Below are 72,089 nucleotides of genomic sequence, written 5' to 3'. Positions count from 1 at the left end.
TACTCCCTTATTAGAAATCTACTGCACCTTGGGGGATTCCCCTAAACATTTGACCGACAAACTGTGCAACATGGTGAATGATTTAACTGACCGAGGACGAATAAAACGCACTGTAAATGAAATTGCATTGAATAATGGCAGTCTTGAAAAAAAACTTGTTGACGTAATTAATCCACACTTTGTTCGCACAATTCAGGAGCGTTTTTTTCTTTTATAGAGAACAGCCTGATTGCACTATGCTTGCACCAACAACCTCTACTCAAAATGAAATAATGATTACGAAACTAAATAATAACGCTGCCGCCGAATCGGCGAAATAAGTGTCTCACCTATCAAGTATGTCGCACGTGCTATTAGTCCTGCATTAGAGCATATAATGAACCAGATACTTCCACACGATGAGTTTCCAGATGACTTAAAAATATTAAAAGTTACTGATCTTTACAAAGGGTGCGGAGGGAAATAATTCAATAACTACAGACTGATTTCCGTTTTGCCGCTGTTTTCTATCACATTTGAACGCGTTATTAATGCAAGATTTACATACTTTTTACGAAAGCTGAAATAATTACAAATTTTCAATATGGTTTTCAGAAGCTAAGGTCTGCAGAACACGCCCTGATTATAACAGATGACTGAATAGTAGAAAATACTGACACAAACTGCTCACACTAGGGATATTCTTATATCTCATGTCGTCCTTAAGAAGCTTACCGCTTTTGGTGTTCGAGGGTGTAGCGCAGAAAGTAATTCAATCCCCTCTTTCAAATCGTATCAGTATGTATGTGTCGATAAACTGGCATCTCAAAAACTGAAAATAGAATACGGCGGCCCAGAAATATGCATCTTAGGGCCCCTGTTGTTTCTTCTTTACATAAAGGACATAATAGCAATCAACTGCTCTCCTTAAATAATAATGAATGCTGATGACACATATCTTCTTCACTGCTGAAACGAAAAAGCAGTTAAAGAATCAGCATAAAGGTACCTCTAAGACCTTTCCAGCTTGCTTAAAAGTAGCCGGCTCAGTTCAAAAAAGAAGTAAAACCAAATATATAACTTGAAGCCAGCAAACAATGATCCCTACTGCGTGCAGCTGAAATTTCAGAGCTCATTACTAGAATAAGTAAGCGAGAAAAAATTTTGGACGTGTGGTATACAGGGAACCTGCCATGAAACACTCATGTTAAGACATTACAAATAGAGAGATCCCGAGTTACCGGCTGTATATATTGGATCCAAAATGTGTTAGGTACCTGAATAAAACAAACCTATACTACTCACCTTTGTATTTAAAACTTAGTTACTGCATTGTCGTATGGAGGACCACGCGCACTTCAGACTATAAAAAATTAATAAATGTTCAAAATAAAGTATTGAGAGTATGTGAAAACTACGTTGGTGGTAAACGAGCGCTTCCAAAGCAATCGCTTTTCATTAAATATATAGCATGCTTAAGGTTCAAAAGTTTATTATTTCAAACTGCTCCAGTAGAGTCTTACAGACTACGTACTACACCTGTCGACAGCTGCAAGTAAACCACACCACAGAACGCCCGCTACAAGAACTAATTATGGGAGGCGAACATTGAATTTCCATGAAATAAACATATTAAACAACGATCGCTTTAATGTAGAGTATGCAAAGATCGTCCGAAGCTTCTAGAAAGAATGACGCACTTTATTAGTGGGCAGTAATTTCACCATTATACACCTTTTTCCCCCGTAATACATCATGTATTATATATCCTGTGTTGTACATGTATCGTGCATTCCAGCGTGAGCTGGTATGGCTTGCTGTAATGTATGTTGTTAAGGCGGAAGCCTTGAACGTCTCATCGTTGTAAGCAGAAGTTGTCGACAGAAATGTCACGCTTTTCAATTGGTCGAAGCGGTCGTGGCACGTCACAATGCGCGAATTTCAAACGGGGCCAATTGTACTTTGGCTAGTAGCCATGCAACCAATTGAAGGAATCGTATAGTGATGCTCCAAGTGGGAGAGAGCTTAGTTAATTGGTTAATTACCCAATTAGCCTAATTAACTTTTCTAGTCAGGCCATATAAATAAATAAAACAGAGTAAGAAATTGGCCGAGCTTGGGAATCGAACACCGGTCTTCGGCGTGCGAGACGAGCATGCTATCCACTCCGCCATGCCAGCGCGATGGTTTGGGATGAACAAAGGCCCGTCTAGTGAATACGTGAATAGTGAATAGTCTAGTGAATAGTGAATAGTGTCTAGTGAATAGTGGCTGCCGTAGTCCACCAGGGAATGAATGTCGATGGGCTATCTTTTCGGGCCCCAAATTCAACACGAGCGGAGGAAGTCGCATTAGCTCTCGCTGCCGCGGATCCAAAATCGAAAACGGTAATCACAGACCCTCGCCGGGCCTGTGAACATTATCTTGCAGGCGAAATATCACCTCTTGCCTCGCAAATTCTAAGACGCGCTCTCGCCGATCCAACTCGCGCAAAAGTGATCTGGGCTCCTGGCCACCAGAGTCTACGAGGCAATGAGGCCGCTGATGCGGCCGCCCGAGCGCTCTCACACCGGGCTCCTCATCCTAGCTCTCATGGCTCAGAAGCTCATAAACCGCTTCTGCGGTTCCGCGAAATCCTAATTTATTATTGCGACAGCCACCGTCTCTACCCGGCACCCGCCAAGGGGCTGAGTAAGGCGGAGGAGCGAACTCTGCGGCGCCTGCAGACAGGAACCTTTCTCTGTCCTGCAGTAGCAAAACACTTCGATCCGAACACAGATGGGCGCTGCCCGCACTGTGGAGAGATCTGCGATATCTTTCACATGGTGTGGGCATGTACTCACAATCTTCACCTTCCCCCCTCCCCCACCCCCACCCGAGAGGCATGGGAGACTGCCCTCCTCAACTGCTCCACACTGGAGTCCCAAAGGGCTCTGGTCAAGCGGGCGCTAGACGGGGCCTCGTCATGCGGTGCCCCGGACTAAGGATACCGACCATGCAGCAGGGTTTTTTTATTCTTTTTTATTTTTTTTACCCTCAAGCTCTCTTTGATTAAAGTTTTTCACCACCACCACCACTCCCTTTCCTCCTGGCGAGGTTTAGGTGTCCACCGAGGTATGAGAGACAGATACATTTCCTTTCCTCGAAAACCAATTTACCGACGAGCAAGGCGTAGAACCGAATGGGCGATGGCGTTCTATGGACTCCCTGGCAGCGTTGCAAGACGCTGTCGCGTTCCACTCTTAGAGGCGAAGCTTAACATCTTAACCACACATCAGTGACCACACTTCAGGTCAAAAAAGTGCCCCCCTGAATTTTGACGGCTGTCCATCGAGATGTGCGAGACAGTTACTACGCAATTTCCTTTCCTCAAATACAGTTTTCATTTTCTTCATTACGGGCCCTCTTTGTCTTCTTTCACTCCCCCTCCCTTCCTCTACGGTGCGGTTCAGGTGTCCACCGAGAAGACAGAGAATTACAGTGCCATTTCCTTTCCACAAAAAGCGTTGCGTTCAAAGGGCAAGGCGTCGCGCCGAACGGGTGGTGGCGTTACGTGGACTCCCTGGGAGCGCTACAACACGCTGTCGCGTTCCACTCGTAAAGGCGAAACTTAAGCGCCATTAATTAGCAGTGAATTAGTATTCAGGCATTAATCAGTAATTAAGCATTAATTAGTGATTTGTCATCACTTAGTAATTAGTACTCAATTATATGTGACGCCACCAGTGCCACAGAAGCAGCGAAAGTGGTGCTGAAAACGCTTTCGCCTCTACGCACTTTAGACAGTCAAAGTGCCCCCTGAATATTTTTGTTGTTGCGACTGAAGGAAGGATGAAAAGGAAAGTGCATAGGCCTACCCACTGGCTCCAGCTGAGTCCTAATCGCTGCTACGTGGAGAAAGAAGAGCGTTGAAAGATGTGAGAAAAAAAAATGGCTGAGGCTTAGCTTAGGTTAAGCCTAGTCAGATGCGAAGCATATTGTCGCCGAGTTGCATATCGAGCACGCCACTTGGATAGACGTTCTTCACGCTCTTCATCAGTCTCTGTAGCACGCCGCAACTTTTGCTTCTCATTCCATCGAGCAGCCCTGTCTCCAGGAGGCATCTCTATCCCGTGTACGCCTAGCAGAGGCAGGCGCACCCCCTTGTATACCGAGATCTGCGATATCTTTCACATGGTGTGGGCATGTACTCAGAATCCTCACCTTTCCCCCTCCCCCACCCCCACCCGAGAGGCATGGGAGACTGCCCTCCTCAACTGCTCCACACTCGAGTCCCAAAGGGCTCTGGTCAAGCGGGCGCGAGAGGGGGCCTCGTCATGCGGTGTCCCGGACTAAGGATACCGACAATGCAGCAGGGTTATTTTTTTTTCTTTTTTAACCCTCAAGCTCTCTTTGATTAAAGTTTTTCACCACCACCACCACCGCTCCAGCATCACGTGTTCACTACAGCGCACCTAGCGGCAGAAGCAGGAAACACATTGGTCGCGACGCCTCGCGCGACGGCGCGAGCTGGGGCCCCGTTTCTCATCTGCTGTGGCGTCACGCATCACGTGGTATGACATGGAGGTCACGAAAGGTCAATGGTAACGACACCGCCGCGCTCGAGGAGCTGGGTTGGGCTATTTTAGTATGCTTCGCATAAAAGAGGCGCGCGCCACCGCTGTTGCCTGTAATGTATGTTATTACAACTCTTTCATTGATATCATGCACAGGATGAAATGCCCCTCTCGATGTGTTTATGCACAGAGAAAGTGCATACACTTCCAGTAGAAGGAAAAGCGAACTTTGCCAAGCATTCGGATGGCTTATCAAACCAAAGCCAGTGAACCCTCTAGACGTACAAAACCTAGCACAACACAATGAACGAACAGGGAGATACGGCGCTGGCCTGAAACTGCCGCGGCGACCGTCTCAGAGCTGTCTTTGGCACGTGCGGGCGCAACGTCCTCTTCTTCGGCACGTCGCGAGCGCTATGACGTAGCTCATAACACTCAGTAAGGAGGCAGAGAAGCCTATGGTGCTGACGCTAGATAAGGAATGTTAAAAAATTGAGGGGGCACTTTGACTGTCTAAAGTGGGTAGAGGCGGAGTTTTCCGCACCACCTTCGCTGTGTCTGTGGCACCAGTGGCGTCACATATAATTGAGTGCTAATTAATAAGTGATGACAAATCAGTAATTAATGGTTAATTACTGATTAATGCCTGAATACTAATTAACTGCTAATTAATGACGCTTTAGCTTCGCCTTTAGGAGTGGAACGCGACAGCGCGTTGTAGCGCTGCCAGGGAGTCCACGGAACACCACCCGTTCAGCGCGATGCCTTGCCCTTTGAACGCAACGCTTTTTGAGGAAAGAAAATGGCGCAGTAATTCTCTGTCATACCGCACCGTGGAGGAAGGGAGGAATTGGGAGTGAAAGAAGATAGATAAAGAGGAGCCGTAATGAAGAAAATGAAAATTGTATTTGAGGTAAGGAAATTACGCAGTAACTGTCTCACAAAATTCAGGGGGGCACTTTTTTGACCTAAAGTGTGGTTACTGATGCCCCTAAGAGTGGAACCCGACAGCGTCTTGCAACGCTGCCAAGGTGTCCACAGAACGCCATCGCCCATTCGGTTCTACGCCTCGCTCGTCAGTAAATTGGTTTTTGAGGAAAGGAAATGTATCTGTCTCTCGTATCTCGGTGGACACCTAAACCTCGCCGGAAGGGAATGGAGGAGGATGAGAGTGAGCGAAGACACCGTATTCACTAGACGCGCCTTTGTTCATTACAAACCATCGAGCTGGCATGGCGGAGTGGATAGCGTGCTCGTCTCTCACGTCGATGACCGGGGTTCGATTCCTGAGCTCGACCAATTTCTTAATCGATTTACTGCGTAATTTCCTTACCTCAAATACAATTTTCATTTTCTTCATTACGGCTCCTCTTTATCTATCTTCTTTCACTCCCAATTCCTCCCTTCCTCCACGGTGCGGTATGACAGAGAATTACTGCGCCATTTTCTTTCCTCAAAAAGCGTTGCGTTCAAAGGGCAAGGCATCGCGCTGAACGGGTGGTGTTCCGTGGACTCCCTGGCAGCGCTACAACGCGCTGTCGCGTTCCACTCCTAAAGGCGAAGCTAAAGCGTTGTATTAAAATGATCAAGTATTCAACCAAGCAAAGCCATGTATTAACAAGCCTAGCCATCAATATGCTTCGCATCTGACCAGGGTTAACCAAGTTAAGCCTCAGCCATTTTTATTTATTTATATGGCCTGACTAGTAAAGCTAATTAGGCTAATTGGGTAATTAAGCAATTAACTAAGCTCAGTCCCACTTATTTGGAGCATCGCTATACGATCCCATCAATTGGTTGCATGGTTACTAGCAAAAGTACAATTGGCCCCGTTTGAAATTCGCGCACTGTGACGTCACGACAGTTTCCACCAATTGAAAAGCGTGACATTTTCTGTCGACAACTGCTGCTTACAACAATGAGACATTAAAGGCTTCCGCCTTTAAAAGAAGCAAACTGGCTAACGAGGCACGCTCCTGAGCACACAAGTGAAGCTGACACCATCTAAGAGCCGCAATAGAATTTGATACGCCTTTTGTGAAATTCATTTCATACTAACATCTGCTCTCTACGACAAGATCGAATGTGAGTTTTCATAAATAAATGTAATAAACAAAATTTTTCTGGGAGCACCTTTCTGTGGCATAAAACAACGTCGTGAATCTATGGGCACATTCGCAAAAGCAAAAGCGAAGTTGCGATAGTCAACGCGATTTAACGGCCCGTCCACTTTTCTCTCTTCTTTTCTTGTTCACTAATCATTCTTTGTTTGTAACCTCACCACTTGTGTCATATATATAAATGCTCCTGAAAAAGAATAAGCCAGCTAATAGTGTTCACATTCTTTCTACATCTTCTCTTCTTTCGTCCTAACTCCAGAGAAATTCCCCCGCGGGGGCAACTGTTGCGACACCATGGGTTCCTAAGCATCCGCAAGGACATGCCCGCAGGGGTATGATGGTGAGCAGTGCGACAAAACGGACCAGGGCACCCGCGCTCAGCCGTTTGTGACATCGCTGTGTGCCACGCACGACTGAGCGCGGGTGCTCTGTCCGTAGTGGCGCACTGCTCACCATCATCCCCCGCCCTGTACAGGGAAAATGGGATATGGCTCCCTCGGAGGAGGCAACGCAGCATCTTGGCCCCACCTTCCTGTAGACGGCACCTCCAGCCTGACCCGACAGGGGGAAATCGGCAGTAGTCTTTTCCAGTCCTCTAAGACTTTCTTGCATTCTCTAGGACTTCTAAGCCTTTCTAGGACCCACCAAGGCCCTCCACGGATCCTGGAAGGTACACAGGCCCCAATCGCTACCATTGTTTGGATGTGTGCATTGATTTGGTTGAAGAAGCCGGTGAAAAATATCTCTGGGAGCTACGCCACTACGCTAACCCGTGCGTGCCATCTCCGTGTCCGTGGAACAGGAGACTCCCTCGGCGGAGGCACCACACCACTTTGGCCCCAGCCTCCTATAGACGGCACCACCGGTCTGACCCGACTAGAGCAAATCGGCAATCGGCTTTTCTAGACATCTAAGACTTTATAGCATTTTATAGATTTTTCTAGTACTTCTAGAACTTTCTAGGACCCCCCAAGGCTCTCTAGGGATCCTGGAAGTACATGGGCCCTAACCGCTACCATCTTTTGGATGCTTCCAATGATCTCGGGGAATTCCCCGGTGAAAACATCTCTGGCAGGCATGCCGCTACTATGAGCCTCGTATCATCGCGGTGAGCCTTGCCGGCGCGCCGCGTTCCTCACTCCCCAACAACCATGGGGAGCCCTTAGATGGAGAGACCATTAACCCGCTGGAATAGCAACCTGGTGAGTGGAACACTGCGCTCTGTGTTTATCGAAATAGGACCCCGGGTTCGAATTAGCCTTGAAAACAACCCGCATCGGCCCGGGTTCGACCTAAGCGAAACGCCAGCAAAGCTGGTGCGACACTGGACGCTGCGTTTGGAGCCTTTCGATCCGCACCACAGCTTTTAGCGCCACAGCTTTCGACACCACAGCTTTTAGCATTGACGCGCGCGGTTGTCCAAAGAAATAGGGAGTGGCTATTCTCCCGGCAGCCGTGAGAATTCCGCTCCCACAATTCTCACGGCACTCGCCTCTGATTGGCTGTACACGGTCACATGATAACTGCCGGTAGAATAAGATTTTGTTATTCTCCCGGCAGCCGTGAAAATTTCGGCAACGCAATTTTTACGGCTGTGCGTGATCAAATGATAATTTAAGATTTTGTTGCTCTCTCCCGGCAGCCGTGAACCCTGAACATCTTTTCCTACCTTTTTTATTATTTTAATAAAACTACTACCACCGGTTGAGCGTTCCTAGACTTCTGCGGGCAGGCGCCTCTAATTATCATTCATGGTTTCAGCGTTCCAGTAGTTTATGTGGTTGGAGGAGCAATTGCAGTGCTGGTGCAGAAGTCGACCCCGTCAGCGGAACGCTGCGGGCTTTTCACCTCTCGGTCCAGCCATACATGTTGCCTCACGTACTTTTCTTTTTGCTCCGTAAGTGCTAAGAAATTGTATTATTATTACTAGCACTTTTAGGCGTTGCGAGGAGTTTTCATTACCAAGAACCTGAAGAACGCGTTTCAGCGGCCTTGGGCGCATCGTGCTGCAAATTATCGTCACACGCGGTAGTGCTTCCCGTTTACTATTTATAGGTCAACTGTTTAGTACTCGGTTAACAGAAAAAAACAATGACCTTGAGTAATTACGTGATATCCTGACGGAGGTACCGACACTCCAGTGAAACAAACATCCTCGATGGCACAGAATTTTATTCCAAGTAAATTACGTCGCCGTGTGCCTTGTTTAGGCAGCCTGCGTAGAAAAGGAGTATTTTGACGACCAAGAGAAGCGAGTCAGCCACTCAAAGTATTGACATTACAAGGGAGCATTACATTGATGAGGGCAGTTTTTTCAGTTTATTCACACAATTTCCAATTGCAAACATAACGACAATTACTGATTTGTCGCTGTGCTGCTACAGACTGTACATTTCCATAACTTGGTCTTTCGTTGGCTGTTTAGTCCAACACAGGGCAGGTGACTCCAAGCCAGGCACCAGTCACAGCTTACTGAGTCTTCATCTTCTAAATTTGTGCTGCACTCACTACACTTCCACTCTTGCTCTTTTTTGATTTTTACAACCATCTCCACAGCTTGCCATCCATCTTCGGTAAAGTAACGCCGCACAAATTTGATGTCCACACAGTCGTTGCGAATACCACTATGGATATATTCAAGCCTTTGCTCGACTGAGTCTTCATCGAGAAGCTTCCCTTTCATAGCATCAGCTGCATTGCCTGCCCCTGTTAGCCACATCAACACTTTCAGTTTTTTCTCCCTCACAGTAAGCTGTCCATAAGGCCTGTCAGTCCTTTTTCGTTTTTTTGGCAAGCCAATGACGGTCAAAACTTGCCCTTTTGGCCGACCACACTTTCTCATTGGAGCTGGCACTTTAATCATATCCAGTGTGTCTGCATCCTGGACGGTTTTACCTTGGCAGCCAGAAGACGCAGCAGTGTCAGCTGTGCCGTGTAGGACCTCTTCACGTGACAAATGTGTGTCCCTCGTTTCTGCTTGAGCACTTGTATACAATGAATTGGAATTTCCAACAATTCCCTGCTGACCTTGACAGGCAACCTCAGGAGTGTCAGAGCTGCCTAGTGAACCATTTTCATGCGAGAGATGCGCGCTGCTCATATCTGGCCTGGTGTTAGTGCCCAGTGCAATCGGCGTCTCAACATTTTCCTGTTGCAATTGTTCAGGCTGAATACTTTCTTCACAATTATCGAAGAACTCCTGCTGATTGCACTGTTCCGGCTGTACTACCTCATTTACGGTAACTTCATTCCCAGCATTCCAACATTCCAAAATGGTTTCTAGAACTTTCAGCCTCCTTGTGAATGTTGCTGTTGAGCCCTCTGATGCACGGTCTGCCTGCTTAGATGCAATGGCTGCTGCCTTTCTAAATTTCTGGTGCGCAGAAAGAATTTTTTTATTTTTCCGAGTGCTCACCTGCACTGGCTGTCCACCATAATCATCAGTGGCTGTCATGCCACAACCTTCCACGTACTGATCTAAACACCACCGTAAGCACATAGGTTTCTGTCATATTTTAAACGACCTGCAGACTCTCGGAGGGCAAAAATATGGCGACAAGGTAGCAACATAGCTTTCCTGAAAGGGCATGTGCAGTGCTCCACCGTTGCACAGAATTTACTTGCCTCAGCCAGTGCATCAGTACTCTTCTTTATGGCGATAGATGCAGAAAATTCCGCTTGAACGTGATCATAGGCGTACGGTGTTAACAACCTTGAATACAGTTCACTGGCCTCGTCTTCATTTGGCACAACTATTCTCTTTTGTAGCATAACAGCTGCTTTATGCGTTTTTTTTATTTCGTTGAGCATAGATGATTGAAAAGAACTTTTCAACAAACATCTCAAGAGAGCTGAAACGTTCAACAAGTTGCTTCAGCTTTGCATTCATGCTTTCAGCTCGGTTATTTGTTGAATTGAAGAAGTTCCCGGACTCCCATTTCATACCCATTACCCATTCTGCATGAATGGAGTGCCAGTTGGTGTCAAAGTACTCCACTACTGGAGTTGCTGTTGATGTCCGCAGCGTGGCATAAAGCTCCTCATAAGCCTCTTCATTTTTTGCATACACCATGCGTTGTAGGATATCCAGAGCTGTTTCCTGCTCTCCTCTCGTAATGCCTAATTTCTGCACGCTCACTTCCCTGCGAAAGGCCTGCAATGTGTGAAATGCACATATGTGCAGTGCAGATGATGGGAAAAGCTCTTTCACAATGGTTCTTTGTTTTACATCTTTCACGTGACAATGCACAGCCAATGAGAAGCGAGTGCCGTGAGAAATTCGCAAACACAATTCTCACGGCTGCCGGGTCAGGACCTCTGTCAGGATATCACGTAATTACTCAAGGTCATTGTTTTTTTCTGTGAACCGAGTACTAAACAGTCGACCTATAAATAGTAAACGGGAAGCACTACCGCGTGTGACGATAATTTGCAGCACGATGCGCCCAAGGCCGCTGAAACGCGTTCTTCAGGTTCTTGGTTAGATGAAAACTTCGCGCAACGCCTGAAAGTGCTAATAATAATAATACTATTTATTAGCACTTACGTAAAAAAAAAGAAAAGTACGTGAGGCAACATGTATGGCTGGACCGAGAGGTGAAAAGACCGCAGCGTTCCGCTGACGGGGTCGACTTCTGCACCAACGCTGCAATTGCTCCTCCAACCACATAAACTACTGGAACGCTGAAACCATGAATGATAATTAGAGGCGCCTGCCCGCAGAAGTCTAGGAACGCTCAACCGGTGGTAGTAGTTTTATTAAAATAATAAAAAAGGTAGGAAAAGATGTTCAGGGTTCACGGCTGCCGGGAGAGAGCAACAAACTTCTTAAAATATCATTTGATCACGCACATCCGTAAAAATTGCGTTGCCGAAATTTTCACGGCTGCCGGGAGAATAACAAAATCTTATTCTACCGGCATTTATCATGTGACCGTGTACAGCCAATCAGAGGCGAGTGCCGTGAGAATTGTGGGAGCAGAATTCTCACGGCTGCCGGGAGAATAGCCACTCCCAAAGAAATAAGCAACTCGCCGTACTGCCGGCGGGAACGATCAGAGTCGTCTTTCTCCCGCGAGGCGGCCTCCCCCTGGAGAAGCTCCTAGCTCCAATTATCCTGCAGGCACTTTACTCAGCACTCAGCTGCTCAGTGATGGGCGAATTGCACATCAGAGTTCATACCACTAACAAAACCTTCACAGTGACGACGATAGTGGAGCAACAGCTCTCGTTTTGGTAAAAATACAGGAAACCACTTTAGATGGAAAGCAATGCCCGGTAGCAGTGTACATCGCGGCCCCTCCAGCGGCCACGCAAGGTAACTTGGGCCACATGGAATCCTGTCTGCAAGCAGCGGCGACCCTAGTTGACGACTACGCGGCCTACTGCGGACTCCAGTGCGCCCCATCTAAATCAGAATTTGTGCACATACGTCCCTCCCCTCGGGACACAACTCCGCTTTGCATCAGTCTCCCCTCGGGACCGATCCGGGAGTCCAAGGAGATCCGCGTCCTTGGTCTCTTCATACACCATCAACGCAGGGTCGACACTACCCTAGCCAAACTTCGCACAGTGGGAGACCAGGTGGGCCGCATGGTCCGCCGGGTCTCCAACAAGCGGGGCGGATTACGAAGCAAGGATGCACTGCGGCTTGCCCATGCTTTCGTGACGAGTAGAATCTTCTACTCAACCCCCTACTTGCACCTGCGCAAACATGATGATGACCAACTGGAGGTCATCCACCGGAAAGTCATCAAGCAGGCTCTCGAGGTCCCGGTCACAACGTCCAACCAGCGACTTCTGGCCTTGGGCGTGGTAAACACATTCCGGGAGCTTCGAGAAGCCCACTGAGTCAACCAATACACGCTTCTTGCACAGACCACGTCCGGTCGCCGCCTCTTGGACCGACTACACATCAAACATGACTACCATATTGAGGAAAGGGAGAGAGTGCCAGAACCCTGGAGACGCGCCCTCCGGGTCCGACCCCTTCCCCGCAACATGTCCAGAGAAGACCATAGCGGTCGTCGCCAGGCGCGCGCGGAAGCGTTGGCGCGATACTATGGTAACCAACAACATGTGTATTACGTGGACGTTGCCGGCCCACACCACGGGGTGTGGTACACGGCCGCAGTCGTACACAACACAAACACAGTTAACGGGCTCACTTTCAAAGCCTACAGCTCAACACACGCGGAGGAGATTGCCATTGCTCTGGCTCTCACTACTCCCAAGTCGAAACACATCATCACCGACTCGCGAGGGGCCTGTCGGAACTATGAGTTGGGCTGGACTCCCCCGCTTGCCTGGCGCATATTGGAATATAGCTGCCGATGCGAAGATCCAACTCCACGCAACCTGATTTGGGCCCCCGGTCACCAGGGCCTACAGGGAAACGAACAGGCCGATCAGGCCCCCGCGCACTCTCTCCCCGGGCTATCTCCCTGTCCTTGGAAGCCTACTCCCAATCAGACAATCTGGCCCTTACATTCAAACACATCACCGATTACTACAAGGAGGAGCACCGGCGCTACCCGGCCCCTTGTAAGGGACTGGATCGCGCTGACGAGCGCCTCCTCATCAAAATTCTTACAAACACTGTACTGTGCCCGGCGGTACTTAAACATTTCAACGCATCCTTTGATGGCACGTGCCAGTTCTGTGGGGAGGTGGCTGACACCTTCCACATGGTTTGGGCGTGTCAGTCCAACCCATCTATCCCCCCCCAACCCCAACCCCACCAGAGAGGACTGGGAGGCGGCCCTACTCGGCTGTGAGGACCTAAAGACCCAAAAGGCCTTGGTTCACCGGACGCGGGCGGCGTTGCTTGCCAATGGGGCCCCGGAATAGGGGCTCCACCTAGTATTGTTAGGGGAAAGGGCCAATAGGGCCTACCCCAATCACCTCTCTGTGAATATTTATAGCATTATAAATGTTTTTCACCACCACCGCCAATGAAACACCAGAGGAAATTTCAGATGACTTGCAATACCGAAAACCAGAGCCTAACATCATAACGGCCCGACGCACGGGAAAAACAGCATCGATTCTAATAACCTTCACCTCTGGTCCTGTGCCTCACACCATTAAATATATGTGTGTGGTACACCGCTCCACCAAGTACAAGGGCAGCCCTAATGCTAGTACGTACTGCAGGAGGCCTGTTCACAGGTATGATCTATGCCCTCTCCCAAAAGCTGGACTCTGCCCGCGGTGCGGCGAGAGGCACAGCACTCAAGAGGCCCCTTGCACGCCAAGATGCATTCTTTATGTTGGGAACCGCCTTATCGGTACTGGCTTGTGCAAAGCCAGGACGCCTCTACCTCGAAGGCAGACCGCACTGAAATTCAAGCAAGTAGCGCCCACATAAAATGACTTTCCATCGCTGGTGCCTTATCAAGAACGCCAGCAGGCCTGGACGAAACCCACCAGTACACCACAAATATCGCAGCGGAAGGAAGAGATAGCTGTCCTGCGGGAAGAGGTAAGACATTTAGGGCAATCGTTAATTCTAACCCTTCTACCCTTTCTCCACCCACTCCTCCATCAACCCCCAAACCTCTTCACCCAAACCCCAAACCTCCACACCACCTCCACAAAAGAAACGCAGACCAGACGACATTCCACACATACATTCTAAATTCAAAAACATTGCCGAAGAGCTCGAAACCAGTATTCTGGCTTAGACTGCAAACTACATTGAAGCATCGATCCCTAAGCTTACAGAAACGATTATCAGTCAGGTAACCACCACCATTCCACAACCGATTCCACAAATAAATGCAGTAATGTCTTCACACATCCTAGCTACCAACACCATAGCACCTCCCGTCCTTCGACTCCACACCTTCAAGCATGAACCAGTTGACGGACAATCTCCCATTAAACACCCTGCAATGGAACTGCATGGGGTTCCGCCGCAAGCAAGGCCCCCTGCAGCAGCTCCTCTTTCTTCTTTCACGCCCCCTCATGTAGTAGCACTCCAGGATCCTGGCACAAATTTATCGCTGCAGGAATACGCTCTGATGCTCTCTGGCATCACTCCAAACCCCAAGGTTACCACGTATGTTCAATATTTAGTGCTATACACTTGGAGTAGGTGCGCTAAGAGACTATGCGCAAGGGGTCTCGGGGGTGGCGTCTAACTTTTGTGCGAATGCAAGGTAATCCTGATTTGCTCTGTCATTCATGTGGGGTGGTTAAAGAGAGAATCTAATGTTTTGGCCTCTCAGTGTTTTCGAAGATTATCCCAGCTAGTTATCCGGACGCGGTAGTCGTTAGCTTTTTGCGAAGCCAAGCTCTATAGATACTTCTATAGATGTGTATCCCTCTACGGTACCTCACATATTGCTAGAAAAAATCCCCTCCACTCTCAGATTTTATCCCCAATTCATCCTCAAGTGTTACCTCCTTCCGAGGCAACCGTTTAAAGATTTAATTTCTCTTATTAGAGGCGCTCAACTGCTGCAAACAAGAACCCCCTCATTAGATTAGGGGACTTCAACTGGGCACATGTGGACTGGGGGTACACACGCACTAACAGGAGAGGAGCGGAATTGTACAACACCCTTCTGACACATGGCCTATCTACACATATCTAATAATCTGAGCACACCCACAAGTATTGGCAGCAGTGTCACAGCCGAGGCTAGGCCATGTCTTCCTCATGGTCGCAACCTTCCCAAACCGGTCTGCAGGAACTCAGCTGAGGCCCTGGGCAGTGATCAATACATCATAACTATAGAGGTTGTCTTCGCATAAAGCTAACGACTACCGCATCTGGATAACTAGCTGGGATAATATTCGAAAGTACAGAGAAGCCACAACATTAGATTCCCCCTTTAACCTCCCCACATGGATGACAGAGCTGAAACAAGATCACCAGGCATTCACGCAAACGTTATACACCACCCCCGAGACCCCTTGCACATAGTCGCTTAGCGCACCTACTCCAAGCCCAGAACGGTATCTTCACTCGCTTCAAAACCCAGAAATAAATAGGAAACTTTAGCTAAAACTGGCGCAATTACATAAACAAATAGAAGAGCAGAGTGCCGCACTCAGTAAATCTAACTGGCACCAATTATGCTAAGGATTACGAGGTAATCTCTGCTCCACTAGGGCCTGGGACCTTCTACGGCATATGACGGTCCCCACTAAAGCTAAAAAGCAAACCCGCCTTACACTCAAAATATTTATCCATCAAAATCGACATAATCATCAAGCACTGTTACACCAGATTCAATTCACTTATACCACCGTGGGTCAAGCTGTATCATATCCCGACTGCGTATTCCCTGATCTACCCTATCTTGACGCCGCCGATATGGAAGTTGAAGTCAGAGCCACCCTGATCAAGCTCCGAAACTGAACCCCTAGTGAGGACCAAATGTCATGCTCAGAAATCTGGATGATATTTCCATTTCCCTTCTCGCCGAATACTTCAATGAGGGAAATGGGTAGCTAACTGCTGATGGAAGCAGCGGAAAATAATCGTCATCCGTAAACCCAATAAGGCAATTATTGCCCAAAATCTCCGTCCCTTATCGCTGACTTCATGCCTGGGCAAACTGCCTGAGCATGACATCCTTTCGCGTCTAAGGCAACATATGGAACCTCATGGACTATATCCCCATAGTATGATAGGAGTTCGAGCCCATTTCTCGGCAGACGACGCCCTGCTGCAGATTTCAAACGCTCTTCTCAGTTTGGTTTGGTTTGGTTTATGGGGTTTAACGTCCCAAAGCGACTAAAGCTATGAGAGACGCCGTAGTGGAGGGCTCCGGAAATTTCGACCACCTGGGGTTCTTTAACGTGCACTGACATCGCACAGTACACGGGCCTCTAGAATTTCTCCTCCAAAGAAATTCCAGCCGCCGCGGCCGGGATCGAACCCGCGTCTTTCGGGTTAGCAGCCGAGCACCATAACCGCTGAGCCACCGCGGCGGCCGCTCTTCTCAGTGACATGCTGCATCACACAAGAGCAATCCTGGCAGTCAACCTCACCCAAGCTGTTAGCAAAGTTATGCACAGCGCCATCCTGCAGGGCATGCAAGAGCTGCAGTTAGGGCTTAAGGCCTATAACTATATCCGGCCCTTCCTAAACGGCCGCACCGCCCCCTGCGTAGAGATGATATACAGGCCCCCTTCTTCACCCTCGGTAACATTGAACCCCGCAAGGGGTGGTGTTATCTCCCTTCCTCTTCAACCTCACCCTCATCCCCCTGGCCAAGGCTATCAGCCGCGTACTGCACTTAGGACACACACTTTACGCGGATGGTATAACGGTTGGGACTACATACAGCTCGGATGGCGACATAGAATTGACCCTTCAGGAAGCAGCCAGAACTATAGCCACTCACGCGGCAACCATTAGGCTTGAATGCTCCCCCACAAAATCAGCAATCCTCATAATCTGCTCGCGGAGCGTCCCTATCACCCCCATCACGATTTACCTGCATGAAACTCCCATACCACAAACACCTACCCTCCGCTTTCATAGCCTGCATCTACAGGACACGGGGAAAAACAACCTTACCCTGAAAGCACTAAAAGAGTCCACTTACTCTGTCATCCAACTTCCTAGATGGGTTTCACATTCACGAGCCGGTCTAGACGAAGCAGACAATCTCAAGGTGCTGCATGCCTTTGTCCTTAGTCGCATTCTTAACGTTATTCCTTAACGGAACCTCTCCTGTGCGGATAAAGATTACATCAATGCTCTAATCCGCATGGCTACCAAAGCAGCGCTCAACCTACCAAAGAGCACTAGCATGAACAAGCTCTTAAAATTAAGAATTCACAACACTGTACAAGAACTCATAGATGCACATCGCCACACACAGTACCTTCCTCTGGCTGGCACCGCAACAGGACGATATTGATACATGCATTCGAAGACAGAAGTTGTGCATGCGCTATAAGAGGAAGAAGTTAGTTGGCTCTCGCTCGCGCGCTAGGACCACTCAGGAACCGCCGCAGTTTTGTCGTCTCTGCTCCGGTGTTCTATTTCGCGTTGCACGCTACAGTTTGGTGGAGCAGTACTGGGTACACTTCCCGACCTGCGCACTCTGTACAGCGTCTGTATAATATATACTGGATTCTCTGGGAAGCCTCCATACGCTACAGACTTAGTCTCTCTCCCTCGCGCCTTGAACGCAGCGCTTATCCTCAAACCCCTTCGTAAGAATGTTCACCCTGAATATCATCAATCCCGCCGAGTCGCGCTCCAAAGCTCTCCACAGTGAATTTGGAGCTTCAGAGCATGCGCGTTGTTGAGACGCCGCGTATGGGCTAGAACGTACAGTTCTAGCACCCCCCCCCCCCCACCCCCTGCACCCGGAAATAAGCAGAGGAAGCAGCTATGGCAATAGCTATCGCCGATACCAATGCGGATTATAATTTATCGATTCCGGAACAGTCAGTCTTAACTTCCTCCGCGTGCTCTTCTATCACCCCATGTAGCAGATATTGAGACTGTGGGCCCTAAATTCTGATAGGCATATTGAGCTCGTGTGGGTGCCAGCCTAATCTGGCAATCCCGGAATTGAGGCCACCGATCACATATTCCGAGGATTTATGTGCCGGGCAAATGGCGACGCCAGTCGGGATTTCTCGAGCGAGCGGGCACACGGATTCTGAGAAGTCACACAACAAGCTCGTCGGCTCTACCGCCCTCCCCACTCCTACCTATCCCACTCCCGGCAAATCCTCTGGAGGCGACTCCGGACCCGAACTCTTCCTACCCCTCAGTTTCTATCCTACTTCCGCCAAGTTTCCCCGGAGTACACTTTCTGCGGAGAATCGCGTGCCACCCTGGACCACATCCTCTCTGGCTGCCCTACCGATCCTCCCCCGCAGGGACAGCCCACCATCGGTGCATGAGAGGAATGGGAGGCCCTCCTTGCGTCGTTCGACCCGGACAGAAAATTTCGCTGAGTGAATCAGGGTGCTAGTGCCATGGCCCTACGTGGACTGGACACATGTACGTACGTAATGTGAGGGCTGTGCGGTGGCCCTGAGACATTGAACGGTCCAAACTCGCTTGCTTAATAAAGTTTCCCATCGATCCATAATTCGCTTTCCTATCCTATATTCGATGGTACCATTCTTTTTCGAATAAACCCATTCGTTCGGACGTAATTGTGCGGACAAGCAAGTGCAAACATGGCCAAAAAATGCTTATGTATTAAAAAGACTCCACGTGGCCCTGATAATACACCTTACGAAATGCTGGCGCATCTTTCCCAACCGCCGATATAAGTACCTTTGATATTTTTTAACAAAATAGGGGCACTCGAAAAACTACCGCGAGTCTGGAATAAAGCATTTATTCAACCATTCCTGAATCCTCGAAAACAGCCAACATTACCTAGTAGTTACAGGCCCATTGCCCTTATCAGCTGCCTCGCCAAATCTTTTGAAGGTATCCAGAACATAAGACTAACCTTTCTCCTTGAATTCCGCTGATTTCTTGACATCCATCAGCGCTGCGTTAAAAAAGCATAATCAATAATAGATCATTTAGCCCGTCCCTAAAATACTGTCTAAGATGCTTTTATACGCATACAGCACTGTCTTCCCGTCTTTTTAGAACTCGAGAACGCATACGACACAGCCTGAACGTTCGGAATTCATCGCAACCTGGCAGTGCTTAGCACCTGTGGTAGGGTACTAAACTCCATAATTGATTTTATGACCCACTGTTCTTTTAACTCACGCCTAGGCTCAACCATGTCAATTAACTTTGTTAACATAGCTTACCTCAGTGGTGTATTGTAAGCACAACGCTCTTAGTTATAAAAATTAATTCTATAGCCAAAATCATCCCGAACTCCATTGTTTATTCAGTCTACGTTGGTGATATTGAAATAGCCTGCACATCCTCAAACCTAGCAACATGCGAGAGACAGAGTTTGCAATGAATAAACAAATGTCAAGGGCTGATCGCCATGGTTTCCAGTTTGTATGCAGAAAACAGTGGCCTGCCTTTCCTCGATCAAACGAGGCCTACATGCGGACCCATTCATACAACTGAACGAAGCACAGCTGCCCGTAAAAGTGAACACAAATTTCTAGGCATAACCTTTGACAAAAAACTCTCTTTCCTGCTGCATATTCAGGCACTCAAATAGAAAGTCTTCCAATTCCTTAATATAGTCAAAGTACTCTCACGAATAATTTAAAAGGGCGACAGATCACGTGTTTTACAAATTTTCCACTCTGTAGTAGGCTCTACCTCTTGTTATGGCTGTATAGGGTATGGGTCAGCGAGCCCATAATATTTTCAACGACTGATTGCGGCACATAACTTAAATTTGCGTCTTTCGACTGGTACTTACTGGACATTGCCCCTAAACAGATTTTATGTAGAATTCAACGAAGCGTCACTCACAGAGAGAAGAACCATGCTAACATGCTCGCACATTTTAAAACTCCGTTCACTGCACAAGCATATATGCTACCCATTCTACAAAATGCCCATCTAGAACTCTGTTTGACAACAAACCGCTAGCTATGAAGCCGCTCCCTCCTGAATTTTGATGAGATGTGCCAAAACATCGGCTTACCAGATACATTGCCTGGCATTCCTCGAAAACTAGATCCACTGCCTCCATGGCGCAATTTTCCTGAAATCTGTGATTTCCCACTTACACATTTCCGCAAAAAAGAAACTCCCAAACAACATATGGTACAAGAATTTCTCGCCCTATAGGAAAAATAGAGTACTTTTACAGCTTTTTATACCGATGGCTCGAAAATAGATGTTACAAATGTATATGTTACAAATAGTACAAGCAATATTATTTACACAAAATTCCTGAGTGTACTTACAGCTCTCCAATCTATAAATGCAAACACTCCCATACTTGGTGCCATCATACACAACATTGTAACTGGCACAGGTCAAGGACAGAGCATAAAACTCTGCTGGGTCCCTAGTCATGCCAGAATAAAAGGCAACGAAAGAGCAGATTTGTGCGTTGCTCAATCTCGTGCGCTGCTCAGTCTGCTCAATCGATATGCCCTCCAATGATTGCATGAATCTAGTACATTTTAAAGAAAAACTGGCAGTAAGCTCGTAACAAGGAAGTAAATAACAAACTACACCTGGCAAAGCCAGTTTTTGATGAATGGAAGTCAAGTGTACAGAAGGAAAAGCTTAAGGAAGTAATTCTCTGTCCGTTACGTATAGGCCGCGCACACCTTACAAACAACTTTCTATTGGCAAAAGAAGAAAAACCCGTTCGTAAAAAATGTGGAAGCGAACTAACATTTAATCGAAATTTATGCTCATGCACGAAAGTCGAGAAACTAAGGAAAAAGTATTTTACTTAGCTTTATAGTGAACAAATTCGTTTACACCCATTGTAACTGCTAGGTGAAGATGCAAATGTTGACAAGTTTTGTGCGCTTAGCTTATTAAGCGAAACGCGCTATCCAAGAAACTAAATTTTACGCACTGTGTTGCCTCATTTCTCGATACACATCTGCCAAATCCTCAATTCTGAGTGGAAGAGGGAGGTTTTTAGCTGACTGGCTGACAGGTTCAACATCCTTGCCCTGCCAAGGATGGCTGTTGATGCAGCGTGACCTTTAAAGCTTCTACTATTAGCCAGTTACAAAATTTCTTTCCTCTCCCATCCGTAAGTAATGAAAACAAAAGTTTGGTCCCTCCGCACTACTGATGATTTTAATACTTTTAAAAATTTAGCAATAAAGAATTACCCTATTCCTTGAGCTTGGCGCATGAAGGCCTTGGTTGCCTAAGTGCTATATAACCCAACAAAACACCCGTCTAGCGCAATTAAACAAAAATAATGTCTTACCAATCAGCCCAGGTCGAAGCGCTATCTTGTTACCGTCATTACGCGAGCTCGTGACCGCCTGATGCAGGGGCGTTCAAATCTAGAGACAAAGTAAAACTTTTTTCGCAAGCTACTTCTCTTGTCAGGTTGTAGAAGACTTCATTGGGCTACTATCGTAAACCTAATTAAACTTACTTTCCCTTTTGATCTTCGCCGTTTTAGTGTCTATCTGTGCAGTCATGAGTAAAAAAGATTAGCACTAATGACGTACCACCGGAGCGGCAGATAGCAACGCTTGGTGCTGCGGTAACGAACACAGCAATAACGCAAATGCCTGCCATGTTCGCAAAGCCCATCGCAGCACAGCGCAAAACGCTTCCATCCTCTTCGGAATCCGCCTCGTGCGGTAAAAGCCCACTTGTGGCCCTTTTTTGACCTGATCGGCGGCCTAGTGGTAGAGCATCCGCCTCGCATTCGGGAGGTGCTGGGTTCGATCCCCAGTGCCGCCGGGTGCCCACCGGTTTTGTAATTGGTACAAGACTTCCACCGGCCTGGTGTTCGGCTTCTCTCAGGTGAGCTGCTTTGGAAAAGCGTCTGGGAAACGCCGTTGCATTGACGGGCCAGTGATTCGTTCCGCCGTCAAGGAACACTAAATCCTCCTCTTGCGGTAAAAGCCCACTTCTGCCCTTTTGCTTTGTTGACGTCATTGTGCTAATCTTTTATCGTCGCTGCTGTACATCAATTCAGACTATTCAACGATGCTTAAAAACTGGCAGCTTGTGCCTAAGCCTATATTGGCCTCTTACCGCCGCGCCGTGATCACACACGTGCAACCCCAAGAAGCCGGGGTGAGATAGCACTTTATTGTCAGCACTTCTTCAGATGCGCTCATCTATCGCGTAAAAAGAAAGTGAAAAGAAAGCATTTCTGCCCTACCTTATCGCATGGATTGCCGTTGTTAGAGCGGAAGTCTCAGCTCTTATTTTTATCTAAGATCGTTCGCACTCGAGTGGCCAAACAGGGCCTGTTTGGGCGTTCTGTCCAACGCCGCATTTTTATTTCGTTGCTGAAGAATTCATAGCCCCCTTAAGCAGTTCACTTATTCATTATTTCCTAGAATTCCACAAGCACTGAAATGCTCAGATTATACCTTTCGGCAATTAGTTTGTAGCACAACCATTCACGTAAAACAATATCGTTCGAAGTTCGCAAACTCAATTTACTTGGCAGATTAAGAACAGCATCTATGCTTTAATTTTTTTTTGCCACATAACCTGCTTTGCCACAAACACAGCTTTGTGTACTCTGCAAGCTTTGTTTAGGAAAAAATATGCAAGTATACATCTCAAAACTCAGTTAACAAAACACTGCTGTCCTTTGTCAACTCGTTACAGCCAAAACTACTCAATAATTACCGAAAAGAAGACTTTTCTTACGATCCCGTAGTGCGATAAGTTGCATTCATTGTGAAAAGCAACAGTATAATTTCTGCTGGTTTTTACCTATTAGGTGCCACTTTCCTGCATCCTGCGAAAACACCTTTAATATTACTCTCCATTGCAGTTATAAATTACAAAAAAAGCCTTGGAACAAGTCGCAATATCTCAGTCAATTTCGCTAGTTAATCTTGCGAGGCGACTGTTACTTTTTACAATTCTTCCTACAGCGTTTGGAAATGAGGATTTTATCAGACGTCAAACTGAGCCCATCCTCGCAATTTTTCGAAACAAAATTGTGACAGTTCAGACACCACAAAACAGATATTCGAAGTTTAATATAGTCCTCAGTTAAGAGCTTAAACTTGTTTCCAGAATTGAATAGGAAAAAGTGAAGCGCTTTTAGATGTTTTCTTTATCTGCAGGCCCTCATTTTCCTTTACAAAACTTTACACGAAAATTGTAGGCAATACTGAATTGCTATGCACGTACAACGTTATGTAAATGCCACAGAAAAATTTGCTAAAATATATAGAAAAATATGAAAGGGATTGCGATGAGGTCTCCGCAAAAATACACTTAAAGAGAATGGATTTTTCGTAGTCCTAAAAAGTCTATTTTTATATTTGTCATCGACAGACAGTGCTGTAGTGCCAGTGCAGAAAACTGACGCTACCGAAGCGTCAGATTTAAGCGGCAAATATAATTTTTCTGATATAAAGTTTTCCTCACATTTTTGTGGGTTTTTTGAAACGTTCACTAAACACGCATGTAGTTTTAATTAAACTTTTTCTGGTACTTTTACATGCCCCTGTATTATTTGTCATCTATACCAGACTTCTCCAAACAAGAATGTGTATAAAAGATAGTGCTGTTGCATAGGCAGGGGTGAGAAAAAAAAAGCATTTTGCGAGACAGTAAATAAATATTTTAGAGGATTCGGTGGGAACATTGAACGTCTTTAATTTATGCCAGGTGGGAAGGCTCGTTGCACTACTCCATGGTGGAAGAATATCTCGTCCTTCGAGCAGCTGACATGGCGTCGTGTGCGGTGTAAAAAAGACAAGGTTCATTCCAGTTCCGCTAAACGTTTTTGCTCCTACCCCACCCGTAGCGCTGCTGAAAAAATAATTCTATGGCGCTGAGCGATGAAACGACTGAGCACTACGGGTTTTAATTTTATTGATCGCATAAGTTTTCTTTTTTTTTGCACATGCAGGCTCCATCAAAAGCGCCTCAAAAGGATTCGCTGTACCGCTTTATGATATCGTCTTCGTTTACGACGATTGCTATTGTGGCGAATTCCTCTAGGCGAATAAACCTTTGTTACCCACGGGTGCATATTCGACACGTGGAATGCGAAGAGAGTTCGGAATAATTGAGCTTTTCCCTGAACAGAACTACGCAAAGTAGTGAGCGCGTTCCAGAAGCGTCCAGAAGTGGTTACATGATTTCTGTTGACCTCAAAATAGGCGCTCTGCCGGAGGGGTATGGGGGGCGCAGCTCCACAATGGCTCTCAGTTATTGACGGGTGAACAGCGAGATGGCCGGGAATTTTGTTTCTCGTGCTCCGAACGTTTTTTTTTTATGTTGCCAGTACTTTCACAACATTAAGAAAACTGACCCTTTTCACCGGTGTACCTTGTTCTTGGCTGAAGCATAGCTCTCGCTTGCTCCTAAATATATTTATTCTTGCCCGCGTTCCTCTTGCTGTTGGTTCTGTACTTAATTGTCGTTGTCGTACACGAGAACATTAATGCAATAACAACATAGGGGCATTGGAGCGATGGATTACGTAAATATTTTAACTTTAATTATTATATTTCCACACTGCTGGCACTCTGCCGGCGCCACCTGGTGGCCGAACCTTGCCTCCAGGCGCGTGGCCGCGCGTCGTCTTCGTTCTGCATGAGCTCGGCAGTTCGGCGGGCTTCGTCCTAGGAAACGCCGTGCTTCCCGCTTTTCTGCTGCGTTTGTCGGTGACATTTGGTGGAGCCGTGCTGGGTACCATCCCATGTACGCTGACCCCGACGACAGCCGTGACGCTTCTCCCCGACCCGCGGACGCCACACCCGCCCACAAAACGAGCCGTCGCCAGCGAGGCCTGCAACCCGAGTTCGAGCCACTAACAAGGCCTGTCAGAGCGATGACTGGCAGCCAGAAAGGTCAGTCCTCCGGCAGTGCCCCGCCGTGCGTCCTTCTCGCACCTCGGTCGCCACCATCCTTCCACGGCGACCGGTTTGAGGATGTAGAAGACTGGTTGGCCAATTTTGACCGTGTGGCCGCATTTAACCAGTGGGACGACGAGCGGAAGCTGCTGAAGGTATATTTCGCACTGCTCGACTCGGCGAAAACGTGGTTTGAGAACCACGAGGCGTCCTTTACCAACTGGGCAGCTTTTCGCCGTCAGTTGCTCGCCACATTCAGCTCGAGCCAACGGAAGGAGAACGCTGAAATTGCCCTTCGCTCCAGGTCACAGCAGTCCAACGAGAGCGTGGCCATGTCTATAGAGGACATGACACGCCTCTTGAATCGGGCCGACCCTACCATGCCAGAAGCTACAAAGGTGCGGCACCTTGTGCGTGGGGTGAAGGAGCAGCTGTTTGCTGGCCTCATGCGCGACCCTCCGCTAACCGTCCCCGCCTTCGCCAAGGAAGCTACCTCCATGGAGCGTTCGTTGCTGGAACGGAGCGCCCAATACAGCCGTCAGGCAAATGTAGCGGCCACTCAATACTTCGCGCCCTTGCCAGGCCCCGGGGATGAGGCGCTGCGAGATTGTACGGAGCATTGTCCGCGAAGAACTGCGACACCTCCGCATGGATGCTCCGTCGGCAAGCATACCTTCTACAGGGGACGTCATCCGTGACGAAATCCAGCGCGTGGTGCAGCCACCACCAGCACCACTACCGGAGCCACACGTCATGTCCTACAGCGATGCCATGCGCCGACCTGCTCCCATGCCGCAAGAGTTTCGCCCAGTTGCCGGACCTCGAACATCCCACCGTTACCTGCGCCCCGTCGAGCAGCAGCAGAACCTGCGCCCTCCTATCAGCAAAGCGCACGTGTGGCGCACGCCCAACGACCGCCCGCTCTGCTACCACTGCGGGGAGCCTGGCCATATTCTGCGGCATTGCCCATACCGGCGTATGGGTTTGAGAGGATTCCCGCCCGACGCGCCTCGACCTCGCTATGGCGGAAGACCGCAGGACATCGACGAGTACCTCGCCGCTCACGTGCTGCCCCCGGCCTCGCAGCAGCGCCAATCGCGATCGCCATCCCCGAGGCGCGTTGTTTCGCCCAGTCGGCCCTCAACATCTGGTCAGTTCAGACGCACGTCCCCTCGCCGGGAAAGCTGAAGACGGCGTCCTCCGGGGGTAGGGCCGCCGCCACTGTACAGAGTCAACATCCTCCACCCGACCATTCGACGCCCCTGCCCGAGGGGTGGCGACCCGATCCGACGACCTCTCCGACGACCTTTCCGACGACCTCACCGACGTGCTGCGAACGATTAGTTTCATCTGAAATTTTTGTAACCGCCGACAGTTATCAAGTGACCGCACTCGTCGATACCGGCGCTGATTTTTCTGTGATGAGCAGTCAACTCGCCACGACTCTCCGTAAGGTTCTGACGCCTTGGTGTGGACCCGTGATTCGCACCGCCAGTGGCCACGTAGTGACGCCGATCGGCGCCTGCACCTGCCGCATCCAGATCCGGGGTCTTACTTTCACTGGCTCCTTTGCCGTCTTAAGTGACTGTTCTAAAGACCTCATTCTGGGCATGGATTTTCTTCAAGAGTATGGTGCGGTCATCGACCTTCGGGAACTCATGGTATCTTTTTCCGCCCAGCGAGCCGTTGACACCCACAGCGAGCCCTGCAGAGTAATGTTCGGCTATGTGACGACCATGTAACGATCCCTCCGCGAGCCAGCAAATTCGTCACAGTCGAGTGTAATGGCAGCACCGGCACCCTTGGCATCGCTGAAGCGAACATGTCGCTGTTACTCGCTCGGCAAGTTTGTGTAGCTCGAGGCCTAGTAGATCTTACCAACGGTCGCACCGACATCTTAGTTACGAACTTTACCCGTGAACCGCAACATCTCACGAAAACAGAGGTCGTCGCTTATTTTGTCGAGCTCGGAGAGTGTACCAGGCAGTGCTCTTTGTCCACGATGTCAGACCACGACGAGGCGACAGCTACAGCCATCCCGACCGACGCCAACCCGCACCTTTTGGCCAGTCAGAAATGCTGCGTTGAAAACCTCATCTATTCCTTCCGCGATTGTTTTGCATCAACTTCGAAGGTGCGACAGACGCCGCTTGCAAAGCACCGAATTGTCGTTGCTGACGACCAAAGACCAATATGTCAGCGCCCTTATCGAATATCTTCAAAAGAACGTGACGCCATCCGCCGCCAAGTTACACAAATGCTCCAGGACGACGTCATACAACCGTCCACGAGCCTCTGGGCATCACCTGTTATCCTCGTCACGAAGAAAGATGGCACCCTCAGGTTCTGCGTGGATTACAGGCGCCTCAATAACGTCACGAAAACGGATGTGTACCCTCTTCCACGCATTGATGACTCTCTAGACCGGCTTCGCCATGCCACCTATTTTTCGTCGCTTGACCTCCGCAGTGGGTATTGGCAAATAGAGGTCGACGAACGCGACCGAGAGAAGACCGCCTTTATTACCCCTGACGGTTTATACGAGTTTAAGGTGCTCCCTTTTGGCTTGTGCTCGGCCCCTGCCACATTCCAACGAATGATGGACACCGTGCTATCTGGACTGAAGTGGCAGTCGTGCCTCATATATCTAGACGATGTCGCGATCTTCTCCGACACGTTCGATGAGCACCTGAAAAGTTTGCGTGCTGTTTTCAAGGCCATACGTTGCGCTGGTCTCTCTCTCAAGGCAGAGAAATGTCACTTCGCGTTTCATCAGCTGAAGTTTCTTGGTCAGATTGTTAGCGCTCGAGGCGTTTGTTCAGACCCCGAAAAGACGGCCGCCGTAGCTGCCTTCCCCAAGCCCACAGACAAACGGAGTCTGCGTCGTTTCTTGGGCCTCTGCGCGTACTATCGCCGGTTCGTTCATAACTTCTCCAAGGTAGCTGAGCCTCTGACCCGCCTGACGAAAGACGCTGAACCCTTCTTGTGGGGGCAGGACCAGGAAAGAGCCTTCACGGAACTCAAGTCCCGTCTCCAATGTACACCTGTGCTTGGCCACTTCGACGAGGACGCCGACACGGAACTACATACTGATGCCAGTAACGTTGGCCTCGGTGCGATCCTTGTTCAATGGCATGCCCTACTGAAAAATCCGGTATGAATTTTAAACCGGAACCGCATACCGGGTTATTGTACAGGATTTGCGATACCGGATTACCGGAGTATCCTGTATAAAACAGGACAGTCCTATATAATACAGGACTCTCCTGTTTTGTACAGGATACTCCGCTAATCCGGTATCGCAAATCCTGTACAATAACCCGGTATGCGGTTCCGGTTTAAAATTCAGACCGGCATACAGGACAGTCCTGTATTCTACAGGCTAGGCCCGTATTATGCAGGAGGGCCCTGTATCACAGAAAAAAGGCAGGAATAAAATGCTTCAAATATATCCCACTTGGACTAAATCTGCCCAAAAACTGGGGCCATAAGTATACATGCCAACTGCTGCAATATACAGAGCCTCAGAAACTGGTAACCTGCGATTATCAGCGACTCGTATAGCAGTCGATGTGCAATTGTGTTATTTGCTCCTAGCTTTTACCAAGTATTGGTAGCTTGGTGAGTATTATAATGCATCAAAAACTCCAAAAGATGTTTATTTTTTTCGCATGTATTGAACCAGCTCACTGAGGTAATAATTTAACTATTCGCGACGATCTACCGGCGCTGGGGTCTCTACAGGGTGCTGGCCAATGAAGTAGTCAAAAGCACCTGCAGAAAAGAAAATATGATTGGTAGTACATAATGCCCCCAGCTTATCATTTAATTGGGCACTGACACACAACATAATGCATTGAGCACTGTGACATGCAACTTACGGCCAATGGCTTGTAGCTTTTCAGGAGTCATTGGCTTTCTGCCCACTGTGGAGGCTTCTGACTTCAGGTTGCGATGGCAAGCTTGCCCTGTAACGCTCCTTTCCAGGAGTTGTGGAGTCGTCCAAAGGCTGCGTCCTTGCAGAAACGCGAATCGTTGGGTGCCACCATAACTGCTGCCCACGTTGCCGAAGGAATAAAAATTCCATTCCCGAGGTGGTCCTGTATGCAATAATTACAAATGCATACCCCAGTAGCACAAACCATGCTCTGAATTGCGGGCCCTCGTGGGCCCAGACAAGCCACAGACAAGCCAGGCGTCTCAAGACGCCAGGCCCTGAGCATTGGCAATGCTCAGTATCGTGAATGCACCTCACGCCTTCCATATTTGAATCAATAATGTATTGCAAATCTGCGTCGTAACATTGTTGGTGTGTAAACAGGTTGCTCGGACGATTCCGGTGCTTGCGTGGTCATCCTCCATTATTTACGGCACATACCGCAGCATCGATGCGATGCGTGATGTTTTTTCAAGGTCTTGAGCCGCTCCCCCTCAGGACGCTTATCGCTGATTGCTCTCGCACGTATACACGATATGCCTCTGTAAAGAAAGAATACAAACCATAAAACTAATTTTAGTCGTGTTATCATGAAGGACAAGCAGTTTCGGTGTGTAACTGAAAGAAAATTTTGAGCTATTTCGTCCCTCTACGCTGTGCAATCGACAAATTCCTAGTTAAAAAGACACTGGACAGTTAGAACGTTTCTGTTGACGCCGAGCATATAACCGAGACGGAGGCAGTGCTTAAAAAACAGGGTGATTTGAAATGCGTACTTACATCCTAGCAGCACGACGTCGCCGTCATAAAATCCGCCTTCACCGCCGTGGCCTCCACCGGTCAAATGTCTGTAAATGTCACGGTTCACCACTCACGTCTTTCGGAGCGAAGTCATTCAACACTGAGAGAAGGACGATAGGGTTCCACCATATTTGCACTGGATGTACGCATGGAAGGAAATGTCATCTTCGATCGTGGATTGATCAAGCAACACGATGAAAGGCACCAAAAACTGTATAACACAAATTCAACGAGGACTAGCGAGTGCCAGCGTGTTTTCTCAGCTACCTTCATCCCTTGACACTCAACCCAACCGCAGGAAAGAAAAACCTGTTCCAAACAAACGCGACCGGACACAGTGAACAACAAGTAGAATCGGGGCCCCCTCTCCACTTCATGGAGCGTCGCGGGGAGTGTGGTAGGGAGAGCGGCTTAAAATGTTCGGTAGTTGGCTGTAGAGTGAGTGCCTCCTCGCCATTTCGGGGAAGGGGGCTGGGAGTGTCAGGTCAGACACAATGGAGACCTCGGGGAAGGAACAAAGGCCGACAGAAAAAAACAGGGTTGAGCAGGTTTTTTTTTTTTTTGAGAGTGGACCCAGGAAAAACAGGGAAGCCGGTGGTGAGAGGAAAGAAAGAAAGAAAAAAAAATTGAAAAATAAAGTGCGCAAAGACAGGTTACTCGTGTGACGTTTCTACGGGAGTTTGTTTTTATTTTGTTCTCTCTAGCACTGTACCTTTTCACTAGCTAACCTTTTCTTGTTCGTCGATAGAAATGTTTTCGGCGATTTGTGATTAGTATCTCTTCCTCATGGAGGGAAGGGGGGGGCCGCTCGCGATGGCGCTTGGACAAGTTGAGTTATCAATGGGCAATCACTTCACGAACAAGAAGTGCAAAGAATTCCTGCACAAAAACCAAGAATTTTCTTTCTTCATCGATGCGTCGCTACAGACTGCCGCTAGCGAACAGCTGCTGCAATGAACGCGACAGTAACAAACCTTTTGGAGCCTCTGGCGCAGTCACCGGAGGCTCGCCATGTTTATCAGCCAGTCGTGAAGTTCTGCACTGTGAAATCCAGAGTAATCTGCGCAGGACTTAGGAAGGCTGCTGGCGGATGTATACTAGCCGTTTGCCCGCACACAGCGGCCCTGGCTTTGTCAGGGTGCTGCACGGGAAGTCAATATGGCGGTTGCCCGCAAAACCCCTTCATGCAGCCCCCGCGTTTCATGCACAAACTGCATGTTTTGCCACTGAGAAGCTCACGCTTAGCCCTTTTCTTTTCCTAGCCCTTTCAACAAAACCGTGTATGTGTTGATTATCGCACTTATGCGCACGCTGACCCCCCCCCCCCCCCCCCCTTTCCCCTAAAAAACATCTGCTGGCGTACAACAGTCAATCTGCAGACCAAGCACTAAAACCGCAGCACATATCGCTCTGAATACAGGCTGGTATATCCGGTTTGAGCTCCGTACCGGACTGTCTGTCCGATTTGAGCTCGGTACCGGACTGGTCTGTCCGGTTTGAGCTTCGAACCGGGAATGGATTGTCCGGTATGAGCTCCGTACCGGAGCGGTCTGTCCGGTTTGGGATCGATACCGGACCGGTATGAACCGGTATAGCCATCAAACCGGACGGGTCTCGCCGGTATGAGAGTGATACCGGAGCGGTATGAAACCGATATGTTCCGGTAAAATCCGGTTTGCCGCGATACCGGATTTTTCAATAGGGCAGGATGGTCTAGAACGCGTGATTGCTTACGCCAGTCGCACTTTGTCTCGTTCCGAAGTCAACTATTCCACCACGGAGAAGGAATGTCTGGCTGTGCTGTGGGCCGTTACGAAATTTCGTCCGTACCTGTATGGGCGCCCATTTCGGGTTGTGAGCGATCATCATTCCCTGTGTTGGCTGGCGAATCTGAAAGATCCCTCGGGGCGGCTTGCTCGTTGGAACCTTCGGCTACAAGAATTTGATGTCACCATCGTGTACAAGTCCGGCCAGAAACACAGCGATGCTGACTGTCTATCCCGCGCTCCGATTCCCTGCTCCACGGGCGAGTCCGACGACGATTCCGCTTTTCTCGGTGCTGTCACCGCGTCCACCCTTGCCCGCCAACAGAGGGCCGACGCCGAACTGCTTCCTCTCATCGAGTATCTCGAAGGAACTGCTCCATCTCCTCCTCGAATCTTCAAACGCGGGCTGTCATCGTTTTGCTTGCGCGATGGTGTCCTCTATAAAAAGAATTACGGCCCAACGGACACTGCCTATCTGCTTGCCGTACCTACAGCGCTTCGTGACGAAGTTCTGCGTGCGTGCCACGACGACCTTCCTTCGGGCCACCTCGGATTTTCCCGCACGTTGGCGCGTATACGTCACAAGTACTACTGGCCCAGGCTTGCTGCGGTTGTCCACCGCTACGTCCGAACCTGCCGTGAGTGCCAGCGCCGGAATACGCCGCCGACTAAACCAGCCGGGCTCCTGCAGCCGATCGATCCCCCACGCCTCCCATTTGAACAGGTCGGCATGGACTTACTCGGCCCATTTCCGGCGTCTTCCATGGGTAACCGGTATGTTGCTGTTCCCACTGACTACCTTAGCCGCTACTGTGAGACTAAGGCCCTTCCCCGTGGTACCGCAGCCGAAGTTGCACATTTCTTCATTCACAACATTGTACTTCGTCACGGAGCCCTTACAGTCGTATTAACTGACAGGGGCACCGCCTTCACGTCGGCACTTACGAGCGTGGTACTTCGACTCAGTGGCACCAGCCATCAAAGGACTACAGCTTACCATCCGCAAACGAACGGACTGACTGAGCGGCTTAACAAGACAATTGCCGACATGATTTCGATGTATGTAGACGATGACCATGGGAACTGGGACCGGATACTGCCTTACATCACGTTCGCTTACAACACTGCTCTACACGAAAAGACACGCTTCACTCCGTTCCATTTGGTGCACGGTCGCGAAGCCTTGACCATGCTGGACGCCATGCTTCTTCCGGATCCTGCTCCCTCTTCTTTCGTAGCGAACCAATTTGCTCGTGACGCCGAAGCCGCTCGCTATGTTGCTCGACAGCGAATCCGGCACCAACAACAACGTGACGCCGAGTATTACAACCTCCGCCGCAGGGAAGTGATTTACACACCCGGTGATCAAGTCTGGGCGTGTAGCCCGATCCGCTTGCGGGGGCGCTAAGAGAAGCTTCTTCGCCGTTACTTCGGTTCCTACCAGGTGTTACGCCGCCTCAGCGCGGTGACCTACGAGGTGCTCCCTCAAGGAACTGTCCGGTCCTCACGACAACCGACGCCCGAAGTAGTCCACGTGGCGCGACTGAAGCCGTATTACTCCCATTAGCCCCTTTTCACGCAGACACTCGCGCCGTTCACCTTCCGCCTTGCCTTCATTATTTTTTTTCCGCCCGTGCGGCATCGGGTCGATGCCTCTTGAAAGAGGGGGGGCAATGCCACACTGCTGGCACTCTGCCGGCGCCAGCAGTTGGAGGAGCGGGTGGCAGCGCTCCCGAACCAAATTATGATTGCGGTCCGCGAGTCCTTTCAGGACATGTTCCGGTCCTCATTTGCTGCAATGCTTCCCGACATTGCGGCCCAGGTGACTGACTCTGTCCTTAATGCGGTCCAGCCCTGGGTCAGCTCCCAAATACAAAATTCTCTCTCCTGCGACTCCCCGCAGCTAAAACGTAAAATAGCTCCTCGACAGGCAGCGGAAGAAAGCGGTTCCGGCCCGATAGCCGCGGCGTTGATGCAACCCTTACCTGGGGCTGCGCCGGCCCGCGAACCGAGTGGCTACCCAGCACCTTAAAATAAAAAGGTCAATATGGCTGGCAAACCTTCTCAGAAAGCTAAAAAATTAGACCAATTCGAAATTATTCAATGGAACTGCAGGGGTTTTAGAGCTTACAAAAAACGGTCACATCTCCAGCTCTACCTGCAGTCCCTCGGTGACATGCCGGCGCTTCTTGCTTTGCCAGAGCCCGGCAATGATGCTAAATTATCTGGGTATAGCTCGTTTCAGGGGGGCCCCTCGACCTGCATCCTTGTGCATAAAGCATACACCGCGATTCAGGTCGCTCTTGATTTGGAGACTGAGCAGGAATACACCATGGTGAGGGTTCTGCCTCTCAGGCGCGGCGACCCGTCAATACATGTACTTAATGTGTATTGCCCCCCGCATAAGCCGCGTGTTACTTTCAGCGAAATTTTCTATCGTGCTCTCAAATCGGCTAACAATGAACCCCTGGTGATCATTGGGGATTTCAACGCACCCAGTCTACACTGGGGCTATCACTTCGAGAAAGCCAGGGGACGCAAGCTGGCGGAGCTCATCTCCACCCTTCGTCTTACGTTGCTCACGGATCCGTCTTGCCCCACACGTGTGGGCAACTCGGTCACCCGTGACACGTGTCCTGACTTATCTCTGGTTAGGAACACTACAAACGCCACATGGGAGAACCTGGGGGATACCCTGGGCAGCGACCACTGCCTTCTCCGCATCACGCTTTTGGCGAAGGCAGCCCGCAAAAAATGGGGACAGGCGAAAATAACCAATTGGCAGCAATTTCGAACTCAGGACGTCCCTCCCGTATTTTCTCCGACGGCTATGCGGAGTGGGCAACACAGGTCACCAACATACAGAAACAACACACGCAAACACTTCACACCACCGACGAGATCCCCGCAGTGGACAATCACCTCCTGCATCTGTGGGAGGCGCGCCGGAGCTTAACAAAACGATGGAAGAAACACAAGACGAATCGCAAGCTAAGAGCTCGCATTGCACAACTTACGGAGCAGGCTGCGGCATATGCCGCCCAGCTCACAGACACCAATTGGATAGAACGCTGCAACTCGGCAGCGCGTCAGATGAGCTCGAAGGGGCCTTGGCGTCTCTTACGCAGCCTCATCGACCCTTCTCAAACGAAAGGGGAGACGCAAAAACTGCTCCGGCGGGCTCTGCACGGGTACCAAGGTACGACGGCGCAACTTGCGGACACTTTGTGCGACAGGTATCTCTGCCGCACAAATGACCCGGTTGGGCCCGAGTACACGTACTCCGGCAAGCCAAATCAGGATTTAGACGCCCCTTTTGAGTTGCATGACCTTAAGGCGGCAATGGCTAAAGTGCGCCGAGGTGGGGCACCGGGTCGGGATCTCATAACAGTGAAACTGTTGGCGAACCTCTCCGACTCTGCATACCTCCATTTGCTACAATACATAAATCAGATCTGGGATGGCTGTCCACTCCCACTCGAATGGAAAACCTCGCTTGTAACGTTCATCCCCAAAGCAGGTAAAGCCGTGACTACGGACAACTTGAGACCCATCTCATTAACCTCGTGTGTGGGAAAGCTCATGGAGACGATGGTTCGGGATCGCCTCTCTCCATACATGGAGGGTAAGGGCCTCTTTGCAGACACTATGTTCGGGTTCCACCCGCACATGTCTGCACATCATGTCCTACTACAACTACACAGGGACATAATACAACCCACAACCATGCAACAAAACGACAAGGCCATTATCACCCTCGATCTTAAGGGGGCATTTGACAATGTTAAACATGGCACCATACTCTCTAACTTGAACACCACTAACTGCGGGGCGAAGGTCTTCGCCTATGTCAGAGACTTTCTCTCTGCGCGTCAGGCACTCCTCCGGATCGAGGACGAGGAATACGGCCCGTACTCTATGGGTACACGAGCTACACCGCAGGGGGCGGTGTTATCACCGCTCCTTTTCAACATCGCCATGATGCACCTGCCCGGCCGACTGGCTCAGGTGGAGGGCATAAAACACGCACTCTACGCAGACGACATTACAATCTGGACCACCGAGGGGAGCCTTGGGGAGATGGAGGACCGCCTTCAGCAGGCCGCCTCCATAGTCGAAGCACATGCTGCCGACTGTGTTCTCCAATGTGCTCCCGCCAAATCAGAGCTCCTACACTTCAGGACAAACCACAAGGACAACACGTCTCTACACATATCTCTGTCGGGCGGTCCCATCAGAGAAGTGGCAGAGCTCCGGATCCTGGGTCTGTTCATCAATAACAAACTTAGGCCGGACTCTACTATAGCGAAACTCAAGAGCATAGGTGAACAGGTAGGGCGCATGATCCGCCGTGTTTCCAACAAGCGGGGTGGTCTGCGGGGCAGGGACGCGCTACGGCTCGCCTATGCCTTCGTGACCAGCCGGATCCTCTACGCCGTGCCATGCCTACGCACCACCAAATAACAAGACGAGCGCATTGACGCCATCATCAGGAAGGCAACAAAACGAGCACTGGACCTCCCGGTGGCTACCTCCAACGCCAAACTGAAGGCGTTGGGAGGGGTAAACTCCTATCAGGAGTTGCGGGAGGCCCACCTCGTGAACCAATATACGCGGCTATCGCAGACGGTTCCTGGGCGCCGCCTGCTAAACCGCTTACACATCCAACACACATGCATACCAGAGGGGACGGAGAACATCCCGGTGCTGTGGCGCCACATGCTCTGGGTCGCTCCGCTCCAGCGTAACATGGACATGGCTTCACATGAAGGCAGACGACAAGGGCGGGTTCGCACGCTTGAGAGGCAATATGGATATAAAGAGGGCGTCTACTACGTGCACATCACAGGGCCGTCGCCCGCGGGATTCTTCACGGCTGCCGTAGTCCACCGGGAATGAATGTCGATGGGCTATCTTTTCGGGCCCCAAATTCAACACGAGCGGAGGAAGTCGCAATAGCTCTCGCTGCCGCCGATCCAAAATCGAAAACGGTTATCACAGACTCTCGCCGGGCCTGTGAACATTATCTTGCAGGCGAAATATCACCTCTTGCCTCGCAAATTCTAAGACGCGCTCTCGCCGATCCAACTCGCACAAAAGTGATCTGGGCTCCTGGCCACCAGGGTCTACGAGGCAATGAGGCCGCTGATGCGGCCGCCCGAGCGCTCACACACCGGGCTCCTCATCCTAGCTCTCCTGGCTCAGAAGCTCATAAACCGCTTCTGCGGTTCCGCGAAATCCTAAATCATTATTGCGACAGCCACCGTCTCTACCCGGCACCTTCCAAGGGGCTGAGTAAGGCGGAGGAGCGAACTCTGCGGCGCCTGCAGACAGGAACCCTTCTCTGTCCTGCCATAGCAAAACACTTCGATCCGGACACAGATGGGCGCTGCCCGCACTGTGGAGAGATCTGCGATATCTTTCACATGGTGTGGGCATGTACTCAGAATCCTCACCTTCCCCCTTCCCCCACCCCCACCCGAGAGGCATGGGAGACTGCCCTCCTCAACTGCTCCACGTTGGAGTCCCAAAGGGACTCCAGCGTGGAGCAGTTGAGGAGGGCAGCCACCGCACGACGGGGCCTCGTCGTGCGGTGTCCCGGACTAAGGATATCGACCATGCAGCAGGGTTTTTTAGCCCTCAAGCTCTCTTTGAATAAACGTTTTTCACCACCACCACCTGGTGGCCGAACCTTGCCTCCAGGCGCGTGGCCGCGCGTCGTCTTCGTTCTGCATGAGCTCGGCGGTTCGGCGGGCTTCGTCCTAGGAAACGCTGTGCTTCCCGCTTTTGTGCTGCGTTTGTCGGTGACAATATAATATATGACTAAAATTTTTAATTGCGTACCCTTCTTAGTTCAATCGTTATCGCTTTAAATCGGACAGAAAGGACGTGTAAGTATGAAATGCTATTTATTGAAAATGCGTAACTGTACATTCTCTGTCCTGGAAAGACATCCTAAAGAGTCATGCTTTGTTACTCTGCTAAAAGATCAGGTTCTGTCGTCAGTTTTCCTTCAGTGCTACTGCTCGTGGATAACGTATGAAATAAACATTTAGAAACCTCTTGATTAAGGCACAACTATTACGTTGAGAACCAAGCAAAGCTGTACTTTACCAATTTCTCTCTTTATTAGGTGATATAAATAAAGCGCAACAGCCATGTTTAGCTTCAAAATTGAATTCAAATAAGGAGCCGAATAAGAATTAAGAGCTCATTTTCAAATACAAATTCCTCCTTAGAGATCAGGAGAGTAGCCTACTTTGGAATTGATATCAGCAGCTATGCTGCCGCCATTCATTGAACTTGGGCTGGTGTTTTTGTGTTAGGAGGCGATAAACAAGGACATAAATGTGAAGACGTTGTTTTGGCCCGTTTCTTCTTTCATCTCATTCCTTAGATCTTATCTGAATGGCACCAGTGTTCAACTATGGGCCATTTCTGATAACAGGAGCTTTATTCTGGCTCAGGTGTTGCCCTTGTGCCAAATTCTGCAGAATAAATAGAGGCACCAGCATCAAAATACCTGCCTGCCGACAGAAGTCTTAAAGGAGGCTGCAGTAGTTGCCGGCCACCAACGCCCAAGGGAGCCGCAAAGAAGGTACGCTCTTTGATCGAGACTCAGGTCTCCCCCCAAACACCGTTAAGGAGTGTGGTGCGCTTCCTTCCTGTGGTTCGATACAAAGCTAGCATAAACGGATTTATTTCGTTCAAAACTTGCAGAATTGTGTGGAACCACCCAGGTTACAGCTTGACGTGTGGTGCTGCCTAAAATGAGCAAACGGAAATGATTGGTGGGCAGTTTTTTCTTCTAAACTAGTAAACGCTAATTCAGAAATAATTAGCAGCCACTGTATGTTTCAGCTCTGCCCTTACGACCCAGGCATTATTAATAGCAAGGCAACGCCGAACAATTCAAGCGCTCCCGATATAGGGTGCAGTGCGACACCTTTAGCGTGTCGCTCAATTCTGTGCAGACAGTTTGTAGAAGTAAGGTACGGCATGAAATGTCCATAAAATTGTGAAGGAATTATATCTCTTGTGTCATGTGGTCAGACCATGCAAAGTGTTGGTTTGGTGGGCACTGTCTCTAGACGATTCCTCATAAACCAACTGTTGCATTGAGACCCTATTCCCAAATCTTTATTTCCAGTGACTATGCCACCACTTACATAAACGAAGTCTTACTCTTCGATTAAAAAGTACCCTTTTACAATTGCTACAGATCGTCGTTTAAGGAGACGAAGATTTGATAAGTGACATAATGCATCCAATTATAATGCAAAAGCAGTGGAAGAAATGATCACCATTAGCTCTCCTCCTCAACGCATTCCTGCCCATGTCATAGGGCACTACTGATCCCTTTTTGCGCAAAATGTATCATGGTTAAAAGTTTTTGTCAGAGGCATTGCTGTATAATGCACAGCATGGTCGCGATGTCAGTTTACGTATTAGGCAAAGTACTGACGCTTAATTGTACATTATTACTTCCACCGGGAAGAAGCTTTCGTGCTTCACAGATGCTGGTGAGCTGAAGAGCAGTAAGAATGCAAAGAGTGGGTATTTATTAAATCCTTATCTGGATCCTTATAGAGAATTTTTTCAGGGCGGTCACACATAGATAAACAAAGATGGAAAATGTGGATTTCGGATGCGAAAAAAATATTTATTTGATGCAACAAACCATAAGCTAGGGTAATGCATCCTATCGATGGGCTTTAATAACTTGCAATAGAGAATTGAGTCACCTCTGATACAAGGTCAGAAAAGTATTTACTGCACACAATGTCATTGAATTATTGGATAGCGGAGATAAGCCTTGCTTGGGGAATTGGAAAAAAGAACGTAACGGAAGACGAGAGAAGAGAAGGACAAACACCAGCGCTTTTACAATTTTTTTACAATTCTTTAAACATGTACCAACCAGCCCGTATTTGCCCTCTTCTAGATCAGCCTTGTTTGCTCTAAAAGAAGTTTGTGCAATATTAAGTAGTGCGCTGAAAATCCATTATGAAATTTATCTCAAATTTTATGATGGGGTCGTTGCGGCTTACATGCGCGTTTTGACAGCCTAACTCAAAATACGAAAGCACACGAAATTTTTAAGAGCGTTAACTCTTACTCATCACGTTTAGAGATTTCGTAGGGTATGCTACCACCCTGACATCACAGCGCCATCTGTGGCAGCAACTAGGAATCAGCACATCTCGCATTGAGACTTGTAGCGCCATGTGCAATGGCATTGTAGAAAAACCACTTGCCGCCTGTGGCTTTAGAAACCATCACGTGATGATGATGAGAAACAACTGCGTGTGTGGTAGTTGGTTGTAATATGTACAAGTGAAATGTTTGTGAGCGTGTTTATCACATGGAGAAATAAATGCACAAATTCGTATTTTCATTGGTCTGCCTCCCTTTAATCTCATTCGTATCAATTCTAGTAAACCAAACACCAACGCTCCTTCCTTCAAAATCTTCGAGACGGTGGCGGCCTTTTTGTTGTAATTTTCTTATATGCAATCCAGAATGTTTTCACAGCTCTTTGGATAGTTCTTATACAGCCTAAACAGAAGGGTATTTACTGATGCATATTGCGGATGCTACTTAATAAAGTTACAAATTATTTGAGACAGGCTGTACCCGTTCTCCTCACATATATATAATTTATTCCCCCATGTTTCGGTGTCCTTTTTCACTACTTTATCAAACTTGTAGCGCACAAGTAGCCAGAAAGTAGAAACGGTAACTTCAATTCTATATGCTGAACTTCTCTAATTTCACTTAGTTTGTTTTCGGCATTTCATTATTTATTTATTTATTTATTGTTTCCTCAAGGGTCCACAGGGGACATTACATGAGGTGTGGGCAAACAAAACAGGTAATATAAACACAGATGGTCTCCAATGGCGGTTTTGAATGGAACAGGATTGATGAGGATTATTGCACGCAGAGCAGGTTGCTTAAACTTTCACCAGTCGCTATCTTGACTGCTACATGCAAAACCAACATTACGTTTTAAAAAGAAGTATTCAAGAATATAAGCCCATTCATACCGATCCCCTGCCATGTGATAAATGTCCCGTAGTAAACAGTTCTTTAGTAGCCAGCACTGACCTGTGATTCCTTTGGAAACGGAAGAAGCGGACGCAGGCATATTACTGAAAAAGTCTGTGACAGCGGCCTTGCGAAGCGGCGGGTTCGCCACAGATATGCAGGTTCATGAGAAACGAAGAGGATGACATAACCAGGAGACGGGAATCAAACCACTCTGCAAACAAATATTTCAGGTGGCGCTGGGCTCCTACCGAATATTATTTCTGTATACCACCGCCTTGACCTTACAGAACTGCCTCGAGAGCGACTGTAGTGGTCAAGAAAAGGAGTGCTTGTCAGCCTCCATAAACTGATTGTGACATCATTGTTTGCTTCGGTAGGCAACGAGGACATTTCCCTTTTACTTGTTTTCCTGGTTAGAATGAAATAGCTCTCGCATTGTCGATCCAACAATGTTTGTTTGGCAGCAAAAGATACTATTGTTAAGAAAATCAGACATTCAAATTACATATTATTTCTCATCATTTCATTTAAACTCTTCACGTTATTACTAAACGATGCATTGATAACCGTGTTGCAATTAATTTAGCTTTTTCTAGCCTCAGAGAACCGCGCTAAAGAGTAAGTATTCGCGGAGAGCTTCGGTCTCTCTGTGCCTACGTAGGAGCTGCCCTCTACACCTGGCGCCTAGCCGAGTGTCCTTCAAGACCCCTACTGTGGGAAATAAAGTTTTACCGCCAGCACCATTGAAGAACTGGCAGCGTTACCTGTATTTCGTATGTTGTTCATCTGTCTGATGGCTTCTTACACTACTGCCCCGCCACGATGGCTCAATGATTATGACGTTCGTCTGCGGACCCGAAAGATGCGGGTTATATCCCAGCCGCTGCGGTCGAATTTCGATGGAGGTGAAATTCTAGAGGGCCGTGTACTTTGCGATGTCAGTGCACGTTAAACAACCCCAGGAGGTCGAAATTTCCGAAGCCCTTCACTACGCCAACCCTCACATCCTTAGAAGGTTTAGGATGTTACACCTCGTAAATAGGACAGGATACAGGATGCCATGACGGGTATTTCTAGGCTTGTTGGCTTGCTATCCGGATATGTTTCATTGGCCGTGCAAGCGCTTACACGTCATATGATGCCTTACCTTCTGCATTTATGTACATAACTAACCTGATACATTAAAACCAAGTGCATTATTTCTTGACAGAAATTTTTTGTTACGAAACAATTTCTATATTATAGATAGAAAATTATACTACGTTTAATGTCGCGAGCTCATTACACTAACAACAGGCAGCGATAGGGGACTAGAGATAAGAATGAAGAATTGTTTTCCTTAGCTTAGCATATTATCATTCTTCAAATACACTTTCTACTGCGACTGCTCTTTCCCAAGTGGTAAAAGCCTATAATCAGGAAAACGCCTGATAAGACAGGTGTTATATACCAGGAGGAATATATAAGCAGCTCGAAAAAAATCCCAGCTGCCAAGGAACAAGACCTTGCCGCAAAGGCAACGACTGGACGAGACGTAAGTGCGCCAAAATTCGCTCTGTTCAAGACTGGGAATTCTGCATATTATTGCCGGGTTAACATTCGGATTGGGCTCCTCGCTTCTATATGCATAAAATTTCTTCCCTAAACCCCCTCTGTTTTTGGCATTTTGCGATACATTTTTGAATATATCCCTTTCTCATGCATAGCACGAAATCAGAGAGCGATATACCACTATAGCGGTCAAAGTGCGGTCTGCACTAGGCAAGAAAGCATGGTGCGGTGTATTTCTAATTGCGCATATAACATTGCCTATGTTTGAACAATTAGTCATGTGACAGAATGCGCAGAATTTCCGGGGATTGGCATATTGCCCTTATTTTGTACTTTTTGTTTCTTCATGTTGAAAGCCACCGCATGTGTCTTTATTACAATGTGACGCGAGATGAGACCAGGCTTGTCTCGAATGATTGCACGCAAACGCTACTGCTTCCGCATTTTACGAGGTTGTTGCAGTTGCTTTTCGCCCTTTATCTTGAAGGTTCTTAGCCAGATTGAAATTGATCGTGGGCGAGAGAGGCGGTGAATCTGTTCTTCGACGACTGCCGAGCAAGATTGTTCCTATCGCCGCCGCCGAGTTCTTCAGTTCTTTCCAGGCACAAGACAGCCCAGTAAAGAGTTCGCTTTCAGTGACCCCTCCCTCTCCCCGTCTGTTCACTTCGGCGTTGTCACCACTACATAGCAAAATGTAAACGCTACAAAAATGCCAATAACGGTTGAGCAGCAGTCCCATGTGAGGAAGCCCCCTCAGCAAGTATGCTGTCCGCTCCGCAAAGCCCGAAATTTCCGCAGCTCTGAATGCCTGTACAAGCTGCTCGAGATACGGGTTCATTAGATGGATTCTATGCACCTGTACGTCAGTGCCACTTGGGTCTACGGCAGCGGCGTTGGCCAGAAGTAGGCAGGCGTGATCAGGCACGCCGAGGCACATACGCCACCACGCAGACATCTCTAAAGCAGTCACAATGTCATCTGCGGTAGCGCGGTGGTGGCATTCTCAGACCGTGCCCGGTGTGAACGTTTGAGTGGCGGACCACTGGAGAAGCGGAAGCAGTAGAAAACTTCTGTCACAGGAATTTAACGCAGCTGAGAGGCTGTCGCTTAACCCCGTCGCGCCTGACTGGATACAGTGGCCTCACTGAATTTGTCCGTGGAGTCCCCGTATAAGTCGTAAGAAATATAGGTTACTTTTTCAAATACGGTACGTGCAACTGCGCTCCGAAGTACTTGATTTAATAGGTTTTATGAATGATCTTGATGCTTCTATACCGTAACTGGAAGATTAAAGTAATCCACTCCCGCTTTTCCTCGTACCTGCGCAGTAATACGATTGAGGTGAACCCTGTAATTTGATCACAAGAATCCGGACAAAACAAGAAATGGTTACCAGCGAAGCAGGCCCGCGGCGGACGGGTTTTTGCGGGTTAAACATTTCTTTGCGATGTCATGCTATTATGTGGTGCTTCTTTATTCTTCTGGAACATTGTTTCTTTTAAAAACACAATTTTCTCCTTATGTTGCATGTTATTTCGTAAAATTTGTACATATATTTTATGCACTGCCCCTTCTAAAATTGACAAAAACGGTGGGCTGTAGGCTGGACAGGGTACTTGTGAGCAGCTCGTCTCTCGACGCCTCTTCAATTGCAAAGAAACATTATTATGATATTTCAGATTTGGCAAGTTGCACATGGGCAAATTTTTGCAAAGCGCCTTTCTTTTTGCTAATTTAACGTTTTTTTATTATAAATCTTGCATATGTTGACACTTCCAGACACTTTTGGCTATTCCGAGAAGGCATTAAGAGAGACATACAACAAAAACATTATTCGGCGACAAGATCAAAATTATTAAATGAAGCTGCACTTGCGTTCAGTTACAACCGACTTCTAAGTCGAGCTTTTCTTTTTTGTTACAGCGACAGGTAATCCCCGCCATGAACACGGAAGCTTACAAGAACATCAACGGAGTCCCTTTTCTGGAACTTTTTCCTGACGAAAATGTGCTGTCTGCAATGAAGTACGAGCCTCGAGACAATGACGTGATTCTAGTGACATATCCAAAATGTGGCACAACATGGACAGGATACATTATCTCAAACATCTTAACCAAAGGGAGCCCACCAAAAGACCCAGGAGATTACATGCTTTATGCGCCTTACATCGAATTGCTTGGCGCTGAAGCTGCGATCAGACCAGCCAGAAAAGGACCGTTGATCACGCATCTCCCACTGAAGAACATGGTCTTCTCCAAGGAAGCCAAGTATATATACGTCGCAAGAAATCCGTATGACTGCTGCGTTTCCTTTTACTACTTCCTGAAAGGTATGACTCCCAAGAGCTGCTCAGACGTGAGCTTTGACTCCTTCTTCGAAAATTTTATTGCGGGAAAGGTCGTCTACGGAGACTACTTCGACCACCTTTTAGTTTGGTACAACCTGCGAGATGAGGCAAATGTGTTGTTCCTTACGTATGAACAACTGAAGCAAGACGCTGCAGGCATGGTTCTTAAGATAGCAGAGTTTCTCGGAGAAGAGCATTGTACAGCTTTGAAAGAAGATCGAGGACTTCTTGACAAGGTTTTGGAATCGATCAGTCTAAGGAACATGAAGGTGATCTTCAACTACAGCCCCCTTGAGCGCATCCGAAACTTGATGGAACTGACACCTGAAAAGTCTCTCAAATCTTTTGATGGGTTCAGGAAGAGTACTGCAACGAGAGAAGAAATGCACGAAGGTTCAGGCTACGTGCGGAAGGGGATCATTGGTGACTGGAAGAAGCACTTAACACAGAATCAAGTCACAAGAATGAAACAATGGATAGAAGAAAGGACTGAAGAAACCGACGTCATGGACTTGTGGAGTGACTTGGATCTACCCTAGCACCTTCGAGGATTCGCACATAAGGGCGGTGCATGGCCTTTTACCAGCTGACATACTGGTGTGACTCCGTGTTGTTAGTTTTGGTCTAACGTACTTATAGACTGTACGCTTCTTTCTGTCTTCAGCCCTTAGTGCCTGCTGTATTTTTGCTCGGTTATCCCGTGTAAGTGCGTGCTACCGTGACTGAAGTTATTGGATCATTGTAGTTTGCCCTCTTATAATGAAGCGGCACGAGGTTCCACAAAAGACGTCATGCCTCAGCCAACCCCACATTTTAGAGGAATAAATGTTGAATAAAGACGTTATTTTTGTGCAGTGCTTGTTCGAGTTGCAGAGTTGAAAGGCACTGGCACTACCTTTTTATTTATTTACTTAATTTACTCTGAGGGCCAGGGGCATAACACAAGGGAGTACTATAAATATGCAACAATGAACAAGAAATGCTTTTAAACGTTATAAAATAGTTTCTCGTAATAGTACAATGTTAGCCAAATATTATCTAATCATACACCACAGCGAGACGTTGTATATATAAGATTTTCCTAATCATACATTATTAGCTAAACAGTTTCGATACACTTTGTTATTATTGGCAGAAACAATTTCCGCAGGAAGGTGATTCCGTTCGTAAGATGTAAGCAGGATATATGACTAAAAAAAAAGGTTTTAGTATTACAGCGATCCAGATCAATTTTGTGAGTGGTCAATGCGATAGGAGCAGTAGAGCAGTTCAAAATCAGTTCTCTGTGTACTATGGGATGGCTGGTAAACGAGAAAGTTTATGGCGGGACGCTAAACAAAATTGCTAAAAGCTACTTTTTAAGGTTAATATGCGGGCTGTTCAGTTGTAATTAGAGAGGATAAAGCGAATGGAATAATTTTGAACCTATTCAAGAGAATGGGTTAGATTGGCATGAGCAGGATCTCATACTGATGGCTGGTATCCAAGTTTCTGGTGTATAAGAATCTTCAAAAACAGCAATTTAGGGGAAAATGGAGGACTGGAAAAATTATGGGGGAGATAGTCTAGCATACGATTTGCATTACTGATGATATAACAAATATTACTACTCCAGGATAGATCATTTGTAATATATGCTCCGAGGTACGTCTAAGCGTAAACTGATTACAAAGCAGTATTATGTACGCAATAAATTGTGAGGATGGAACTTGTACGAGATAGGTAAAAACTTTACATTTGTTGGTATTAAGTTATTAAGTTCCATGACCCATGCAAGTATTACACCAGTCTACTATAGCAGTCATTCTCTAAAGGAGTAGCGTCGATAGCATCACTTCGTTAGCGGAAAATAACATAGCCGTTAACAAAAAGATAAATATTAGGAGAAACATTTGAGGAAAGGTCATTAATGTAGATAAGAACAAAATGGCTTAATAACAGATCCTTGTGATACACCATAATCCACATGGGTTAGCGGCGAGTTATGGCCGTTAGCGGCAACCAATCGCGAGCGTTCAGTTGGAAAACATTTAATGCACTTCAGAACGCTGTAGTAAACATTTAACGTTTTTTTGGTAAAGAAAGAGCGAGTGGAAAACGTCGTCGAAGGCTTTAGAAAAATAAAAAAAGTAGTCGCCACGAGATGAACGGTTGAAAAGGTCGTGGAGTTTGTGAGATTGTGCGTGAAGGATATATCTTAGTTACACATGAATATTATTTACGGAAGCCATGTTGAGACCAGGTGCAAAAATGATTTTGATTCAAGGAAGTTAATTAACTGAGAAAAAAGTAAATGTTCTAGCAGCTTGCAGCAAGTGCTGGTGAGGGATGTGGGTCTACAGTCCGCAGGATCAGTTTTATCGGCGGATTTGTGTATTGCGACGACCTTCCCTATTTTCCAAGCAATAGGAAGTCAGGATGTATTTAGCGATTGGTGAAAATATTTTCTTAACATTCCTCAAAATATAAGCTCGTGTAATTTTTAGGACCTGGGCTTTTATTCCATAATAACCGAGAGAACAGTAATTTGGCAACAATGATAATGGGCATCTGATTGAAGTTCTAACAATGTGTGGGAGACGAAAGAAGGTTTTTGGCGCGAGAAAAGTTTTTCATGGCGTAATCGTTAACGACTATCGCACACTCATCCATGTGAACCGGGATATGCGATGAATCTTCAAAAGCAATATAGTCAAAGGTTGACAGGTTAACTGTGCGCTAAAGCTTCCTAGCATTTGTTTTCAGCATTGATGTAAGAGTGTTAGAAAGAAAATTTAATTTTTCATTTTCATCTTTTGATGCTGTTAGGTGAGCTTCAGATACTATTTTCCACGTGGAGCGCCTGGTAAGAGTAGGCGAAAATTTAGCGTTGCTGTGAAGTTTCTTTGTGTTTGGTAGACATGTGTGTACTATACCATGGTGCATTTGCGTATCTTCTAACGCCGTATTGTATGGAATGTGTTTTTCGACAAGTTCATGAATATTCTTTGCAAAATCGAGCATGGCACTATTGCCTGCTCTTTCCAGTAGCTTTAAAAACTAACCTAAGCAGCACGACGGGTAGGGCGCCGCCAATTTTCGCCAGTAGTCGCTGGAATCAGCGCCACTGTAAAGTGTTTAGGTGAATGATGAAAGGGAAATCATGTTTGACATGGCAGAATTAAGACATTAGACCCATTCTGGTATCTGAATCAGAAAATTTTTTCCTGAACTACCAACTTTTTGCAAAAACTTAAGAGCTTCGATTGTAGACGAATAACTTTGCTTGGGCGAACGTTTATGATAACCTAAAATTTGAGCTTGGGATAGTTCATTCATATTTGAAACATTAGTGGGCAGCGCAGAAGAAAAGGCACAGAACCCAGCAGAAACACAGGACGGGCGCTATCAACGGTTTTACTGTGAAGCCACCCTGCACATTATAAACCCATATTAAATAACGTGGCAGTCAGGGAGCCAATTGCGCATGGCAAGAAAGGGAAAAAAAGGGGAAGGAGACAGTACGGTTTTTCCATCCACGCTGCCAAAGTGCGTTGTCCAAAAGAAAATCTCGGCAGGCAATCACTGAACAATCACTAAAAATATCGAAGCAAAGCTAGAGTCAAATTATAAATAAACAAATAAGGCTTATACAAAAGTAGGGAGGCCAGGGAGTAATGCGGCTCAGCAGTAAAAAAATAAACAAGATTGACCTTGATCAAAAACCATTCGAGCGTGCAACAAGCAGTAAAAACAACGAAGCAAAAACCATGTCAAATTCTAAAAAGAGATTTTTTTGGGGGACCAACATATAACGCGGCTAAACACTAAAAAGCGTAAGCAAGAGACAAACCAGGCGCTAAAATTCGCTTAAAGCATCAAAGCAAAAGGCGGAGTCAAACTGGTAGAAGGCCACAATGACGAAACATAAGAAAGGAAGCAAGTGCATTCATGTAAGCATGTGCGACACAGAGGAAACAAACTTTAGATACGATGCAGGAAACCTATTTTATTTTCGTGCAAGAAAGTGAATGTGTGCTTACACATGACTCACCTGCCTTGGCAATGTGATATGCCTCAATCACTTCCTTTTCAATTTCGTTCTTTGCCGTCGCCAGGAACCTGGTGCTTGCTAATAGAGGCTGGCAGGTGTGGTTAGCCTGATTGCAGTGTTTGGAAAGATGTCCTCCGGATCTGTTTATTTCCTTGAGGAAATGCTCCTGAGCCCTCACGTTAAAGCATCGCCCCGTCTGGCATATGTACACCTTCGCACCGGTCAGTGGTACCTCATGTACTACCCTGGTTCAATAGTTTGTGTACCGGTTCGCATGTCTCATTGTGCAGGCTGTTGGAGTTTGTCTGTTTACGACTGCGCATATTTTTGCCAGCTTGCACGGAGCGGAGAGCGCGACCCCAACGTTGTACCTTCCTGCCATCTTTTTTATGTTGGGCGAGATTTTGTGGAGGTAGGGGATGACTGCCACGTGGCTCTTTCCTTTTTCTTTCCTATCCTTCGCCTGCACTTTTAGCATTTGAAGCATAGCCTCGGGCAGATTGGAGATCAAGTATGGTGAGTAGCCGGCTAAGCAGTGGCGCGTTGTACCTGCTTTTCAAATCTGGAGACGGCATGTGCTCGCAGCTCTTGTTCAACGCTGCCTCAAGTGCGCTTGTCCGTATCCACCGTTTAACTAGCTTTTAGTGCGCACTGGCGAAAGGCAGTAGACTTTCCTTCACCGGACATTACAGCACCAGCAAACATGTGCCCACTGGAGTATAGCCGTAAACCTAGGAAATGAATCTTATTGTCAACTGGCATTCCAAAAGTGAAGTTTAGGCCACCGGATGGCGCTGTGAACAGGTCAGGAATGTCGTTAGCTGTTTCGTGTAACCATTCAGCTGCAACATTTTCTGAAATTACCTGGTAGTCACCTACGTATCGGTGGACTTTAATGACGTGTTTGTCCTGCCATGAAGGCATTATTGCAGTTTTGTGTTCATCGCAGCCAGGTAGATACACATAAAGCCGAGGCTACCGAGGAGCCGATACAGAGTCCGGATTTTTAGCAGTAAGTGTGACATTGAATGACACAACGGGGGATGTGAGATAAAATTCAGGCAGCTCCAAAAACCTGTCAGCACTTATGCCAGCTGAATTCTAGAAATCAAAAACTCTAGTACTCTCTATCCTCTGGCGAGCTGCTTTGAAAATGCCTCTGTGTTGAACTAAATAAAACAAGTCTTCGACATGAAGCGAGAATGCAGTAGCAGCCCCAATCAAGCCAACGCGCAGGTCATCAACAAATTCTGCCGAACTCCGAACCTGGTAGGTGTTTATGCCGCTTGTACGTGGCACAAACACTCGGTGGCCTGTAATTTACATATTCCAAGCTTATTATAGCCAACGTCAAACACCCTTTTCCAGGAACCCTTTATTTTTTAATGAACGGCTGTATGTACAGAACTATTTTCCGGATGGCAATGTTCAGGCTTCGTAGTAGAAAAACAATTGTAGTACAGTACATAACTGTTACTACTACTTTCTCGTTATAGGAATTTATCTCGCCATTTATAATTGTAAGCAACACATTTTGCACTGCTTCTTCACTATGGGCTGTGAGAAAAGGTGGGGCCTTTTAGATTATTTTCTTATTTTCAGCCTTTTTCGAATATCGATATACCCAAGGCTACCTAAGAAGAACACAAAGGAAGAAGAGTTCCTGGTACCAGCACTGAAAGCATAGACGCATCTGTTTACAAAGGTAGAAAGTTTAGAATAATACAAGTTCGGGTGAGTTGGTTCCCCATATTATGGGTTGCCGCAGAGCGAAAAGAACCAAGCAAACACAAGTGGGCACGGAGAGCTCTGTTTTTTGGTCCGATACTTCTGTTCGCGCTCAAATTTTTGCTACCCTTATCATGATGCATGAAAAGCAGCCTCAGCTACATAGGACAATTTTAGTGCAAAAATACTCAACTTTGAAGGTTAGTTCACGCAGCTGGATCTTTTTGATGCCTGGTTTGTAGCATCCAGTTAACCCGGCAGGGCGGTGGCTATGTTTGCGATTCCTTGTCTAGAATGAAACGCAGACATGCTCTAACTACGCGTTCTGCGTACCATCCCTGGAAAGGTTTATGGGCCGTCAGTACCTTATCAAGGAACTAGGCAAACAACGCCAGACAAGGCTCCGTCAAGAAAACATTTTTTTTCCATTACCACCAAACATAAACAGCCAGGCGAGAATTCGCAGTAGTCGTCGTTTATGTCATTTTGTTCTTATCTATGACCATCTGACGTAAATTTTAGTTACGGAGGAAGAACTTGTTCACAAGAAATGCATGCATTCTGTTGAGCCTGCTGGAGAATATAAAGGTTTCTTATATACTAGGCCATTTCCGTAAGCAAACAATTGCAGGGCTGGAGTTCAACTCAAGGGCGATACGGCGAAGCCGTCAATGTGATCTTTGGTTGCTTGGGATTCACTGAAGAAGTGGCTAATGAGACGAGGAAGAGGCCAATCTGTACCCAGAGATAATGAATATAAATTTACTATTTTCTCGCAAGCGGTTGTGACCATGGTTTCAACCTAGTTGCGCGTGGACATTATCAACACTCGAGGCGGACTTTGGTGAGATAACAAGCAATCGGTGAAGGAGGTAAAGCCGCGAATTTACAGGCAGAAGTACACGTGTAATGAGTATATACGCGCGCAAGAAGGATTGAATAAATAAAAAAAACTCATTACGTAGCAAAGCGCCTACAATGCAAAAGCTTTTGAGATAAATGCCTGTTTTTCCGTCCATACAGCTGAGTAACACTCTTGCATTCTTACATGTTTTTCATTTCTGAATTAAAACCGTGTGTATATAACGTTTTCAGATTACTTTTTTAAGATTGAAGAACCCGCTCTACCCCCCTGCGTGACTGTCCCAGGACAATGAGCAACAAAGCTAATAAGGCGACTAGCTATAAATCGCAACTTGAAGCCTTAATACGAAATCTCCTGAAAGAATGAACTTGCTTGCTTTTTGACGTCGTAGCAGCGCAACTTTTGGAGGTCAAATTAATAACGTCGAGGGCTTTCTCCACTTTTATTGCATTGTGCATAGTAAGCACAGCTGCTTTTCAGGCTTCACGCTTGAAGAAGCGCACATGATTTCCTTTTCCTACTGCAACACATATGCAAAACTACGTCGCTGCTGCTGCCTCCCTCGGAGAGTGAATGAACTTTGGAGCAGGTTGTAGAATATTAGACAATTTAAGAATAGTCTACGCTTATTTTTTGCAGGTTATTGCGGGAAAACAGCTCTCAATGTTTCTCTATCATATTTATTCGTGATATCAGACAAGTTTTTAAAATGAGCGCAACTGAAACACATGTGCGCTGACATTGAAGCAGGTTCAGAACATCATCATCATCATTATCAACATGATCATCAGCCTGACTACGTCCGCTGCAGGGCAAAGGCCTCTCCCATGCCTCTCCAATTAACCCTGTCCTTCGCCAGCCGCGGCCGAATGCGAACTTGGTTGTTTTGCGTATGAAAAAAAAACTCAGCTTGTCGAAGCAAGCAACCTATGCTCTCTCTACGGAATTTCATATAAGCGGAACATTACGCGCCTCAGATATAAGCCAGAAGCGAAAACACTACAGTGGAGTACTACACGTCATTTCATGGGACGCCCTAATTTTCATCTTTTTAAATCCATATATTCGCCTTCAACACTTTCACCGCATGTTATTCTTGAGTTGCGTGATTCTATGATGGTGGCTTCTTCTCTCTCCAAAGTATGAGGCCTGGCACATAGAGTATAAGATGTAGAATGGGATTTTTAAATCCCATTCTACATCCTGTGCTCCATCTGCCCGGCCTCAAATTTCGGTGAGAGAAAAAGCCTCGTTCAGAGAACCAAGCAAGCAACGAATGCGGTACAGTGAATGAATTGTGAAGGGAACCCCTTCGCCAAGCAGTGAAATCCGACTACACCGCCGACCGCGCCGACCACAAACCGCTTTCGCAGAAGTGAGCGCTTGGGCGTGCAGCGTAATTTATTCCTGGTGTGTCACGTCGAGTCATAGTACATCCGGCTCACAAAGGCGACGGTGGACAGGGCTCCGGTAAGGCTGCCCTCCGCGTATGCTGCTAGACTCCGCTATGTGTAAAGATTGGGAATGAAAATGCCACTCCCTGCTCTGCTCGCTCGCATTTTAGTCACTCCTGGAGAAGGGACCTGGTTATTCTCTAAATGTTGGAATGAAAATAAAATATTGGTTGGCATTAATACTACGCAGCTTATGTTGCGTGCCGTACCCAGTATATAGTTGGTGTCACCAGACAAAGGCAGTTTCCTTACAGGGCAGTGAGGAAGTCGTTTGAAGCGTCTGAAAAGAATAAGAATATTGATGTACAATCAACTTCTGGCAAAGAAAGAAGAAAACTGTGAAATTCATGGCACCAGGTGGAGGGGAGATAAATATTATTTGAAAACAACAGCAAAGTTTCTTGACCCATGTTCAAAGAGATCACACACAAAACACCCTCAGGGCATGAAATTCTGCGCATCTTAAGCAACACAGCCCTCTGAAAGCACAATAATACGTCAGCCTAATATTAATCTCCACATCAAAATTCCTCATCTGTGACAGGCATTGTTACTTCAAGGGGAAACGAGAACCTTCGATACACCGCACAGGGATCGCAGAATCTATTAATTTTCACGCAGAAAACCCTAAACATGTTCGTTTTGCAACGAGGTAACATCATTATTTCATTATTTACAACGTTTTCTAGAGCAGAAAAATAATCGACAAAATCAAGAACGAATTTAACACAGCATGCTTGGTTGACTGGAGAGACCCAGCCTCTTAAATTTATTCAGTACATCATGAGACAAATGTGGGCAGAGACACTTAACGCTGCTTACATGTGAGAAGGGGAAGGAACACCCCATTGCATCAGCGTTTGTCCCCGTACGTTGCCGGAAGTCGTAGTCTTCCACTCGGTTTCTCAGCATCGACACGACCTGGTGCTGGCTACGCCAAGTGCGACTGAGGACAAAAAGATGACTTTGTATCCACCGAGCGCTGATCCCTTGCACATCTGGCAGCATTGGTCCGGTCTTGAGCTTCTCTCCGCCGTCGCTGTGCTTCTTCTGAATCGACAACATTGGGAGACCTGTCCGGGAAGGCCTGGCAGTAGACGTACACGATTCACTGTCCATAGCGCAGTCACACGAAAACGGTCCCCTATAAAAAAATGATGATAAATGATGATGTACAGAGATTTATTGACTACTTGCGTGCCGCGCTGCTTCAATGCTTCTTCCCCTTCGCCCGTTGAATTCGGATGAATTCGGATGCACTCGGATGCATTCTGTTGCGTTCGGGTGCGTCGAGGACGCTATCTTTTATGGGTGCCATCTGGTGTTACCACACATATATAAAGACAGGTGTTCAATAAATGGGCCAAGTAAGGCTTTCAGCTTAAACAAAAACAAGAGTACTAAGTTCTTCAAAATAAAACCAAAGAGTTTTCCCCTTTATTCTTGAAACCCATATATCTGCTAAAATATGCCATGGCGTATGCATAGTAATATTAAAGTTGCACAATCACCATAGCTCCGTGGGGAATAGATGCAATGGACATGGATGGGGAGGGGGTAGATACCGCGCAGAGGTCATGACGCTGCCGCCAGTGCGATGGGCTGCCGTTATCGCGTGTAATATATTTGAGCGCTGGAAAGATTTGGTTATGAACTCCCATTTAGGAGCGCCTTGGTATAATTACGCTCCTGTTGAGTCATCCAAGTTTTACCAACTTTTGAAGCCCATATTTGTTTGTCTGTGAGGTTCGTCAGCCGACGTACCACTCGGGAGTGGGCGCCCTATCAGCAGTGCGTAATCATTGCCTTATTTAGGCCCAAGAGAAGAGCTTTGAATCTTCATCATTACTATTATCATCATCATCAGCCTGACTATGCCCACTGCAGTTCGTAGTCTTTCTAATTAACCCTATCCCGTGCTAGCTGCGGCAACGCATCCCCGCAAACATCTTGATCTCATCCGCACACCTAACTCTCTGCAGCCCCCTCCTACGCTTGCCTTCTCTTGAAATCCACTCCGTTGCCCCAGTTACGATGTGGCCTCTGGTGAGCACTACACCGTGTCAAATTTCCCCCAGGACGCGTTCATCGAAATTTTTTCATCAAATTTATATTCTGTGCTTCTTTTAGCAATGACAATGTGTCTCTTGCGGCGAAATGCAGAACTCCAGCCAAAACAATATGACTTGATGCCTTCACCCACCCTCAAATAAAATTAGACAGTTCATTCCTGGAGAGACCTCCATAACCACCGCTTCAATAGATATGGCAGCGCAGCCCAAGATCAGTGATGCGCGAAGGAAATTGTCATCTTGCACCACATTTTGCTTGCTTTTAAACAGGCGGTGGTGGCGTCATCTGCATCTTGAATCCTGACCTTGTGAAAGCTTATAACACTGCTCTCTTCTCAACAAATGAAGTTTGTTAGATATTGTAATGGGGTAATGCTGCAATCTACTGATACAGTCGAGCCTTTATTGTGCTACTAGCTCCAGCTCTAGAAGTCGCAGTCGTTCACGCCAAAGAGAGTTTTCATTTTTGAAGCGAAAAGCTTCACTAGGCTAGTAAACACCGCGCTTCGCGTGAGACGGAGCCCAGATTTGCTACTTCTGCGCATGCGCAAAAACCGATTGACGTCACGCACGGCGCAGGTGGCCGCCGTCACTTCCGCGCCCGTGACACAAAGAAAAACAAAAAATGCATGATAGAAATAAAATATCAGAAATAAAAAATAAATGAAAGAAAAACAGTGCGCCAGGAAACTCTCATATCTCGCTGGCCACCCGAACGCGCCGTAAGAGAAGGAAAATGAAAAGAAAATTGGTTTTAAGGAAAAGAAATGACGCCTGTCTCTCTCATATCTCGGTGGATACCCGAACCACGCCGTAAGATAGATAGATAGATAGGTAGATCATCATCATCATCATCATCATCAGCCTGACTACACCCACTGCAGGGCAAAGGCCTCTCCCATGTCTCTCCAATTAACCCTGTCCTTTGTCAGTTGCCGCCACTGTATCCCCGCAAACTTCTTAATCTCATCCGCCCACCTAACTTTCTGCCGTCCCCTGCTACGTTTGCTTTCTCTTGGAATCCACTCCGTTACCCTTAAGGACCAGCGGTTATCTTGCCTTCGCATTACATGCCCTGCCCAAGCCCATTTCTTCTTCTTGATTTCAACTAAGATGTCATTAACCCGCGTTTGTTCCCTCACCCACTCCGCCCTCTTCCGATCTCTTAACGTTACACCTATCATTTTCCTTTCCATAGCTCGCTGCGTTGTTCTTAACTTAAGCTGAACCCTCTTTGTTAGCCTCCACGTTTCTGCCCCATAGGTGAGTACCGGTAGGATACAGCTGTTGTATACTTTTCTCTTCAGGGATATTGGTAAGCTACCATTCATGATCTGAGAGAACCTGCCATATGCGCTCCACCCCATTCTTATTCTTCTAGTTATTTCCCTCTCATGATCCGGATCTGCGATCACTACCTGATAGGTAGATAGATATGTTTATTTGAGTGTGCCTCAACAGCCAAGTGGCCTAAACGAGCGTACACTAGGTCAGGTACATCAGAATGATCACTTCAAAACATTTAAAAGCAGGCATGAAAACAGCAACTAGGCAAATATGTCCATGTCAATAAATGTTTTGTTATACAAGATTTGTAAACGAGTCCTTGGACAGATGGCGTGCAAATTGGGACAAAATGTGTCGAAATATTTTGCGGCTTTTGCATGCGGCACACAAAAATTCAGCGACATCAGTAAGGTTCCACAGTTAATGAAACCGCGCACGACTTTTTGCAGAAACTCCATGTCACGTATGCGTCGCCTGTCGCCAAGGGTACACATATTGAGGTCGGCAAAGAGAGAATCATAGTCGTAGAAACGACGGCGACCAAAATATCTATCATAATAGATGCGTATGAACTTACGCTGGACAGTTTCAATTTTCGTGCAATAGGCGACAGATACGCTATTCCAGGCTACTGACGCGAACTCAGGACGCGGTCTCACAAGGGCACAGTACAGAGTGCGTAGACATTCGTGCCATCGAAATTTTTTGTTAGTCTAGAGATATGACCAATATGCCTCAATGCGCGTAACACAATTGAATTTACATGCAGTCTTAAATCAAGCTTTGAATTAACAACACCAAGGTCTCGTACATGGGCCACCCGAGAAATTTGACCCGCCAAAAGTGCGTAATCAAACGTAACTGTGTTGCCTTTCCTAGTTAGAGAGTGGACGGAAGTCTTCTTAATATTTAGTTTTAAGCGATTCATCAAGCACCAATTCTCAACGTTGTTAATGTCAGCTTGCAATTGGCTGCAGTCCTCAATATCTATGATATTATGGAATAATTTAAAATCATCTGCGAAGAGCAAAATTCTCGAGTTCTTGACATGTAATGGCAAATCATTAATAAACACTAAAAACAACAGCGGTCCTAAGTTGGAGTCTTGAGGCACTCCCGAAGATGAGAGAAATTGGTTGGACACACAGCCGGAAAATCGTACCATGTTACGGCGGCTGCCAAGGTAGCTTTTGAGCCACCTGCAGTACATGGGGCAAAGTCCGTATCTTTCCATCTTCATCAGAAGTACCTCATGGGAAACCATATCGAAAGCTTTAGTCATGTCAAAGTAGACTGCATCTACCTGACCACGATTAAATACATGTGGCCCAGTATAATCAAGAAAGCTGCATAAATTCGTTTCCACAGAGCGACCTTTAAAAAAACCGTGCTTCAGAACTGAGATTTTCTGTTGGAAGTATGAGCCCATGCGTTCGTACATAATCATTTCAAAAACTTTCGCAAAAGAACAAATTAGTGACACAGGTCAAAAGTTGTTTACATCACAACCATCGCGAGACTTGAATACAGGAACAACTACTGACAACTTCCAATGACAAGGAAAAACACCAGCTCGCAACGATGAGTGGAACAAATGCGCCAAAACAGGGAACAAATGTCAGCGCATCCTTTGATTATGAAGCTGGGAATTTCATCAATTCCTGTTGAAAGTTTTGGCTTAAGTTTCTGAATCGCCGAAAGAACCTCATGCTCGGTGACAATATCATAAGCTAAACAGTCAGCGCTGTCTTCAAGAGTGATAACAGCAGTTGTTGGTTTGGTTTATGGGGTTTAACGTCCCAAAGCGACTAAAGCTATGAGAGACGCCGTAGTGAAGGGCTCCGGAAATTTCGACCACCTGGGGTTCTTTAACGTGCACTGACATCGCACAGTACACGGGCCTCTAGAATTTCTCCTCCAAAGAAATTCTAGCCGCCGCGGCCGGGATCGAACCCGCGTCTTTTGGGTCAGCAGCCGAGCACCATAACCACTGAGCCACCGCGGCGGCTTTGTCAATGCTTGGTTAGTGTTAATAAGGTTAAGGTTAACAAAACAAGAGCTGAAGTGATCAGCAAAAGCTTGGCACACATCTTGATGTTTAAAACAGATGCCATCGCGCGTCTTTATCCCAGCAGCACTAACCTTATCATTTCTTTCCTTGCGCACAAAATCTCAAAAACTGCTTGGTTCCTTTTTAAAGTTCTGTTCAAAAAGTTTGTGGTAGTCGGCTTCATCAAGTGCAATTAGTTTTTTCACAATTTTTCTGCACAATGAATATCTTTGGTACCAATATTCACTTTCTGATTTCACGTAGAGTTTGTGATACTTAGAGTTTTTCTTCAAGTAATGTCTCAAATCGTGCGAAAACCAGCAAGGAAATCTGCACTTCTTTGATTTACGGCGACGTATACATATTTTCATTATACCTTGTACAATTGATGTAAGTAGCTCAACGCCTGTGTTTACATCCTCAATCTCAAGCAATTCTGACCAGTCGTAGGCCAGAAGATCATTGTACAGCCTAAGGTAATTAACGGCCTTAAGGAAAATGAAATTACATGGAAATTGCTTTTAAGGAAAGCAAATGCCTGTCTCTCATATCTTGGGTGTACACCCGAAAGGAATGCACACCACAGTACATGTCTCTAAAGCAGCCTTCTAAGACAGCACTGTATTCACTACACCCGTGGCTCCTCCTCCGCCTTGCCGCCGCTTTTCGCTTCTAGATATCCAGGATTAACCTTAGCTGAGCCACAGCCAATTTTTTAAAACTTATTTCTACGGCGCCCAAAATACACACGTACCGAAACCAGACCACTTACATTCCGACCCCATCCTTGTAGCACATTCGACGCGATCTTCCCCTGGGCTCTTTCCGGGTCTAAACCTAATTAACTCGCATAATCAACTCCCTTTACTCCTCTGAAATATGAAAATGGGGAGGTGCATTTGAGAAACGCAGCGTAAAACTTTCGGAAGATTTTTATAATTTGACAGCGTAAGTAGGGAGCCCATAAGATCATCAGCGTCTAGTCTATGATAAAAAATACGGTATCTTGTCTATCATCGCTAACTAAATGCTGCACATGCAAGCGTTATTTCCGCAATGAATACGTCTGCCCTCACGATGAACCTTTTAGCACCCGGATGGCGGACAAAGAGGGCGCGCGATTAACGGAAGCTGAGCCGACGCATAACAAAAAGGGGCTTTAGAGCTCCACAAATTATTTCCACGAAACATTGTACTGTTTGTTTATTGATGCTCAAAGCCTCCGGCACACGGCTTTATCACATTAATTCTGACACAAGATGCGCCGAGGTTTATCTCAACTGCACGCAGCCACCAGAAACACCCTTCACTTTGTTCAAGCTTGTTGCAGCTGCTTTAGGCGCCTTATCTCGAAGGTTCCACGCGAGCTTTAAATTGAGCGCGGCCCAGAGCGGTAGGAATCCGGTTCAGCGACCACCGAGCATGCTTGGTGCTTTCGCCACCGCCAGGTTCTTCAGTTGTTTTTGGTGGACTGGTGACCTAACTTTCGACGCCGCTTGCACAGCTTCAAGCCCTTCTTGTACTCCGTTAAAAACTTACCACGTCAAGAAGCCTGCAGGCTTTTCTTCTTCACAATATGATCGACTTCACTGACTGAAGCCAGTTCGGCACTAACATTAAGGGAACCGTAAAACAAATGAAGAAATCGTTTACTGTAAGTAGTGTAGCCTTCGCACAGAGTTAAGACTCAAGATGCTGCGCAGGAATGCCCTGATTCGCGACCGTGAAAATGAAAAAAAAAACGAAAACAAAGGCGAGAAAAAAACTGAAGGGATCAGGCGCTGTCACGTTCGTTTCCCCTCAGCCTCCAGCCTTGCGCAGATGCGTAGAGTTATTTCAGCGGAATGAAAATGCATTCTACATCGAGTCACTAACTAGCCTCCTTTCTGTGCTCCCAATGTGTCCGTTGCGACGCAATCGCTATCGTGTGTTTGTAGGCGTGGTTGCTAGTAATGCCAGATAAGTTCTAAAATAACCTATATCTGGCAATTAGATATAGCGCATCGAACTTTGTTGCTATATTTCGGGTTTCGCTGAGGTAGTTTCGCTACATCGTGCTCATTGTTTGACGTGATTTCGGGCTGCTGCCAGCATTCATATTTTTCAATGCCACCGCCCGCAGCGGTTTGTCGACAGATTGACATTGAATGATCCCCTACGCGTATATGCGTCGATATAATCTTTTGATAAGGCTTCTTGAGCTCACAACACGCCCCTGTGAGCCGATTACACCACTGTGGATCCCTGGGGGATGCTATGCGTGCTCTGCTCTCGATTCTAGTGCTGCTATCCACTTCCCGCGGCTGCCAATTTAGCGCTGTTGTCATTCAGTCCCTGGCGTTTCATGATACCCTCAGCGAGTACCCATGAGGGCTCGGAAGACGATGCAACCTGCTTGCTGAGGAAAGTTCGAAGCATGGGCGGCCATAACAGGATACTACACCGATTGGTATTTGCTGTAGTGCAATATACACCAGACCGAGCGAAATGCGCTACTGGCTACGTGTCACGCGGATAGTCGCATTGGGATCAAAAGTAGAGCAAGCAGGGCGTTTCCCAAGGCTGAAGAGTAGGTGTGATCACCTGGCATATGTGTGTTGCAAGCTTCAAAACCCGCGGCCATCGGCTATATAAACGTGGTTCGCGTAAAAGGAGGAGTGGTGCGGCTTCACAATCGAGGAAACTGCCTGCTCGATGATCTGTGTAATCTTGGTAACGTCGCCTGCAGCTGTAAATTGCGTTTAGTGGCAGGCGTTCATGAAGAAAAAAAAACCGTTACTAGATATTGACGAAGAAATGACCAGAGAAAAAGAGCGATTTGTAGCCTTTTATTACAGCCCTTATAAATCGTATGTTTTTGAAGAAACCTAAACAGGGCACGCCGTGTCATGAAGGCTTCTGTTAACAAGTAGTGTTGTGTGCTCAAAGTTTTTTTCGGTTCAATCATTGCCTTGTGTTTGCGTGAAATTCTACCAGCAGGAATAATTGTCATTCAGTGCAAGGCATTGCCGGTGCTTCATCTTCCAGAGAATGCGCTGCTGCAAATAAAGATTTCATGCAGGTGAAGCGTCTGCTGTTGAGTAGGGAAGAGGGCCGAAAAGAGCTGTCCTCGGAGATGATGTCTGCACTCTCCGTATGTGGGGCTGCTTTCCTTGTTTCTGCCCGTGCAATGTGTATTGCAGAGCACCTGTATGCACTGAGTTTTCAAAAGTGTTTTTTTTTTGCTACTCTATGATGAGATCAGTGTGTTGAGCTGTGCTTCGAACTTCTCTTCTCAATAGGCCCTCATCAATTAGTGCCACTTTCATGCTCAGTAGGGGGTTATGGGCTACATAGTAGCATTTTAAGGCGGTATTGAACCAGGAGGACAACCTTGTTATATTTCTAACGTAACACCTTTGTCACATGGCACGACTATTCTCTCATCCTTCTCTTGTTACGTCAGTGCCAAACGGGCCTGCTCAGAGACCCTTCCAACGAAGGCCGTTTATTTCCCTTTTGGAGCAAATATTAACGGCATCATACTGCAACAATGAATGAGGCTGAAAAGTTGAAACCGTAATTGAAATTTCCACCTTGCTTGGACTCTTTTTTTTTTCTAAGAGTTTTCCTCGCAAACAGGCGGAATTTTTATTCTGGCTGCAATGGCCTCTTACTGTAGTTAGAATATTTTAGTGCCCCTAGGTGTGAGTGCTAAACACGCGCTGTATACTCCAAACTACCGCATCATGTCTGTTCACACATAGTCTAGGCAAAAAAATTGAAAGTGCTGAATAGTATCCTCGAATAGTACAGTGTGAGCAGCAGCAGCAAAAAAAAAGCTCGGCGATGTCAGACCTCCGAGACACAGACATCCACTTTTGAAACGAGATGGCAGATAGGTGTCTTTACTTACTAGCGAATAAAAATGCGGCTTTTATGCTCACGTAATTTGCGGCGCCGATAGTTGTGCCTAACAATGGGCAGCCTACGTGATGGGCGAGGCTCAATCTCCTTTGGGACATTCCTTCCCTCGGGGTACGTTCGTAATGATCCGCGCAGTGTACAGATCTATCTTTCTTGAGGTGTGCGTTAGACCGCGGTCTTTTTGTTAGTTTCTGGGAAATTGGCCATCTTCCCAAAAAGTGGCAACATTGGCGAGGTCGGAGCACTGCACTGATATGAGGAGATGTATAATTAAGGGCTCTTGCTTGCTGAACCCCAAAATGCTCCTCAGCGCTGATGATCAAATAAAAAGTCAGATGAGCGTAAACCATTTCTCAACCAGTACACTACCTGATACGAAGTCATTCTAACCCTATTAAAGGGAACAATACTTCATTTAAAAAGGTGAATTCGGCTACGTGGAATGAGAGCCTTTATTAGGGCAAGGACTGGCTGCAGGTTGCTAAAAAAATTTTTGTTCTCGACCAAGAGGATGGTGTTTAAAGTAACCAATGGGAATAATTCTGCGACAATATACGGGTTCAATGAGGAATCTTCCAACGTACATTTTTTCTTCCAAAAAGTTATTTTTACAGCGCCCTGCAATCGTACTCTCAATTCTTGAGCTTGAAGCATTGCAGATCTTTTGAAGAAGATCCTCCGCGATGCTGTGAAAATAGTTTACTAAAGTGTACTTGTTACATTGTGCAGCGACTGAATACCAGAGGTGGGAATATAGGTTTTACAGTTAAAGGTTATGGGATCTAAAGGAAAGGCCGTTCTTCATTTTTTAGCCGGCGCTACCGTGCTCTTAGGCTCATAGTGCTCTACCGCTGCGCCATTCCACTGCGCCGTAGCTAGGGATAGAGCTGTGAGAAAGAATTGAAAACAAAAAAATATGAAAACATACTATCCTTCACGTAACTACAACAAAAACCATTAACAGGAATGACAGAAACATCTGCCTGTTCCAATGCGAACAGCTATTGTGGCCTATCGCGTTGGCGGAGGTGGCTTTCATTGGCCTCACTACCTCGCGTCGTACTCCATGCACTTCTGTCTTTCTGGGGACACTCTAAGAAAAATATGTTTCTAAGCCTATTTCACATTTCTACTTTGGTTGCAATTTTGGTGTAAGTTGTAATCTATCAGAATGACAAGTCAATTATTTACAGAACTGCTCGAGCAATCCAAGTCAACGCAGGACTAAATTTATCCTCTGCCTGGCCGAATTTAAAAAGTCCCGCCGGGGTGGCTCAGTGGTTACGCGCTCGGCTGCTGGCCCGAAAGACGCGGGTTTGATCCCGGCCGCGGCGGCCGAATTTTGATGGAGGTGAAATTCTAGAGGCCCGTGTGCTGTGCGATGTCAGTGCACGTTTAAGAACCCCAGGTGGTCGAAATTTCCAGAGCCCTTCACTACGGCGTCCCCCATAGCCTGAGTCGCTTTGGAAAGTTAAACCCCAATAAATCAATACACCAACCGAATGTCAAAAAACATTATAGAAGTTTTTATGGAACGTGACCGTAGAGGAACGAAAACGTGAAATCTGTGTGAAGTGGACGATGTAATAGGCACGGTTGTGGCTATCCCAAACGTGCGCTGAAATAGAACTAGAACAGCAATCAGTTCCTAGCAGCTGCTTCGAAATATTGCAGTACACGCGATCCGGGACGTGTTGTCCACGACATCGAGTGATTTACAGCTTTTCCTACAGGTAATATGTCCACAACAGAAAGGGTCAGTAACGTTTTTTTTTTTTTATTCTTCCTTGTGTGTTTCGATAATTGATCGTGAGAGGACCGGAATCAGCTGACCCAAATTGAAGAGATCAGTTACTCAAACTCTTCCGACTTTCAGGCGTATACAGCGATATTAAATACCCTCGTATAACCCGAAGAATTGCCCTTATCAGACAATGTCTTTTGTTGAAAATTGGATTCCACAATAAATGAAAGAAACCTGGACCGGTTTCGATCTGTTTTAATTGGAAGCGAGTGCAATCTCCCTTTGGCAATTTTTTGGCCAAGTGGCAAACAAATACCTTTAAGAAAAATAAAACTATATCATAGTACATATGTGCTCTCAGAATTCGAGAAATGAAAATAATGAGTGCTTGTTCCGGTTCCTGTAACCGCGACAGAATAAATATTGGCAACATGAGATTTTTTTTCATTTATAACAATATCTTCGAGGTCCCGCAAGGCACAACAGAAAGCCGCGGGCTAAAACAATTAACAATCATAATGCAGCAAAACAAGATAATACTTAAACGAAAAACCGCAAATCGAAGCAATATTGAAGATCACAAAAGAACTAGGTAGATCAGTCATCAAATAAAAACTTTTTAGTGGAGATTTTAAGTACGCACGGGTGGATTTCGTGAAGTGAATGTGGCATGTAGCTGCGACTGCTGGCCGCATTTAGAACACGTAAGATAAATAATCCACGAATTCACAACAGAACGCCTACCTAATGGCCATGATCTGATAAGTGAAAGAAAAGACGTCTCACAAGTAAGTGTTGTACTCAGTTTTGTCATACGTTATCATTTGCACAGCCTCGTACCTTAGGAAAACTGGAAAAGCTTATTAAAGTATTTACAGTGTAGTTACGCTGTCTGTAGTGGGAATGTAAGCCGTTATATATTCAAGAAGAGGGCTTATGCGGGCTGGTTGGTACATTTTAGCGGAAAGTATCTGACAGTGCTTGAGATGGCAAAAAAGAAATGAGACACACACTTTTGGCCGCAACCACGTGCCCGGCCCATCTTAAAAGCGCAAGTACGTGCCTCGTTCCTTTGTCCCATCTTAAGCATTTCTACATCCTTTCCAGGCAGTATAAAATGTGTGGTAGAATTAGTTACTAGTCGTTATTTATTTGTAGCCCTTTGGAAACCAGGGACTAGTAGAGAGCACGCATACTTCAGTTACGATCGCACAAGGGTTCTGTACAGATGGATATCCTAACCCACTGAAGCAATTCGGGACGCACTACACAGCAGTCAGTGATATCCAAGGGGCTTTAAACATTTTCAAGGCGGCTAACAAAGAGATCCTATTCAGGAAGTCGGCACTTGGTCTCGTAAGTTGCCACCAGCATAAGCTGTGGTGCGTCGTCAATAGGGCACCTATAGAGCGCGTGATTGGTGCTCATATGGAGCGACTGGTCTTTCGTGTCGCATTCCGACGTAGAGGAGTCATAGAAGACAGCACTTCGTGCTCCGCACAGTTGTAGAGCATGAGCAGGAATTTAATTCGTTTTTTCGCCATCCCTATCCTAAACTAATGCTTAGTGGCGCACACGTCCAAAAAATAAATCCCGTTTGTCATCCAAGCCTTTTTGGTGGGCCCTTAATGCACGAGAACGTAGTTCGCAAAGCACATTAGCCTGCGACATTGGCCGATGAAAAACGGCAGCAGCCGGTCGCTGTTATCTACTACGTCTGCAGAAGGGCGGTAACGCGGAGCTTGGTGCGCTTCATGCCAGCCTTTCAAAGCATGCATTTCAAGTACGGCCGCATTTGATAATGTTGCATCGGACTTGTACACATCACGATTTTATTACAGCGTTCTTTCCAACGGAGGAAAGGGGTACCGAATCACGGCAATTTACAGGCGGGACTTGGGTCCTTGACCACGCAAGAAGCCCGCCCGACGTTTTCGATGGCGGGGCCGAGTTTGTGGCACTCCCTCGTTCTCCATTACCGAGTGTTGCGGCCAAGCTTGCTCGTTGTATCTTAGATGCGATGCCATCGCCGTAGTTCAAATTTTGCCGATAGATGTGCTCTCGTTTGTAATAAGCAAGCGTTCCTTTTAACTGTGGCCGTTATAAGAGGGGTCGACTTTAATTCGCTTGTAGTGCTAATATGCTCATAAACGCTGCCGTTCTTTTTCCGCGTCAGGTGTGAAAGCACATCTCCGACTTCAAGCGAAGAAAACTTTTCTTCATTTCAAAGCAAAATTAGAACATAAAATGATTAAATCACATATTACATTTACATTACATTACAACTGTTATATTTTCATTACATTGCAATTGCTATAATTACATATAAGTACATCATAATTACATAGTAGTTAAAATTGCATTAATTGTAATTTATACATTAATTGGATTACAATTATATTTACATTTAGTAAAGGCGTGCTTGCGTTAGAGATAGGTGCTAATCTGTTTACAGCGGTATCTGGGCAGAGTCAGGTATACAGCTTCTAGTTATATATTTTAAAGCGTACATCACGTTACATGTATGTATTTGTATTTCACAACATTGAAATTTAAGGCGTCTCTTAAGTAACGTGCAGCACAGCATTGAAATGTTATCTATTCTGGTTTGTATCTCGGGCACATAAAAATCTAGCCGCGAGCATTCGTTTCCCACTGCATGTATTCTCTTGGAAATAAGCAGGTTCCTTGCTTTGAGGCCCTTCTCTTCACGCAAAAAACATCGACACTAGATATGGCCATTCAGCTTTTGAGCTGCCTTCTAGTTGGAGTAGTTGCATGCATTTCAGAAACTTGAAGTGTACAGCGAATAGGCAACCAAAATGAATATTCAAACTCGTCGCCCTAAAATTAAGCGTAAAAGTAACAAAGGTAGACTATCCCAAAAAGGTGCCTACTTCTCTCACCAGCAGCACAGTTCATTGACTCTCTGAGGGAGGTAGATGCTCTGACATGCTCTCGTAAATATGTAGTCGAACAAAAAAAGAAAAATCCGAAAGAAATCCCGACGGAGCGTGAAACACACCTGTGTGCTCTGTGCAGATGTTCACCAACATGAAAAAGTTGTTGAACCTTAATTAGATCAGCGCCAAATAAATCCCTCCAACGACATCTAAAACAAAAATCTTGTTTTGTTTTTTTCCGGACACATTGTATTACAGCTTTGCGCTAGTATTGTCAGTTTGTTCTCAATATTGGCTTCGCGAAAAAGGTTCCGTGACAGCCGGCGCCACAGCAGACCTTTCGCGCATTACGGGAATAAAGGAACCATGCTGTTTTTCCAGTCAGTTCATTATCTGCTGTTTGTTCTGTTTTCTGCAAACATAGACTTAATTATAGGAGGCTGATGAAGTAAAATGTTACGTCGTTCAACTACCACCCTGCGTAGGTACAGCGCGTTCGTCTATATTAGAAATAAATACTCTGAAAACAATTCAGGAACCATGGTTGTATTCCATATATAGAAGCATGAAATAACAAAAGCAGTGTTGCCGAGAATGAGGGTGCTAAAGTTGGGATAATAATTTTGAAAGCTTTCGAAATGCAGGCGCTACGCTACGCAAACTGTTCACTTTTTCGTTAATCCTTCACTTTTTGTACTTTTTTGCACCCGCATATTTCTCAGTTACTCCTCTAATAATGCCTGTCATTTTCATGTATCTCAATCCCCGCTACATGCGCATTGTCTCACGGAAATACTCCTGAAGCGTATATAATTCTTTGCAGCATCTCAATCGCCGCCACTTGCGTTTTGTGTAACGAAAGTACTCCTCGAGTGTATGTAACGTCCACATGTCGGTTGGCTAGCTGCGTCTTGGAAAGCAGAGTGGCCATAGCCGCCTGCGAGAACAGTTTTGCAACAATGTCCCCTGTCTCTGGCTCCAGATAGGCCTCTTTTTCTTCACACAAGCAGCTGCTTCAGTGAATCCCAAGCATCCCCAATCTACGGCTGGCGGCGTCAAGGTACGGCTTTACCCGTTGTCTGCTGCCGCTTGCCGAGATCTGCCTTGCAACCGGTTTCTGAGAGCAGTAGTAGAAAATAGAAAAACCGCTTTGTATAGTTCAGCGGCCTTACTGAAAACCGTGGATTCCTTGTGATGAAATTCTTGTTGTCATGTTATTGCTTACATTAGAGAACCGTTCTTCACACCGGCTACGAAGAAACGGTGCACAAGAACGAAATAAAATAAGCGCCTACTATTGTGCACACTTCTCTGAGAGTTCCTATTTGATACTGGTGTAGGAAATGTGTTCTTTCAGTGAAGAAAGAACACGCCAGAACGTTTGCTTGTCTTGCCATTGTACAAGTCTATATTTTGCATTATTCCTCGATATGGTAATGACGGTTCATATGCCCCTGTAAGGCTGGCACTCTGAACCAGAAATTGAAGCGCGCTCGTGTGTTCTTCTAGATTTTAAATCACGAAATTTTTAATACCCTTCCACATTGACTCTGGTGCGCGGCCTCTCTACGGAAGAATGCTTTGAAAATGTCTCTTTGAACCAACCTTCTTGTCATTTTTTTCACGACTTTACTCAGCTAGTCAGACAGCCCAATGAATTCAGAATGATAACGCGTTGATTTTAAATTTGTTTTTAAAAATGAAAATTGGTTTTTCAGGAAAATAAATATACGCAGACCCTGTCTCACGTATCTCGGAGGACACCGGAACAGCGCCGTAAGAAAGAGATCAAGCCGGAAGTAAAAGAAGAAAGAGAGGAATAGGGGCCGTAGTGGACGTCTCTGGAATAATTTCGACCACCTGGGCTATAAGAGACAGCCCGGTGCCCCCCCCCCCCCCCCCCCCAAACGCTTCAGTCGGCGCGATTGTTGCGACGCGCGTAGTTCTCTCAATCATTACTCTCACATGTTTCAGCTCTCCTCTGCCTGTTGAGTATGTTTTTTGCTTAAACATACCACGGTCTAGGTCCAATAGTTTTGCCCTTTAAGTTAAATGAGCCATAATGATTTTGCGGAAACCTATTGCAGCAACTTGAAAAGGATTGGAATGTTGAACGTGTACTTACCTTTAAAACATTGCAAATCTATCTAGCACCTTCACCCTTGCAAAATGTAGCTCTGGTTACTTTTTGTGGCTTATACAACGAAAATGAATATAGATAACATAATGGCTCTCCAGTGCAGATATCTACGCTGCATGAAATGTCTTGATCTTGGACAAACGGGAGAATAGCTCAGGGCATTCAATGAAGTATTGAAATTTTTTCGCTGATTTCTATAACGGCTGGGATATATCTATATTTTTCGCTTCCTTATTTTCATCGTTTCTGTTTATAGCACAGGTATCAATGCGGAAATTTCATGCCCTGTTTTTTATTCGAGCATTTTTGGTATAAATTGCTGTCAAAAAGACAAATGTCCCATGCAATCTTAATATGTTCATGTACGCAGCCATTTCTTTTTGCGGTACGTTTGAAAGCACACGCAGTCTAAATTGAAAGGAACCAACCTTTGTAAGTATAATTTTTGTTCAAAAACTTTAAAGCTAGAAGTCGTTAACGGGCTCATCTTCATAATTTTAACACATTTTTACATTTAGTACCGACGCACCTTTATTAAGGATGCGTTTGCGTGACATCGTTTAAAGCATTTTCTGTGCCCAGTGACGTTTGTAGCTTCAATTTTTATATTTGTATTTTCTGCAACGGGTTCAAATATATATTTAGGTATAAAATATTCAAATTTAAGGCGTCTTTTCAATGATCTTTAGTACTGCACTTGAACTGCTATCAAAATAGCCTTTACTTCAACGAACTATCTAACATACCTATTTTCTTTGTGTACTCTTCGTCATGGCTTTCGTGGATGATAGCTATCCAGATATATTAAAATTTAGCAAGTACACTACCATCTATTGACCATATAGTAAGCATTAAATAACCTTCATGGCATACACCCCCCTATTGAGTAATCAGGCCAGAAGAGTTATCGTCTTTTCGAAATCATATAGCCGAATGGAATTACGTCGACGTACTTAGGGTAACTAAAGCCAATGAAGCCAACGATATGTTTATCTAAAAGAAACCGATGCCTATAATGGCTGCTTTCCAACAATTATGCTTCAACGACTTAAAAAACACACAATATATGGGTAACCGCCGGCATGCTCAAGCTTATAAAAAAGGAGATGAACTGCAGGCTGTTTGTGCAAACTAGAATCCTCGACGCATTACAAAGATGCAAAAAGTACCGAAAGCTCATCAACACGAAATCATGTACGGCCACACACACATATCTGTATCATTAAACGACTACAAGAGAGGAGGACGTGCGAAACATCCTAAATTTTACGCGCAATGCATAAAAATTTAAAGTGTATATATGTCGCACAAATTACGGGAAACAATTGCTGCAGTTTTATCTGCCATCCATCCTAAACGAACTGTCTAGAGACGATAACAAAGATGGTGTCAATAAATCGTTCAAGAACTTACGCAATATGCTTCTGCAAGGCAAAGAAAATACCCATAGAAATATATAAATATAGCTGGCTCTCAAACCCGTTCAGTAATGTGTACAACTCCATGTGTTTGCTTTTTCTATTTTATCCTTTTTGTGTAATGTCAAGCATATAGTGTACAGCGCATCTTTCATGTCCCCCCGCATGGAACTGTTTCCTTTTGTTATTTGTACACGTTTTTCTCCTGTGCGCCAACTTGTTGGTAAGCAGCTGCGTTCTTTCAAACGTATCCCCTGCTTTGTACCGTACCGTCTCTTTCGCTTTATGCCTTGTGAGGAGAAAGGACCCGGTTAAGTCTTTTCAGGCTTTTTGTCAGAGCCTCTAACCAACTGAGCATGCTTAAATAAGCTGATTTGAAATGTTATCCATTATGGTTCTATCTCAAGCACATAACTTTGCGGCCTGCCGAGGAGGAGGAGAAAACATTTATTAGAACAGTGTATCGTATAGGGAAAGGAAAGCTGTGGATGGTCGTTGACCTGGGTGGCAGTCCCTATTCTGGGACGTCATTGGCTGCCGCTGCTGCCCGTGCTCTCTGGACCAGGGCCTGCTTGGCCTCCAGGTCCGAGCTGGACAGGGCCGCCTCCCAGCCTTCCCTAGTTGGCTGATTTTTAACTACTACAGTTGTATTGTACTGGGAGGCCCACACCATATGGTATAGGTCAGCATACTGCCTGCAGAATTCGCACCTGCCCGTGAATGTCAGGTCCATGCGTTTTAGTATGGCGGGATTTGAGAAAGACCCGGTTTGGAGCCGTCTAAGGTGGCACTCATTTGTTCTTTCGAGATACCTGTCGAACATTCGGTTCCGTCTACATGTATCTCGTTGGAGGCACGTAGGTTGCTTGCTTCGAGGCGCTTATTTTTGTCCATGCGCTGAACATTCGTCACTAAATGCGGCAGGCCAGTTTTAGAGCTGCTTTCTTGTTGGAGCCCAGATTTGCAGCGACAGCATTTCACCCATATACATTGCATGGCGAATAAATAATGGAGATGAATATTCAGATTTCTTTCCCCGAATTTGCTTCCAAAAGTGTTAAACGTAAACTATCCAAAAATAGTGCCTTCTAATACTGCACCAAAGCTCATTCACTCTTCAAAAGAGGATGCTGCAAGGACGTGCTCCTGTAAATCCGTTGTAATACAAGAAATAAATAATCTGCTGTATTTTACCACTGCCAAACGCGAAAGACAGCTGCGCTCTCTCTGCATACGTCAACCATGCGGAGAACGCGCTGCACCTTAATTTGTTTAGTGTTATATACTGCGCTGCAACGTCGTAAAAACCAAAAATCTTCCTGCGTTGAGCTTATTTGCTAGTACAATTTTGAGCTTGGTTTGGTAGTCGTTACCAATACTGTCCTCGCTCTTCATGGCTCCGTGACAGCCGGGGCCAGTGCACACAACCCTTGAGCAGTACTCCGATGAATCGTGCGTGTTGTTTGTTCCTCTGAGTATGATATTTCCTTGTGTTTGTTTCGATGTCAATAAATGGAACTACAGGAGGCCTATGAAATGAATCCAGCGTCGTTCAATCTGCCACCCAGCATGGGTACAGCGTGCTCGTGAGTCTGAGAAAAAAATACTCTTAAAACAATACACACCGCGTTGTATTCGAAATATGAAAGCCTGAAAGAAAGCAAAGCAGAGTTACTGAGCTTGACAGTGCGAAAATTAGGTTTTTAATCTTGACAGCTTTCGCAGTGGGGAGGCTGCACCACGCAACATGTTCGCGTTTTCGCCGGTCCTTCGGTTTATGTACATTCTTTTACACGAGCATGTGTCCGAATTCAGCCTTTAGTTCTTGCCTAGCACACTAAAGCATCCCCCCCCCCCCGTTTCCCTCCATTGTGCGTTATCTTACGAGCGTGCTCCCGGCTTATGCGAGTATATAATGCCCACGCTGAACTCAGCAGCATTGTCATAGCCGCCTGAGAGAACATACT

General features: G+C 46.5%; 1 protein-coding gene across 2 annotated transcripts; it reads left to right on the top strand.

The window, feature by feature from the left end:
* Positions 1–38,121: 38,121 nt before the first annotated feature.
* On the top strand, positions 38,122–45,545 carry LOC149333481 (sulfotransferase 2A8-like). Of its 2 annotated transcripts, none has more exons than XM_089556066.1 (2): positions 38,122–38,168; positions 44,099–45,545. In XM_089556066.1, the coding sequence occupies exon 2, from the start codon at positions 44,117–44,119 to the stop codon at positions 45,059–45,061; it is 945 nt and encodes a 314-aa protein (XP_089412192.1). In that variant the 5' UTR covers positions 38,122–38,168; positions 44,099–44,116; the 3' UTR covers positions 45,062–45,545. The 2 variants fall into 2 exon arrangements, with proteins under 2 accessions (XP_089412192.1, XP_089412191.1); XM_089556065.1 differs by lacking the exon at positions 38,122–38,168 and adding an exon at positions 42,118–42,158.
* The last annotated feature ends 26,544 nt before the right edge of the window (positions 45,546–72,089 follow it).

This window comes from Amblyomma mixtum, chromosome 8, assembly GCF_055824585.1.
Source record: "Amblyomma mixtum isolate Tamu chromosome 8, ASM5582458v1, whole genome shotgun sequence".
Taxonomy (NCBI): domain Eukaryota; kingdom Metazoa; phylum Arthropoda; class Arachnida; order Ixodida; family Ixodidae; genus Amblyomma; species Amblyomma mixtum.
This window is presented reverse-complemented; position numbering and strand designations above follow the sequence as displayed.

Coding starts and splice junctions, on each gene's coding strand:
- LOC149333481 (XM_089556066.1), top strand. CDS start 44,117: ATGAACACGGAAGCTTACAAGAACATCAACGGAGTCCCTTTTCTGGAA.